Source organism: Phyllostomus hastatus, unplaced genomic scaffold (genome assembly GCF_019186645.2).
Source record: "Phyllostomus hastatus isolate PE091 unplaced genomic scaffold, TTU_PhHast_1.1 phas_contig_109, whole genome shotgun sequence".
Lineage (NCBI taxonomy): Eukaryota > Metazoa > Chordata > Mammalia > Chiroptera > Phyllostomidae > Phyllostomus > Phyllostomus hastatus.
The window spans coordinates 86,657-158,745 of NW_025333518.1; the positions used below are offsets into that span (position 1 = coordinate 86,657).

The window sequence follows — 72,089 nt, forward strand, 5'->3', positions numbered from 1 at the left end:
GTTTAGCTGGAGGAAACATTCTTAGGTAGTTTTTCAACACACCTAGCATTTTTTTAAAGTCTGTAGTTCTTTCTCAATGACCCTGCCTGTAGAAAAATAACACATGATAAAACATATAATTAATTATATCTGCCACATATTCCTGAGAGACCAGTTCCACGCCCAGGGACCAGACACGGACTTGGCGGTATAACCTAGCTCAGTCGGAAGGCAGGGCTGAACCCTGCTGCAGATGGACTGGATGGGACATGGAAGTCAGTGCACCAGGATGGGGCGGGGACTCGCTGTTTGTCTGGTTTCTGTTTTAGATTTCTCTAATTTTTATCATCCTTGGACTGAATTTGCGCTGTGAAAGCTATAGAGGGTATAAATGGTTATAGAAAATTTTAATTATTTTTATCAATCTAATTACTTTAAAGATGTATACATAAGTGTCAGGATATAAAATAAAATGCAAGGATGGATTGAGGAGCTGGGAGGATTTTTTATTTTTAATCTCTTACCTGTACTTTTCATATTTTAATTATTGTCAGTATGTACATTTTATTTATTTATTTATTTATTTATTTATTTATTTATTTATGTTATTACATTGTTCCATTTCCCTCCTTCATTTCCCTTCTACCTTCACACCCCCTCACACCCACATTCCCCCTACATCCACCTTTAGTTCATGGCCATGGGTCATATATAAAAGTTCTTTGACTTCACCATTTCCTATACTTTATACTTAAACATTTTTAAAATAAATATTTCCTTTTTTTTAAAGATGTGTCTAAGGGAAGAGATATTCACATCAGTTCATGCCAGGTGTTTGGGGAACTGCATACTGATCAATACATCATTACACAGATTTTCTTTTTCTGTTCTCCTAGTTTCAACTCCACTGTCTCTATATTCTCACAGAACAGAAGGGGTCACATATGACATACATGATATATTGATTGGGTAAATTATAACAGTGGGCCATAGAACTCAATTAACCTCCTGAGACCAATTTAAAGCAAAGAGAGGCAGATTTCAGAGCTACTCAAGGAAAAGAGGAATCAAAGAAAACACTAAGAAATTTCCTCAGAATACTAAACATGGAACTGCCTTTTATCCCAGCATTTCCATTGCTCAGATTATATCCTAAAAATGCTGCAACACCAATTCAAAAGAACTTATATATGCCAATGTTCACAGCAGCACAATTTACAATAGCCAAGTGCTGGAAACAGCCTATGTGCCCATCAGTAAATGAGGGGATCAAAAAGCTGTGGTACATTTACACAATGGAACACTACACAGAAGAAATAAAGAAAGAACGCTCACCTTTTACAACAGCATGGATGGAACTGGAGAATGTTATGCTAAGTGAAATAGGCAAAGCAGGGAAAGACCATGTGCTCTCACCTATACACAGAACCTACCAACAAAACAAACAAAGTGGCAAAATAGAACCAGAGACATGGAAATAAAGAAGAACCTGACAGTTACCAGAGAGGATGGGAGAGGGAGAATGCGAATAATAGCGGGAAGAATGGTAAGGGTCAAGTCAAGGAACATGTATAAAGGACTCATGGACAAAGACAACTGTAGGGAGGAGAGATAGTGGAAGGTGGGAGGTGGGTAGAGTAGGGGACAGTAATGTGGGGGAGGGCGGGAAATGGAGACAACTGTACTTGAACAACAATGCAAAAAACAATCCAATGAGCAGAACTCACCAGAATTTTCACTTGCAATCCTTTCTCAATCTTATACTCTATCTTTGAACTAAGCATAAATAGAAGGCTTTAAACAAAAAGAAAACAATCTTATCAGGAGGTGTGGGTTACTGAGCCAATTAATTTAAGAACTATTGCTTCAGCTATGAGAACATCAATTTCTTAATCTCTAACAAAGGAGTAACAGAAACTATCACAAATACTGCATAGGTTGGTATGGAAATAGCATGACTTAATATAAAAACTGAGCAAAAAACTTGGTAGAATGCTATGGACATGTAAGAGATATTTTCACTAACATTTATTGATTTACAATATGTAGCATGTATTTCCAAAGAGTCAGATTTCCTCATGGAGTTCTACCATTCTTTACTGCTTTTTCTAATTACTGAAAATTATTTTAAAAAACATCAGCAATTTAACTAATAAGACAGGTGATGTTAACACTGCACATCCATTTCCTTCCTCCACAACCAGGGGTTTCGAGACCTGAGTGATGGCCATTGAGAACTGCACCGTGTTTACAGACTTCATACTCTTAGGACTCTCTGGCAGGCGGGATGTGCAGCAGGGGCTCTTTGTGCTCTTCCTGCTGGTTTATGGCATCACTGTGATTGCAAACCCAGGGATGATCCTGCTGATCAGCATGGACCCAAGACTCCACACGCCCATGTATAATTTCCTGAGCAATCTGTCATTCAGTGATGTCTGCTACTCCTCCTCTTTCTCCCCCAAGATGCTGGCTGATTTCTTATCTAAGCAAAAGAAGATTGCATATAATTTATGTGCTGTTCAGATGTTCTTTTTTGGTACCTTTGCAGATGTGCAATGTGTTATGCTGTCTGTCATGGCATATGACCGTTATGTAGCCATTTGTAATCCACTTCTGTGTACAACAGCCGTGTCTGGAAGAGTCTGTACACAGCTAGTGGCCATTGTGTACATCCAAAGTCTGGTGTACTCTGCAATCGTCACTTATTGCACAATTCAATTGTCATTCTGCAATTCCAATATCATCAATCACTTTTTCTGTGACTTCCCACCCTTACTAGCCCTCTCCACCTCAGACACAACCATCAATGAGATAGTGATGTTCACTTACAGTAGCTGTGCTCTGGGGTTCAGTATTGTCACTATCCTCCTCTCCTACAGCTACATCATAAATACCATCCTTAGAATGAAATCAGCCAAGGACAGACACGAAGCCTTCTCTACCTGTGCCTCCCATTTAACTGCTGTGGCTATGTTTTATGGGACACTCCTGTTCATGTATTTCCGACCCAGCTCTAGTCACTCCATGGACACAGACAAAGTGGCCTCTGTTTTCTACACAGGTGTCATTTCCATATTAAACCCACTGATCTACAGTTTGAGGAACAAGGATGTGAAAGAGCCCTAAAAAAAGCAGTTGGCACTAAATTATTTTCTGATGGAAGCCATGTTTTCACACAAAGTGTTTATTTGAAGATCCTGAGAGCTAAAGTTCAGGTGTCTGATATACATTAGTATGGGTTCACCAGTGCCTGGTTATAAGTATTTTTCACTACTTATCATTGTGTATAAATTAAACATAAGGACCAGTCATTAGTGATCTTAATTGATTCATGTATTTGATATACATTATTATATTTTTAAAGATTTTATTTATTTATTTTTAGAGAGGGAAGGGAGGGGGAGAGAGAGGGAGAGAGAGAGAGAGAGAAACATCAATGTGCGGTTGCTGGGGGTCATGGCTTGCAACCCAGGCATGTATCCTGACTGGGAATCGAACCTGCGACACTTTGGTTCGCAGCCCGTGCTCAATCCACTGAACTACGCCAGCCAGGGCCTATATACATTATTATTGACTCACTAGTGCCCAATGATAAATATTTTCCTTTACTTTTCATTGTTCTAAATTAAACATAGGGAACAGTTATTATTCATCTTAATCTTCTCCCCAAGCTAAGGGAAACTAGTAATAGGTAAACTTCACTGTTTTTCAGAGAGGATTTTATCCCTGCCTTCTTTATTCACTGGTAAGTCCCAGTGAGACATCATGGTCTGAGCAACCCCTCTACCCATGTCAGTTCAACTCACCCTCCCAAGGTTCCATCTATTTAAACAATGGGTGTAATAAACTTGCTCCTTCAGGGAGAGTTCATGGGTTAAAATAGGTTTGTTTGTTTTATTCCTATGCAATTGTCTCACTCTATAAATATTGCATCATAATACTTACAAGTATAAGCAATAAATAAATAAATAACAATTAAAAAAACCTTTGCCCTGAACTGAAAGTTTCATTCCTGCATGACCCTTTCCATTCTTGTTCACAAATATTTCTACCTGCCTACTGACAATGCCTTTCTTCCAGGATGTTTTTTGTTGAATCACTGAATGAGTGCCCTCTGCAAAACTGAAGCAATAAAGAGCCTTTGTAAATATTTTTAAAAATACTGAGCTCCCTTCATTTTATTTTATTCTATGTTGTTATGTCCAACTTAGACAAAGATCATCAGTTCTCCTTGTCTTTCAGCCTAAGGTGAATAAGTTTCAGGAACAGAGATCACATAAAGAGAATTTCCTGAATCATCTATTTCTCATCGTTCTGCTACAAATTTATTAACAGATATCCAAAGGATCAGGAGCTGTAGATTCATACTGCACCTCAGAGTATTCAAATCAGCCTATGGATTTCCCTTCTTGCCTTCACTGTGGAGAACAGACATGACCTTACTGATAAATGTACAGAAATGCATGAATGGAAGTTGGGCCTAAAAACACCAGGGCCTCCTCAAGGTCAATGGAAAGGAAAACTCTATCTTGATGTGTGTATAGCTCCACACTAGTTAAAACAAAATTTAAAAAAATGAATTGCCCAATTGATACAGATTAAATTGTAAAGTCATAGTTATAAACAAAAATACATGTTCAATGGAAAAATAAGGAAAAATAGTAGTATTCCATTTGTAATGATTTACACTTGCTGTCTATATATCTGTGAAATAAACTGGAAGCATATTATAGACAACTTTAACAGTGGCCATTTCTGAGTATGTCATTGCTATTCTAATAGCTTAATTAAGTTAATTGCTTGTGTTGGTCTCCAGGCAGTCAATTGACAATTGCCAAGTATGAAAAACAGAACACAATGTCAGATTCCAATGAGTGCTTATTTCATTTTATGTTGTTGTCAAGAAGGGAACAAGGAGACATTCTTTTCTGGGTCCAAAAGGACAGGGTACTAGGTCATAGAAGACTTTCTCTTTAGGTCCTCATCCCCAGTGTTCTCTGGGCCTAGTGTTATCAGTGTATGAAAAGTGCTGAATGTCACATGCTTCCAAGCACTGAAGCATTTATAAGAATTAAACAGTACATTAAAAGCATGCAATTCTCAGCAGGTAAATTGCTTTCAATTACTGATTGAAAATTTTAAGGCAAAAATAATATTACTCTTACCTCTATTCTTTTATAACATCAAATAATTTTGTGGTTGTTCAAAGAATATTAAACACATCAGAACCTCTAATCATTGTCCAAACCCCTTCCACTCTCAACTATTTTACTAAAAGCATACTAAATATATTCATATTTATAAAAATGAAATCTCTTCATGATGTGTAAATTTGGATTGGATCGTCATGATTCACATATATGTTTAGGGGAAAAATATATCATTTTCTGTTACATTTTTCTTTAAAGATACTGAAACAATAGCTGTTACATATAATCAGCAAGTGGAATTTTTGTTCCTGTTTGTGTCTTATTTTCTTTTTAAGGGAATGATCAAATGGCAGACAGGTTAGGATAAGAACTGGACTTTGAAGTGAGACACAACTGAATTCAAATCTGTTCAAATCCTTTCCTGTCCCCAGTAAATTCAATAAAAAGAAACAAAGGAGAAAAAATCCTTTCTGCATTAACTGTGTAAGCTTAAAGCACTTAATTGTTTTAAGTCTCAGATTCCTCATCTTTTTATCACAGGCTTACTATATACATTACTAAAAGAAATATATATATATAATCCGACATTTGTGATTCTTGAAGAGAGTTTCTAATATCATACAGAGCCAACCATCTGCCTATCAGAAGCGAAGCCCTGCTGCAGAGGGAAGAGACTGTGTCCTTGCTGGCCTCATGTCAGGAAGTGAAGTCTCCAGGATCCATCTTCATCTGCAGTAGAGCCTGCTCACCCCACAGTCACATTCCTGTGTGCATCCTAGCCTCAGGGGGTGTGGGACTCTCTGCCATCTACCTCAGAACTTGGCTTTCCTGACCCTGCCTTCACTCTTAGAGCTGAGTGGAGGTTTTCTCATGGCCACACCATTCCCATGTGCCGGCAAAATCCCGGGACCCACTCTATTTGTCGAACCCCAGACCCCACACTGACAAAAAATAAGTTCAGATCATTAATCCCAGAGTTCCTCATTGCATGGTATTCTGTTTGTCCCTATCCCAAGGACTGTGACTATACTGGCATAATTAGCTACAAAGGAACTAATATTTATGTTACAATGAATTCCTGTACTCTGGACATTTTCTGCTCAGTATTTAAAAAATGAATTTGATTCTACTCGCTCATAGGTTATCATCCCATTCTTCTCTACTGAAACCCCACTTTGGCCAGAGCCCTACCTCACCACTGATCTGCATAGACAAGTCCCTTTTTGGAAAGATAGCTTCCCTTGCAATAAAGGGTACAGTAATCTACATTATAACCCAACATACATTTTCACTATCAGAAGGCTTCCCTCACTACTCCATCAGTCTACTCAAACTCCCCTGAGGTGTACAAGGTCTGTCCAGAAGGTATCCAGCCATGGAATATGAAAAAGAGAGGCCTTTACTCCAGAAGACCCACGATACAAGAAACATTGGACAATAACAAGGACAAAGCATCTCAGTCCCCTTCAAAGTAGATACCTTGGGGCCTCCCAAAGTTCTCCAAATAGCCATCATCTGCCCTGTCATATTTTCCCAAATCTCTTTGAGCCTGTGAAATCTCTTCAATTTCAAAGGATTTTAATTTTGGGAAGGTCCATAAATTGCAGGGTGCCAAATCTGGGCTGGAGGGGTCTTAGTCACCTGGGTGATCAGATGTTTAGTCAAAAAGGCCTGCAAGAGACATGATGCACTAGGGGGCACACTGTTGTGATGAAGCTGCCAATCACCAGTTGCCCATAGCTGCAGCCTTCTAAGTCATCCCAACACTTTCCAAAGGAATGTTCAGTTTAACATAACTTTTGTTGCATATTCTTTGCTCTAGTCACTCAGTCATTCTGAATGCAAGGCACACAGCACACATACTCACTCAATGGCATCTACTGCCCCCACTGTCCAGTGCAGAAAGTGGTCATTCTTCACACAGGTGCATTTTAGTCCACTCTCCTTGGCTGACAATTACATCACTGTTGCACAAACTGTTCTCTTTTTATTTACAACGACTGGACTTTTTCCAGGCATGCCTCATATACTTTCTTTCAATGTACAGTCCTAATTTCAGTAGGGGTCATTCCCCAGAAGACAACCACACTGTCATCCCACCATCTGTAGGCTTCTCTTCCCATCAGTGGCTCCTGAGTATAGTCCCCTTCAGTAATTTTGTGTAACCAATCAGTGTCACATGTCAAATCCTTAACTATAGTTCTTTATTTGTGCTCAGGCATTAATATCTCCAAACACAAGCACTACCAAGGATGAAGGGTCTATGTATAATAATCTAAGCAAATAGCTCTGTGTGGTAAAAATCTTGTTAGCAAATTTGTTAAATCAAAACAGATATAATTCTCATGACATCTATAAGCCTGTGGCACCATATAAAGAGGCAGTATACTCAAGTGATCTTGAAATCTTCTGTAGAAACACACTCTGAACTGTGGAGGCAATGAAAACAACATTCAGTCCAAGTGCCTCCTCCCATCTCACTCTACCTGTGGCCATCAACAAACCACTCTTTCTCTTTGGGCCTCAGGTTCCACTCTGTCAAATGAGAGGCTGAAACTGAAAAATCTTAATTCTTTATTCAAGTCACTGCATCCTGGATTTTATTAACAGGATCTTGTCAGTGCACGTACCCACTGGGCATAACTGAGCAGTGGCAGATGGCTAGGAATACACTCATACCAATGGAATACATTACAGCTGTAGGCAAGCCAGATCTGACCTGGAACTTGCAGTGAGAGCAGACAGAGTTTCGGATGCAGGAGTCTTACCACCATCAAGCTGGTCTACTTAACAGGCCTTCAGCTCTGACTTTCCACTGTGGGACACAGTTTGTAAAAGTGAATATTCAACTTTGTTATTTGTCAGGAATATCAAACACTCCAAATAATGGCTACAGTTAAAGGAAAAGGTCCTGTCAGTTATTGGTGAGGATGTTCAACAAGGCACTCACACAAGGGTTGTGTGTTATGGCCAGGTGGATTGACGACTTCATAGAAAACTGTATCATGGTATTTATTAAATCTAAATTTTATATACACACCCACATACATTTTCAACTCTCAGTTTTATATAGAAGATAAATGGGTGTTTGTGTCTACCAAAGGGCATTACCAGAGTGTTCACACTAAAATTATTGGAAATAACAAGAGAGAAAACAACTCTGCTGCCTCCCATGATCGTTAAAGTAGATCAATAAATAACAACGTAGTTGTACAAAAGAATGCTCTACACCAGTGGGATCCACCTTTGCAACTGAACACACAATGTGAACAAGTGTATAACTGCCTAGAGCAGCACATGCTTTAGGTGTCTGCTTGTGCTTGGTTCAAAATTAATCAACTGTGATAATAACCAAAAATGTAGTTATTCCTTTGGATGAAGAGAGTAGTGACTTAACAGGATTTCTGGTGCCCTGACCAGTGTAGCTCAGTTTGTTGAGTGTCATATGCAAGATGAAAAGTCACCAGTTTGATTCCCAGTCAGGGTACAGGCCTGGGTTGCAGGTTCAGTCTCCTGTCAGGGAGTGTACAGGAGGCAACCACCTGCTATTCCCCTCCCACAAAATGTTTCTCCCTCTCTTTGCTCCATCCCATCCCCTCTCTCTAAAAAGAAATCAATAAAATATTTTTAAAAAGGATATCCTCAAGTAGAAGGATTTGGTGACTCTGGTAGTGTTCTATTTGTTGTTTTGGTCTTACTTACAAGGGCATTTATTTTAAATTTATCTAGCTATATACTTATCATTTAAGTGATATCATGTACCTTACATATCAAAAAGGTTATCCAAAAAGCAAATCTATGTTTGCACCATTAGATTCTAAGAAACTTCAGAAATTTATTGTTGTAAAGTTTTTAGTTCCAGTGTTGCCTTGTCTACAATGAAGCCCAGTAAATTCTCGGAAAATAATTGAGCAACTTTTAAGGAATACTTCTGTGATAATATGTCACTTTACTTATAAATTATTACTGTATTTTTAGCAAATATTTCTTGTTCAAAATATGAACACCTTCTTTTTTTATTGATGTTCAACTACAGTTGTTTCCATTTCCCCCTCTATTGCCACCCACATCACCCATCCCCTTCTCCCATTCTCCATCCTACCACCCTTTGACTTTGTCCATGTGTCATTTATGTATGTTCATTGACGACCCCTCCTCTATTTCATTCCATTATTAACTCCTCCCTTCCCTCTGGTTACTGACAGTTTGTTCTCTATCAGTGTCTCTGGTTATATTTTGCTTGCTTGTTTGTTTGGGTGATTAGGTTCCCCTATGGGTGAGATCCTATGGTATTTGTCTTTCAACTCCTAACTTATTTCACTTAGCATAATGCTCTCCAGATCCATCCATGCTGTTCTGAAGAGTCCTTCTTTGTTTATGCTGTGTAGTATTCTATTGGGTAATTGTACCATAATTTTTGGATCCACTCATTTACCCATGGGCACTTAGGTTGCTTCCAGCACTTGACTATTGTAAATTGTGCTGCTATGAACTTTCGGGTGCATCACTTCCTTTTAATTGGTGTTTCAGAATCCTAAGTGCATAATGCCAGCATGGAATTGCTGGATCAAAAGGCAGTTCCATTTTCAGTTTTCTGAGGAAATCCCTAGTGTTTTCCAGAGTGGCTAAAGCAGTCTGCATTCCCACAGACAGTGCACTGGGTTTCATTTTCTTCATATGCTCACCAGCATTTGTTGTTTGTTGATTGGTTATGTTGGCTATTTTGATGGGTGTGGAGTGGCATCTCATTGTGGTTTTAATTTGCATCTCTCTAAAGGCTAGCATCCTTTCATGTGTCTCTGGGCCCTCTGTATGGCCTCTTTGGAGAATTCTCTGTTGATGACCTTTGCCCATTCTTTAATTGGCTTGTTTTGCTTCCTGGAGTGGTGTCCTCTCACTTCTTTATATCTTTTGGAGATCAAACCCTTGTTCACGGTATCATTTGCAATTACATTTTCCCATGTAGTAGGTTCCCTTTTCATTTTGCTGTTTTCTTTAGCTGTGCAGAAGCTTCTTATTTGATGAGGTCCCATTTGTTTATTCTTTCCTTTATGACCCTTGCTCTAGGGAAGATGTAGGTGAAAATATTGCTGCTTGGAATATCTGAGATTTTCCTGCCTATGTTCTCCTCTAGGACTTTCATGGTGTTGCCACTTCTAATATTATTTCCAGGAACAAAGATATTAGTTAACCTCATTGCCACTGGTGCCATTACCAAGCATACACTCCCAGAAATAGAATTGCTTGCTCATAAAACAGTTTCATTTTAATTTTTTTAGTTAACTCCATACTACTTTCTATGTGGCTGCACCACTCTGCAAGCTCAAGACATCCCTCTTCCCCATACCAAAAAATACAAATGGTTGTAAGAAAATAGTACAAACAACTCTATGCTAAGAAATTGATCAGGAGGAAATAGATAAATTCCTAGAAACATACAATCTTCCAACACTGAATGAGGAAGAATCAGAGTGCCCGAATAGAAAGAATACAACCAGGGAAATTGAAACAGTAACCAAAAAAACTCTCAACAAATAACAAGTCCTGGACCAGATGTCTTCACAGGTGAATTTTATCAAACATTCAAAAAACACTTATTTTGAGCAACTTTTATGAATTTAATGAAAATGTCTAAAAGAGTCTAGTTCACTTATTACCTCTAGGTTTCCATTACTATATCATATAATGAGTTTATTAGAAACAAGCCAGGATATGTATCATAACATATATGATAATATATGGTGATTATTAAACAACATAAAACATCTCACTCTGGTAAAAAAGACAAAATTGAGTTTATTTACAGTCAAATTTATATGCTCTTAAAGTTCATTTCTTAGAATTTATTTTAAAGAAGAACATAGCTATGATAAATTATGAATGTATAATTATGCTCATAACAAAATTTCATGGTATAAAGATTCCCTGTAAACTAACAGGATAGTAGCAAAAGAAGAATGAATGAATGAATGTAAAAAAGGCTGCACTGACATTATTCAGAATAACTATTTGCATATAAGCTATATTTATTGTGATGGAATTTTTGTTTGAATGTCAAAAATCCTATAAGAGACACCAAAATCTAGTTTTCCCTAAGCACTATGGCTATAGTCCATTTTTTCTGTATTTACAAATACATTTATTTTGTGAAAATGTTTAATGTGAAAGGGTTTGTATATGTGTGTCTTTGTGTGTAATTTGAGTGGTTGTTTTTGTCAATTATGAGATGGAAGAAACATACATGTATAAGATGTGGTGAGCTGGGAGTAAAAAACACTCAGTGTAGTAATTATGCTTTGGTAAGTAAGTACAATGTTAGGTAACAAGGTAGGGAGGCACAAAAGCAACATTTTAAAAAGGCCCTTGTTTCTTTCTCAATTTCCCATCCTGTAGGGAATAACAGATGATAAAAGATCTTATTATACTTGTCACTTGTTCCTGAGAGACCAGCGCCCAGGTCCAGGCAAAGCATGGTGATATAAGCCAGGTCACTGAGGGGACAGTGCTGAACCCTCTGGTGGACAGAATGCAGGCAACAAAAGAATCCGTGATCTGGAACAGGTACAGGTTTTAACTGTGGTTTTCTCGTTCCTATTTTAGATTTCTTTAGCTTTTTATCTGTATTTAACTTATAGCATGTTATAGAACTAATGAAGGGTAAGAAATATTATACAAACTTTTACTTACTTTTATCAACCTCATTATTTTAAAGACATTCATAAATGGCAAGGAAGAATAAAATGTGAGTATTATTTATAAAGGTGATTGGACATTTTTTGTTTTTCCTCTCTTACTTGTACTTTTACATATTTTATAAGTATTTTTCATTTGAAGTGAAGTTTTTTTGAAAAAAATATATCTCTACAAGCACAGATATTTGGACAAGTTCAAACAAGGTGTTTTACAGACCTGCATAAAGATTATCATATCATTTTTCAGATGTAATTCTTTGTCCTTTCTACATTTCTCATTTTCTCATATTCCCACACAATAAAAGAGGTCATGTATTATGCTATATATGATATGCTTAGTTTGTGCAAAATATAACAGCAGAACATAGAATTTAATTGGCCTTCCAAATACCAAGTCTTTTTAACCAAAGGATTGCACATTTCAGGAATTCTCAAGAGGAAGGGAATCAAGAACACACTTGAGCCATTTTACAATTTCTAAGGAATTGAATGAGGTCCAATTCACACAGAGATCGTTCTGAGGTTATGGGACTATGGACACATGAGAACATTACCTTGTATCTTGCACATTTGATCTTTTGGTAAGTAGATTAAGTGGCTTCTAGCAGGTTAGAGTAGAGGGTCTCACACAGTAATCCACATTTGCCTCTGGGTCACCTGTGCTACCAGGATGCCTATTATGGAATCCCAACACACCTCCCCCAAACAGTTCTGTCTGAGGGTGCATGGTAAGCCCTACATGTTCCAGTGTGTGCACTCTAACCTATCATCCATGGTGACCCCTCCAACTTCTTCTCTAGTGAACGCCCCCTGATCTGGGAGTCCTGGATCACAGACTTTTTATCCCTTGTTGAGTGAGGCTGGATAGGACCAGGGGATAATGGGGAAGTGGGGACACAACATATCAAGAAACAAGTCAGTGATCTGCATGCTTTACAGTATTGGATAATGAGGGAAAATAAAAAAATATATTTGTTATCTGCATCTCCCACTTCACTATGCTTTTTTATTACAGAATATAATAACACACTACATCAAGAACAGAAACAACCTTGTAATTAGATATGGTTTATCTGAATCAAATCATTCTAAGAACAACTTGGCCAATGCTGAGGACATCAATTTCTTAATCTATAAGATAAAAAGTACCACATAGGTATGGAAATAAAATAAATTACTTTGTCTCAAAGTGTGCTACCTATTCTATATAAGCTGTATTATTATCATTTATCAATTCACATTAAATTGGAAATATTGCAGAGAGCATGTTTACCTAAGGACAATGTGCATTGTTGAGCTCTTTTTCTAACTGCTGACAAATAGAAAGAACCAGCAGTGTAACTGCTAAGACAGTCAGATGATTTGCCCTTCACTTGCATTTCCTTCCTTCACAACCAGGGATTTCCAGACCTGAGTGATGGCCACTGAGAACTGCACCGTGTTTACAGACTTCATACTCGTAGGACTCTCTGGCAGGCGGGATGTGCAGCAGGGACTCTTTCTGCTCTTCCTGCTGGTTTATGGCATCACTGTGATTGCCAACCTGGGGATGATCCTGCTGATCAGCATGGACCCCCGGCTCCACACTCCCATGTATTTTTTCCTGAGCAATTTGTCTTTCTGTGATGTCTGCTACTCCTCCACTATTTCTCCCAAGATGCTGGCTGATTTCTTATCTCAGCAAAAGAAGATTGCATATAACTTATGCGTGGTGCAGATGTTCTTTTTTGGTATTTTTGCAGCTGTGGACTGTGTCATGCTGTCTGTCATGGCATATGACCGTTATGTAGCCATTTGTAATCCACTTCTGTATACTGTTATCATGTCCAGGAGAGTGTGTATCCAGCTGGTAATCACTGCCTACACTGTAGGTTTTATAGATATCACCATCTTTATCTATTGCACAACTCAATTGTCATTTTGCAATTCCAATATCATCAATCACTTTTTCTGTGACTTCCCTCCTTTACTAGCCCTCTCCACCTCAGACACAACCACCAGTGAAATAGCAATGATCATTGAGTGTAGTTGTATTGTGGGGTCCAGTCTCATCACTGTCTTCCTCTCCTACAGCTACATCATCACTACCATCCTTCGCATGAAGTCAGCTGCAGGCAGACACAACGCATTCTCTACCTGTACCTCCCACATAACTGCTGTGGCCATATTTTATGGGACACTCTTTTTCATGTATTTTCGACCTGGTTCTAGTTACACCATGGACACTGACAAAGTGGCTTCTGTTTTCTACACAGTTGTCATCCCCATGTTAAACCCACTAATCTATAGTTTGAGGAATAAGGATGTGAAAGATGCCCTGAAAAAAGCAGTTAGCACTAAATTACGTACTTGGTGAACGTGTGTTCAGTCACAAAGATTTTATTTGTAGATCTTCAGAGCTAATATTTATGTACATTGAAACAGTTTTCTATAGTCTCACAAGTACAATTCTGGATATTTCTTTACCCACTTTTGTGCCTAAACTGATTGTGAAGAATAGTCATCATGAATCTATGTCTTTGAACCAAAGGAAAGAAGTAATAGGTTTACTCTACTGTTTTACAAAGAGGATCTTGGTGTACTGATCTCCTCTCTTCATGAGTGTATATATCCTAGAGTGATATGGGCATAGTACCGTCTTCCTCCATGTTTAAAGTCCCAGTTTTTTAAGCAATGGTTTTAATAAACTTGCTGAGCCAGAAGGGTGTTTTAATAGTTTAAGTTAGCTTTCATTTTCTTCTTCCTCTGTACTTGTAGCATCGTATAAATTTCTCATTATAAGACTTAGGCGTAATAAGTAGTAAATGAATGAATAAGAATAAGTTGAAATTCTTCTGTTTTAGATCAGAGTCCCATAAATGCAAGGCTGTTGTCTGTCTTGTTCACTGGTATTTCTACTTTGTCATTTACAATGCTCATTTTCAGGATGCCATTCAAAAACATTGATTGAATGAATGAAGGTGTTTCCCCTGCAACACACATGTAAAAAGCAGCCTTTGTGAATGGAAAAGAAAATAGCTTTGTTTTGTTTTATTCTAACATGTTCACTTTACACAGAATTCACCTGAACTTCTTCTTTGCCCAAGGCTGAGTACCAGGGACACACATTATGTCATGTAGACAACTTCTCAGATCCTCTATTTCTGATCATTCTACCCCAGGGGTCAGCAGGATCAGCAGCTCTAGATTATATGGCACATCATAGTTTTCACATCAGACTGGATTTGCCTTCTTGCCCTCACTCTGGGGAACAGATACATGCTCTTGACAACTCTACAGAAACTGTATGAACGATGCTTGGGGATCGAGGACCTTGACCTTCTCCAATAGCCACTATCCCCTTAATGTAGAAAGTGTGCTTAATGTATGTTATTTTATCTCCCTTTACAACATGTTCATAGCATTATACTAATTAACTCTTTTGAAAACATGAAATTCCCAATTGATATAGTTTAAGTTGAAGAGTTATTAACAAAAAATTATGTTTGATGGAGAAAAAGAAACAACCAAGAAGTATTTACATTACTATGCCAGTTGTAATGCCTTAAATTGGTTCTCTGTCAACCTGTGAAATAAACTGAAACCTTAGTCTAAACACAATTGAATTGTGCTCATTGCTTAGTGGTTCGATGTTAATAGTGCTAAAATCTATTTTAATACCTTAAGATGATTGTACTTGGTATTTACATTGTTACTGAATAACTATTAACACTGTTATAAAAAAATTACATTATCTCAGGTTCTCAGAATATTCACTTAATTTTAAGGTTGCCACTTTATAAAAAAACCTGGAGGCTATCTCTTGTTCTTTGTGGAGGACAGAATAATAGGCTGCTCAAGGCTTCTCATTTTGGTCCTTTTCTCTTTATATACACACACCCTCCTCCCTTTAACATATAAAATGTGCTGAAAGTATGTTGTTCAAACGTCATAAGAATGAAACAACCCACTTCTCACCTCTTGTTAAATGCCCCATTCTTAAGTCACAGACACCTATCTCCTTTTAGCATTGTACTCATATCATTCTGGTATATTATCACCATCTCCTATATGACATTGTGAGCATCCTTAGCTCAAGGACTGAGCAGTCCATGCCTATTATCCAAAGCACCTGCATGGTGTCAGTGACACAAAATGACAAAACAGAGAAATATATGCTAAAATGAAGTACTGGTAACATTTTACCTCTTTAGATTTCACTAAAACAACAAATCTCAGGGTATGAGGATTGGCAATACGTATTTCATCATTCTCCAGAAAGTACATAACTGGGTGTGGATGCTAAAGTGATGGATCTGTAAAGACCAACATTTGACGTACACTCTAAGTAACGAGCATTCATCTCTAATGATTCCTCAGATTTGTCTGTTTCATCCATCTCTGCTCGAGTTTCCACTGGAAATATATTATGAGCAACAGTACAGTAGAATACATTGTATTTTTAAAGCATTATCCAAGAACATATACTTTATAAAAGGTCATACAGGGTGGTGGAAGTGGATGAGAGTATAAGGGTGATAAATGGTAATGAAAAAATGCAATGAGAATGAACTATTAAAAATATCCTCATGCAAATGAACTACATTAGCAGATTCAGCTTTTAATGGCTGTTAATTTCTATACTCTGTTGAATATCCACTAGCCCAACAAGAGAAAAATATTTAAAGCACACATTTACTGTGTCATTATTCATACAAACTATAAGCTAAGGATTGTGAGAATGTAGAAAATCATATTTATACCCATATAGAGAACATAGATAGAGTGATAGATTTCAAATACATACATACATATATTTGTAAAATACAAAAATTGTGAACCAGGGTAATTCAATGTTATGCAATTAAAGAAGAGAAGTTATACTACCCCACAAAATGTCACTTTGGCATACTGATTACTTTGAAATACAGTTACTCAAGAAAGCTACTGTCTTGTCATACATTGGAGGCAACATGAGTCCCTTGGTTCACACATCCTTTGCATTTATTCTGAAGCACTGTGATAAAAAATGTTGTGAATCATTTAATCTGTGATTGCCTCCCCGGATAAGCTAACCTGCACAGATACATCATTTAATGAGTGGCATCTCTCCACATAGGGCAACTAACGGACATGGTTTCATCACATCATCATCTCTTACTTGTTCACCCTTTTCTCAGTCTGAAATCTGCTTTATTACTGGTAGGAGGAAAACTTTCTCTCTATGGGCCTCTCACCTGACTTCTGTGTCCACCCATTAGCAGAGTGTCTCCCAGTATTGGTAAATTTATCTCAGTTCTACACCATGGTCATCCTTGTGCTGAACCTGTTGATTGATGGTTTGACAAACAAATACATAAATGACAACACTAAAAAAGCCACAGGACTGAAGGTAGATTCCTGATGAGATATAACTTTCCAAGATGTGTCTAATTCCCTAACCACAAGCATTAACTGGCAACCCACAACAGCCTTACCAGCACACACACAACTTCTCTCACAAGAATTTCACCAAACACTCATTTTTCACTTGGTCCAATGCAGTTTATAGCTCCAAAACATTTAAAATTCTTAAAATTGCTCCTTAAAGTTAATTTGGCAATGGATTATAGCTGGTTGTCTTAAAGGATATAGTAAATACCTCAGAAAAGTGTGTGTGTCTGCATGTTTGTGTGATCATGTGTAGATTATCCATTGACAAGGGCAGATCACTGGATGATGGAAGAAGCCAGATTCCCTTGATTCATATGCCAGCTCTGTGCCCAGATACTGAGTGGCATTTTGAATGAGTTACTTAATTTTTCTATGCCTCAGTTAACTCTCTGTGAAATAGAGAGAATATAGTACCTGTCATTGATTGTTACATGATTAACTAAGTGAAAACTGAGAACACTGCCTAAGTCATTTGAAGCACTTCATCCATGTTAATCATATATATAGTCTTTGACCCAAATAACAGTCTTAGAATTATACTCAAGAGAAACTAATGATTATGTTCACTCCAACACATGTACAAAATATTCAACATTGAATTATTTACAACAGTATAAAAGTGAAAACAACTCAGTTTATCTCATCACATTAAATCAGGAGTTGACAAACTCCCTTGAAGTGATAAGTACTGCATTTCTTTTAAGATTTGCAGGCTATAAAATTTTTCCACAACCACTGAGATTTGCTTTTGTTTCAAAAAAGGAAACATCAATAATATATAAAGAAATGGTGCATCCCAGCTTCAATAAAATTTTATGGGCTCTAGTTTGCTGACCCATAATCTAGCTTTGTTAAATTACTGCATGATGAGTTTGGACATTGGAAAACTACACAGCAATAAAGATGAATGAACTGCTTCCACATACAACAGCATAGAGAAACTTTACAAACATAGTGTTGAGTGAAACAAGCCAGACAAAGATGTGTAAAATATTTTATGACTTGATTACTGTATACCTCAAAAACATGCAAATTGATTTAGCATACTGGACATCAATTAGTGATGGGTATGGGGAGGATTTCTGAGATGGTAATGGTGTCCTTTTTCTTTTGGCCACATTCTGGGTGCACACACCAATATATTTTTTCCTTGGCTACTTCTCTTTCAGGGACTTCCACTACACAATAGCAACAATAGCACAGAATGCTGAAGGTTTCTTTGCCAATAAGTCAATTCCCTTCTGTGGCTGTTCTCTGCAATTCTTCATCTTCTGCACCTTTGCAGAGTCTGAGTGTCTAAAGCTGGAAGTGATGGCCCTTGATGGACACAAGGCAAGCAGCAACCCTTCCTCTTTACATTCACCATGTCCAGTGAAGTGTGCACCCTGCTTGTGGCTGGGGAGCATATGATTGGAATTATAGATACTTCAATAAAACAATGTTAATATGCTCCTTATGTTTTTGTGGGTCAAATGAGATTAACCATTTCTTCTGAGATGGCCCACCTCCCCTTCTGCTATATTGATGAAATTCGAAGGTGAATGAGTGAGAGATATTCACAGTTTGGGGCTTCATTAACTTATTACTGTATCAGGATGTTTGTGCCAATTGTTATATACCCTACCACTAATGAAGACCAACTGTGCTGAGGGGAGGTTCAAACCTTATTCCACCTGCACCTCCTACTTAACTGTGGTGGTAATTTCCCAGGGAACTGAATCTTCATGTATTTCAGGCCAAGTTGTTCCCACTTCATAGATCAAAACAAAATAAGCTCATTGTTTTACACCCTGTGATGCCGATGCTAAACCCTGGGACTTATACTCTAGAAGTCGAAGATGTGAAAGAGGACCTGAAACCACTTAGAAACAAAAAATGTCTCCATTGAAAAATTATGTATTGGGATATGTACCCAATGGTATGTATACTATGTTGCAAAAAGTTGAACTGTTTTTGATTTATTTGGTATCAACCAGTAACTATTTATACTATGTTTCAGCCACAGCAAAATATGTCATCTTCTAAATACTCCATGCTCTCTTTTATGTCTTGAATGTATATGTGGAACCCTCTGTTTGGACAAATGCTGCTGAATTCTAGTTACCAAATTTTTATTGCATTGATCTTTTAGTTGTACATTCATTTAATTTTCTAAAACTTACTGAGATTTCCAAAGTGTCTGCTGCACTTCTATGTCATTTTATTCCACAGCAGTTACTGCACATTTTGTACTGAGGCAGCTTATCATCTACTGGAACTGACAAATTTTGATAAATGATCATTTGAATTATTTATAATAAACTATAACTATTCCGTAATGAAAAAAGACTAGGCCCTATATCTCCAAAGCATATTGATCAAATACAAAGAAGAATAAATGTGCTTCCTCATATGAACACAATTACCTGCAAACAAAAAGATAAGTGGGAATTAACTGAGAGCTTTGAGTAGTTAGAGAAACATTCTAGACTGATGGATCAGCTAGTAGAAAGTCCTTAAGTTGGACAAAACCATCTCATTTCTCTGGGATTTAAAAGCTTAGCCACCAGTGTGGCTAAGGTATGAAAAGCAAAGGGGACTGTCCTCATAAGCCAATCCCTGTGCTGCAATTCACAATTCACTGGCTTCCTCCAGGGGCTGTCCTTCCCTCCAGCACTCTCTAAACTGGTCCATACACCATCATGTGCCTTAGGACATTGTGGGATCTATGACTCTGTTTCCTAATCATTGTCATCACGGTGGAGTTTCAAGCACTCTGAGATTCAGGACTGTGCTTTCTGTTTCTTTATCCAAGCTCTAGCACAGCACCTGAAAGAAAGATATCAAACATGTTCACTGTTATTGAATGTTTGTACATCTAAGGCATAAAAAAATTCACAGACAGCCTAGTATATGCCTTCAATTCATTTTTTGTATTATGTATGCACAAACAAAAAGTGGTTGTGGATGTCAAAATAAGAAAATTTTAAAGACATACAGATAAACTTTTGAAAAATAAATATACCAAACAATATTTATCAAGATATCTGTCAACTTCACAGGCCTCTGTTCTGCTTTGTTGATGATCAAGTCACTGGAAGTGGCTTCCTTAGCAAACAGGGACAAGGAGATGAATTTGAAGGATCACACAAGAAGCAAGGGCAATCTTAACTATTTACACAAACCAAAAGTCATTCAATTTCTAGATGCCCTTACAAAACGCCTTTGAGTGAAAATGCTAGGGGACTAAAGAGTTGGAAAATTTTAGTTTAAGGAAAGTAGTTATAAATCTAGTAAGTAACACATATGTTAAAGCTATTGTTTCAGAAACTACAGATAGATAAGGCCCATTCTGGTTCCTGGGAGGGAAAGCCAACCTCTTGGGGCACTGCTGAAGACCATTGCCTGGGGACAAGTGGAGGCATCCAGGCCCTTCCAGGGAGAGACAGACAACCAACCTGAGAACAGCTAACTTCCCCATAAGAATGTGAAAGTTTCCTTCAGCTAATTCTCCCTGAATTTCAAAGCCTGTCACTGCACCTTCTTTATTCCCTGTTGAAAATATGTTGGCTTATGAAGAAAATGTGAGACAGTTTTGTTAGGGTGTGAACCTGCCTTCCTCTCAGATCCCCGGCCATCTGAATAAAGTGCCCATAAAGATTCAATCCCTGTTTCTGCTTATTGGATTTAGTACATGACAGGCAGCATGAACATGGTGTCTTTTCCAGTCTCAATAATATTTCAGATTGCTAGGGAAACCCAAGGAGGACAATCAGACTGCTTTGTTGTATTAGGAGGTATTGTTTCTGACATTCTGAAACACAGTATGATAGAAAAACAATAGCAGATACTTCTTGTGGTAATAATATGTCTATTTTAACCCATGGCCTTGGAAATTTTACCTCTGGACTGGGTCCTGTCTTGAACAGCAACATGGTAGGAGTGCAACTGGACTAGACTAAACCCCAAGCAGAGATGGGTGTCAACCCTACAAGCACAAAGATGACAGCATTGAGCTAGCACACTATTCCCCTATAAGACAACTGAAATGTATTTAAATTCTGATTGCATATGCTTCTAGCTACTATAAACAGAGATGAGTCTAATGTGTGAACTAAAGAGAACTAAAAAGAAGGGAGAAAGTAGAAGGTTTTACCGATTCTAATGATCTATTTCTTGTTCTGGATACCAATTATTAGGATACTTTTTAAAACAAGTTGTATACTTACCACTTAAGCATTTTCTGTGTGTACATGCTGTGCCATGACTCAACTAATTGGCAGCTACCATGAGAAAGATTCTCAATATTAACATAAAGTGCCTGTTTGAATGTGGAATGCAGATAGCTTCCACTCACTGACAGGAGTCAGAATTCACTTTCAACTTTGGGAAACTATATGGCAGATTTCTGTTGCAGCTGCCGCTAAAATCCCACCAGTAGTTTTGTACCAAATAAAAATGTAACCAAAAAAGACACTGGCTACCTGTCAATACCAAATCCTATAAGCAATGACAGTGATTGAATCTTTATGGGCGCTTTATTCAGATGGCTGGCAATCTGAGAAGATGGTTGGTTCACACCCTAACAAACCTTCTTCCCTTCTCTCCTGGCCAGAATTTTTATAAGGTGGGGGTGAGTGGATAAACAAGGAGAGGTGAGGGCTTTAAAATTCAGGTAGGATTAGATGAGCAAAGCTTCTGCTTTGCTGTTCTGGGCAGTTAGCTGTTTCCAGAGGAGGGTGGTTTTCTCTCCCTGGAACACAAAAGGTCCAGATGTCCCCAGGCAGTAATCTTCTATCAGTGCCCCAGGAGGCCACCTGTTTTCCCAGGGGCCAGGATAGGCCTTATCTGCAGTTTCTGAAAGGAAAGCTTTAACGTACACATTACTTGCTAGACATAACTTTTTACCTTAAGCTAAAATTTTCCATGTCTTGAGTCCCCTAGCAGAAATAAGAAAGTATGTGCATGCAAAGGTTGTACAAAAATGATCAATGTAGCATTGTTTGGGATTTGACAAAAATATTTAGCATGATTATTCATTGCAATACTGCACAGCAAAGAGAATGAATAAACTATCCTCACATGCAATGGCTTGGGGGAATCTCAGGTACATAGTAATGAACAAAAGGATACAGACATGAGAAAATAAAAGCAGAATGATTGTAATTCTGTACTCTTTCTAAAAACATACTCAACTATTTACCATTTTGGCATGGATTGTATTAGGGTCCACAAACAGTCTATGAAAGGCTAGTTTTTTGATTTTTGCTCAGGGCTTGGATGCAGGGGCATTTTAACTTTCAAAAATTTACATTTTAAAATAAACATATACATGTCTTTAAAAGTTTTTCAAAAAGCAAATACTATTTCCTATCAGATTACATAAGATTGTGGGATTTCATTATTGATTTTTTACTTTCTAATAGTTTTTCTTTCAAGGATTTTATTTATTGATTTTTAGAGAGGGAAGGGAGAGAGAGAGAGAGAGAGAGAGAGAGAGAGAGAGAGAGAGAGAGAGAGAGAGAGGGAGAAACATCAGTGTGCGGTTGCTGGGGGCCATGGCCTGAAACCCAGGCATGTGCCCTGACTGTGAATAGAACCTTCAGTGCTTTGGTTCGCAGCCTGCACTCAATCCACTGAGCTACACCAGCCAGGGCCTTCTAATAGTTTTTTGTATACTCACATTTTCAAAATACTATTGTAAAGTCAAGAAAGCATACAACTTCCATAAATTGTTTCATTGAATGATTGTCTTTTGTCAGCAGATACTGGTACCTCGCTCATATATCAGAGGTATTTTTAGCAGCCTTCACTCACCACTTTCCTTGTTCCTGCACCAGGAAGCCTCACTGAACTGGTTTTCCTTGGAGGCATTGTCAGGTGCTGCCCTTTGTGATAAGGACCCATGCCTCAGGGCCACACAGCCATTATACGGGAGAAAGAGATTATGTGAAGACTGTTCTCTATGCCATACTCAGTGGGGAGTGTCTGTGATATAAGGAAAACCCTGTAGATATAGAATATTTTTCTCTCTTGTTTGCTCTGAAGTCTTAAATTGTGTTGTGAATCTTTCCCTCTCAACTCATACTTAAAGAAAGCCATTCTGTTACAGAACATACAAGGGGGCCTGGGACGATATACTATTATTGAAAAAAAAGCCCTCAGGTCAATTATGTTCGCCGCCAGAGGAAAGATGTCTCTCAATGCCAGAGACTTGTGAAAAGGAAAGGAAATGTTTATTTAATGCTATACAGGCTTAAAGTAGTGACCTAATGTCTTCACCAAAATTCCAAAGTCCCTTAAAACACCCACAAACAGGCACAGTCCTTCCTTCCTTCCCCCTTTGCCCAGTCCAGAGTACCGTATCTCAGGAAAGGAAATAGAAGTCCATGGCTCAGACAGTCCTCTGGTTCTTCCCAGTTAGTCCTCCATCTCGACTGGGAGACCTCCCTGGGTTCCCGGCACCCTCAGCTGAGTCACCGGGATCTCTGCTAAAACCAGGTGGTAGTTCCCCCTTCTAAAGCTGCGGGGGTCCCCACTCTGGCAAAGGCACGTGGTCCTCTCTCCCAGGGCCACGGGAGTCCCCAGCCAGCCAAAACCTCATGGTTCTCTCCCCTACGAAGCTGTGGGAAGTGGGAGTCCCCACTCTGTCAAGGCCCTGTGGTTCTCCCCCTCAGGGCTGCGGGAGTCTCCACTCTGTCAAGGCCGTGAGGTTCTCTCCTCAATGGCTGCCATGTCTGGGTTTAAATCCCCGCGCCAATCTTCCTCTGCAACCCCATTTCCGACTCCTCCTACACTCAGGAACACTTGCCCTCAATCTGCTGTCTTCTCCACCTTTTCTGGTTGCCATCATGGGTCTGGGCAGGTGTGACCCCATGTCATGGAGCCAATCTTCTCTGAGCTCCCACGCAGGTGCTGTAACTCGGGGGACCTGCCCCCTAGTCCCATATTGGGGGAAGGTCCCTTTCCTTCCCCCTGGCCTAGAGCATGGCCAGAGCTATTCAGCATATCTAAGTGACCAGCCAAAGGCTATAGGTATGTTAAATGACCACGCCATTCATTAGCTGCAAAGCTGCCCTGCATGTTCTTGGTCTGTGTGCCCCTTCCCCCAACTCACACCTGTGGGGGAAGGGGTGAAGACACCTTAAAATCTCCTGGACACCTTGAGTTCTGGACCCCATTTCAAATGCCCATTTGGGGTTCCCCCTCTTGGCTGCACCCTGTAACAATTCTATTACAACATAAAACCTCTGGGAATTAATTTAAATTATCTATTTTTTGACAATATATTGCTCTCCATACTGTGGATGTCATGGGAAGTGGGAGTTACACTACAGGGCTCTCACATTTATGAAGATGACCTTTGGATCCCTCTTGAAGGGAGTCTTGCCTGAGGCAGCTGGCATCCCTGGAGTCAGGGAGCACCTGAGGGAAAAACGAGTGTGGGGAGGAATCTGAAGAAGGTGACCAAGGAGGACTCTGCCTCCTCCACACGTACACCAGAGAAATAAGACAGTGGTAAGAGCGCTTCAGTCCCACAGGTGCAGCACTCTCTTGTGTTTAGCTGATGGAAACCTCTTGGGTGGTTTTTCAACACACCTGGCATTTTTTTAAGTCTGTAGTTCTTTCTCAATGACCCTGCCTGTAGAAAAGTAACACATGATAAAACATATAATTAATTATATCTGTCACATATTCCTGAGAGACCAGTTCCACACCCAGGGACCAGACACGGACATGGTGATATAACCCAGCTCTGTCGGGAGGCAGGGCTGAACCCTGCTGCAGACGGACTGGATGGGACACGGAAGTCAGTGCACCTGGATGGGGCGGGGGCTCGCTGTTTGTCTGGTTTCTGTTTTAGATTTCTCTAATTTTTATCTTCCCTGGACTGAATCTGTGCTGTGAAAGCTATAGAGGGTATAAAAGGTTATAGAAAATTTTAAGTATTTTTATCAACCAAATTACTTTAAAGATGTATACATAAATGGCAGGATATACAATAAAATTCAAGCATAGATTGAGGAGCTGGGAGGATTCTTTATTTTTAATCTCTTACCTGTACTTTTCATATTTTTAATTATTGTCAGTATGGACATTTTATTTATTTATTTATTTTATTATGTTATTACATTGTTCCATTCCCCCTTTATTCCCCTTCTACCTTCATACCCCCTCACACCTGCATTCCCCGTACATCCACCTTCAGTTCATGGCCATGGGTCAATGTATATAAGTTCTTTCACTTCTCCATTTCCTATACTTCATATATTTTTAAAAGACATATTTCCTTTTTTTTAATGATCTGTGTACAGGAAGAGATATTCAAGTCAGTTCATGCCAAGTGTTTGGAGAACTGCATACTGATCACTGCATCATTATGTAGGAGGTTGCAGCCAAAGGGTCCCCAAAAGAAAGATTTGTAATGGAGTTCAGAACTCAGATGTCCAGGAAATATTAGAAAAATATTATAGGATGTCCTCACCCTCCACCCCAGGTGTGGGTTGGGGGAAGGGACAAATAGAGCAGGGCCATTGTGAGCTGTTTCCCATAGCAACAGCCTTGTAGCTACCCTCTGGTGTGGTCTTTTAACATATCTATGGCCTTTGGATGGTTACATAGATATGTTAAATAGCTCTGGCCAAGCTCTGAGCCAGGGAAATGGAAGTAACTTTCCCTGGCTACAGTGCCTGGGAGGCAACTCCCCCTGGTTACAGCACCTGTACCTGAGTGAGAACTTGGAGAAGATTGGCTCCCTGACATGGGGACAAACCTGCCCAGGCCCAGGATGGCAGTCCAATAAAGCTGGAAGGCTTTGAGAGTTCTGGCAGGTGAGGCCGAGTGTGGGAGGAGTCGGAAATGGGGCTGCAGAGGAAGATTGGCTGGGGATTTAAACTCTGGCGCGGCAGCCATTGAGAAGAGATCCATGCGGTTTTGGCTAACTGGAAACTCCTGCAGCCATGTGAGGAGGGGGCAGGTGCCTGGTGCAGACAGGATGGGAGTCTCCGAGGCCGCCTGCCTGACCATAGCCCCATAAACACCGCCAGTGACACAGCTGCCTGTGGCTCCTCTACCACCTGGCTCCCTTGAGAAGGGGCCACCAGTAAGTGACTCGCGAGCACCGGGTCACCGTCCAGGCACCACAGCCACCTCCACACTGCGCCCACACTCACCGCTCGGCTCTTGGAGCCTCAGGCCAACCTTGCAGCCACCTGCTCTGGACCTGGGGCCAGGACATGATAAGCTCCTGGCTAGCCCTCTGTGTGCTGCTGCCGCTGCTGCTGCTGCAGCCACCGCCACCGCTGCTGGCGCCCTTTCTCTCCCAGAAGGGGGCATTCCCCTCACCCCCTGCCTGCAGCCATGAGAAGAATCACCACGAGGCTTCAGCTGGAGATCCTGGCAGCACAACCAATGGTGCTGGGAACTAAGGGAGGCCTGCCAGCTGAGCACAAATTACTAGGAAGTACCAGGAGCTGCCTAAGCCACAGACTTCTATTTCTTTCCCTGAGATATGGTACCCCAGACTGGGCAAAGGGGGGAAGGAAGGACTGTGTATGTTTGTGGGTGTTTCAAGGGACTTTGGGATTTTGACAAAGACACCAAGTCATTACTTTTAGTCTATAACTTGAATAAATAACTCTTTTCTTTTTCACCAATCTCTAGCATGGAGAGCTATAGTTCTCTGGCTTAGGGAAAGGTGAACCTAGTACAGGGGGACCCCAGGAGAAACGGGGGTCAGTTTGGTAGCATTGTGGGACCCTCTTCCCTAGTGGCCAATCAGGGAGAATCATGGGAAACCACATGCACAATAAATAGCTTTAAAGTAATGCAACTACTTGTATATACTCAGTAAAAGCCCACTAAAACTAGCCAGGAAGGATCCGCCCTATAAGAATAAAGTCCCTCCAGCCCATGAGGTCAATCTCTGCTTGGAGTTGCACTGCTCCCATGTTCTCTTCTATGGACTCTGGGTGTTCGGTTCAATTCTTTCTCCCAATCACTAAGAAACTGGTTACGTGTGCCCACTTGTGACAATTACACAGATTTTATTTTTTTGTTCTCCTATCTTCAATTCCACTGTCACTATATTCTCACAGAACAGAAGGGGTCACATATGACATACATGATATATTCATTGGGTAAATTGTAACAGTGGGGCAAAGAACTCAATTGACCTCCAAAGACCAATTCTTTAAAACAAAGACAGACAGATTTAAGAGCTACTCAAGGAAAAGAGGAATCAAAGAGAACAGTAAGAAATTTCCTGAGAAATCTAAATATGGAACTGCCTTTTAACCCAGCATTTCCATTGCTGGAATTATATCCTAAGAATCCTGCAACACCAGTTCAAAAGAACTTATATATGCCAGTGTTCACAGCAACACAATTTACAATAGCCAAGTGCTAGAAATCGCCTAAGTGCCCATCAGTAAATGAGTGGATCAAAAAGCTGTGGTACATTTACACAATGGAACACTGCACAGCAGAAAGAAAGAAGGAACTCTTTCTTACCTTTGGCAACAGCATGGATGGAATTGGAGATTATTATGCTAAGTGAAATAGGCAAAGCAGAAAAAGACCATCTGAGCTCACCTATACACAGAACCTAATCAACAAAACAAAGAAACCAGCAAAATAGAACCAGAGACATGGAAATAAAGAAAACCTGACAGTGACTAGATAGATTTACAAAAACATTTATTTTGTGAAAATGTTTGATGTGAGTGTTTGTATATGTGTGTCTTAGTGTGTAATTTGAGTGGTTGTTTTTGTCAATTATGAGATGGAAACAACATACATTTATAATATTTGGTGAGCTGGAAGTAAAGAACACTCAGTGTAGTAATTGTACTTTGGTAAGTAAGTACAATGTTAGGTAACAAGGTAGGGAGGCACAAAAGCAACATTTTAAAAAGGCCCTTGTTTCTTTCTCAATTATCCAGCCTGTAGGGAAAAACAGATGATAAAAAAATTTTATTATACTTGTCACTTGTTCCTGAGAGACCAGCACCCAGGTCCAGGCAAAGCATGGTGATATAAGCCCGGTCACTGAGGGGACAGTGCTGAACCCTCTGGCGGACAGAATGCAGGCAACAAAAAAATCCGTGATCTGGAACAGGTACAGGTTTTAACTGTGGTTTTCTCATTCCTATTTTAGATTTCTTTAGCTTTTTATCTGTATTTATCTTTCAGCATGTTATAGAACTAATGAAGGGTAAGAAATATTATACAAACTTTAACTTACTTTTATCAATCTCATTATTTGAAAGACATTCATAAATGGCAAGGAAGAATAAAATGTGAGTATTATTTATAAAGGTGATTGGACATTTTTTGTTTTTACTCTCTTACTTGTACTTTTACATATTTTATAAGTATTTTTCATGTGAAGTGAAGCTTTTTTTAAAAAAATATGTCTCTACAAGCACAAATATTTGGACAAGTTCAGACAAGGTGTTTTTAGAGACCTGCATAAGGATTATCACATCATTTTTCAAATGTAATTCTTTGTCCTTTCTACATTTCTCATTTTCTCATATTCCCACAGAATAAAAGAGGTCACGTATTATATTATATATGATATGCTTGGCTTGTGTGAAATATAACAGCAGAACATAGAATTTAATTGGCCTTCCAAGTACCAACTCTTTTAAACCAAAGGATTGCACATTTCAGAAATTCTCAAGAGGAAGGGAATCAAGAACACACTTGAGCCATTTTACAATTTCTAAGGAATTGAATGAGGTCCAATTCACACAGAGATCCATATGAGGATATTGGACTATGGACACATGAGAACATTACCTTGTATCTTGCACATTTGATCTTTTGGTAAGTAGATTAAGTGGCTTCTAGCAGGTTAGAGTAGAGGGTCTCACACAGTAATCCACATTTGCCTCTGGGTCACCTGTGCTACCAGGATGCCTATTATGGAATCCCAAGACACCTCCCCCAAGCAGTTCTGTCTGAGGGTGCATGGTAAGCCCTACATGTTCCAGTGTGTGCACTCTAACCTATCATCCATGGTGATTCCTCCATCTGCTTCTCTAGAAAACCCCCGCTGCTCTGGGAGTCTTGGATCACAGACTATCTTTATCCCTTGTTGACTGAGCCTGGATAGGACCAGGGGATAATGGGGAAGTGGGGACACAGCACATCGAGAAACAAGACAGTGATCTGCCTGCTTTACAGTATTGGATAATGAGGGAAAAATCAAGAACTATATTTCTTATGTGCATCTCTCACTTCAATATGCTTTTTATTACAGAATATAACAACACTTATACTACATCAAGAACAGAAACAACCTTGTAATTAGATACAGTTAATCTGAATCAAATTATTCTAAGAACAACGTGGTCAACTCTGAGGACATCAATTTCTTAATTTATAAGATAAAAAGTACTACCTAGTGAGGTATGAAAATTATTTATTTTTTATCAAAGTGTGCTACCTATTCTATATAAGCTGTATTATTATCATTTATCATTTCACATTAAATTGGAAATATTGCAGAGAGTATATTTACTTAAAGAGAATGTGCATTGTTGAGCTCTTTTTCTAACTGCTGACAAATAGAAAGAACCAGCAGTGTAACTGCTAACACAGGCAGATGATTTGCCCTTCACTTGCATTTCCTTCCTCCACAACCAGGGATTTCCAGACCTGAGTGATGGCCATTGAGAACTGCACCGTGTTTACAGACTTCATACTCTTAGGACTCTCTAGCAGGTGGGATGTGCAGCAGGGGCTCTTTGCGCTCTTCCTGCTGGTTTATGGCATCACTGTGATTGCCAACCTAGGGATGGTCCTACTGATCAGCATGGACCCCAGACTCCACACACCCATGTATTATTTCCTGAGCAATCTGTCTTTCTGTGATGTCTGCTACTCCTCCTCTGTCTCCCCAAAGATGCTGGCTGATTTCTTATCTCAGCAAAAGAAGATTGAATATAATTTATGCGTGCTACAGATGTTCTTTTTTGGTGTTTTTGCAGATGTGGACTGTGTCATGCTGTCTGTCATGGCATATGACCGTTATGTAGCCATTTGTAATCCACTTCTGTATACAGTTACCATGTCCAGGAGAGTGTGCATCCAGCTCATGGCCACTGCCTACACTGCAGGTTTTGTGGTTACCACCATCATTACATATTGCACAACTCGATTGTCATTCTGCAAGTCCAATATCATCAATCATTTTTTCTGTGATTTGCCACCCTTACTAGCCCTCTCCACCTCAGACACAACCACCACTGAAATAGCAATGACCATTGCCTGTAGTTGTATTGTGGGGTCCAGCCTCATCACTGTCCTCCTTTCCTACAGCTATATCATAACTACCATCCTTCGCATGAAGTCAGCCGCAGGCAGACACAAAGCCTTCTCTACCTGTGCCTCCCACTTAACAGCAGTAGCTATATTCTATGGGACACTCATTTTCATGTATTTCCAACCTAGTTCCAGTTACTCCAAGGACACTGACAAAGTGGCCTCTGTTTTCTACACAGTTGTCATCCCCATGTTAAACCCACTGATCTACAGTTTGAGGAATAAGGATGTGAAAGGTGCCCTGAAAAAAGCTGTTGGCACTAAATTGTGTACTGGGTGTAAGTGTGTTCAGTGAGAAAGGTTTTATTTGCAGATGTTGACAGCTAAAGTTTATGGACATTGGCACAGTTTTCTGTAGTCTCACAAGTACAATTCTGGATATTTCCTTACCCACTTTTGTGCCTAAACTGAATGTGTAGAATTAGTCATCATGAATCTTTATCTCTTTGAACAAAAGGAAAGAAGTAATAGGTTTACTGTACTGTTTTGCAAAGAGGATGTTTGTGTACCACTCTCCTCTCTTCATCAGTGTATATATCCCAGAATGATATGGGCATAGTACCATCTTCCTCCATGTTTAAAGTTCCAGTTTTTTAAGCAATGGTTTTAATAAATTTGCTGAGCCAGAAGGGAGTTTTAATAGTTCAAGTTAGCTTTCATTTTATTCTTCCTCTGTACTTGTATCATCCTATAAATTTCCCATTATAACACTTAGAAGTAATAAGTAGTAAATGAAGGAATGAGAATAAGTTATATTTCTTCTGCTTTAGATCAGAGTCCCATAAATGCAAGGCTTTTGTCTGTCTTGTTCACTGGTATTTCTACTTTGTCATTTACCATGCTCATTTTCAGGATGCCATTCAAAAACATGAATGAAGGTGTGTCCTCTGCAAGACAGATGTAAAAAGCAGCCTTTGTGAATGAAGAAAGAACATAGCTTTGTTTTGTTTTATTTTAGCATGCTCATTTTACACAGAATTCACCTCTACTTCTTCTTTGCCCAAGGCTGAGTGAGTACCAGGGACACAGATCATGTCATGTAGACAACTTCTCAGACCCTCTATTTCTGATCACTCTACCCCAGGGGTCAGCAGGATCAGCAGCTCTATATTCATGTGGCACATCATAGCCTTCACATCAGACTCTGGATTTGCCCCTTTCCCTCACTCTGGGGAACAGATACATGCCCTTGACAACTCTACAGAAACTGTATGAACAATGCTTAGGGGTCTAGGACCTTGACCTTCTCTGATAGTCACTATCTTCTTAATGTATAAAGTGTGCTTAATGTATATTACTTTATCTCCCTTTACAACATGCTCATAGCCTTATACTAATTAACATTTTTGAAAACATGAAATTCCCAATTGATATAGTTTAAGTTGAAGAGTTATTAACAAAAATTTATGTTTGATTGAGAAAAAAACACAACCAAGTATTATTTATATTACTATTCCAGTTGTAATGCCTTAAATTGGTTCTCTTTCAATCTGTGAAATAAACTGTAACCTTAGTCTAAACACAATTTAATAGTGCTCACTTCTTAGTGGTTTGATGTTCAGTAATGCTAAGATCTATTTTAATACCTTAAGATGATTGTACTTGGTATTTACATTATTATTGAATAACAATTAATACTGTTATAAAAACATTATACAATCTCAGGTTCTCAGAATATTCATTTAACTTTAAGGTTGTCTTTTTATAAAAAAAACCTGGAGGTTCTCTCTTCTTTTGGAAGACAGAAAAATAGACTTCACAAGGCTTCTCATTTAGGTCATTTTTTCTTTATATACATGCACACACCCCTTTAACATATAAAGTGTGCTTCATGTACGTTCTTCAATTGTCATAAGAATGAAACAACACACTTCTCACCTCTGGTTAAATGTCCCATTCTTAAGTCACAAACCACTATCTCCTTTCAGCATTGTACTCATATCATTCCGTTATTATATGACCATCTCCTATATGACATTGTGAGTGTTCTTAGCTCAGGGAGTGAGCATTCCATGTCTATTATCCAAATACATGCATGGTGTCAGTGACACAAAATGAAAAAACAGAAAAATATATGCTAAAATGAAGTACTTGATAACATTTTATTTCTTGTTAGATGTCACCAAAACAACAAGTGTCAGGGTGTAAGGCTTGGCAATACATAATTCATCATTCTCCAGAAAGTACATAAATGGCTGAGGATGCTAAAGTGATGGATCTGTAAAGACCTACATATGACTTACACTCTAAGTAAAGAGGATTCATATTTGAACATTCCTCAGATTTGTCTGTTTCATCTACCTCTGCCTGTTTCCACGGGATATATATTATGAGCAACAGTATAGTAGAATACATTGTATTTTTTAAAGCATTATCCAAAAACATATATTTTATAAAAGACCATACTCACAGGATGGGTGAAAGTTGATGAGAGTATAAGGGTGATAAATGGTAATGAAAAAATGCAATGAAAATTAACTATTAAAAATATCCTCACACAAATGAACTACATTAGGAGAATCAGCTTTTAATGGTTGTACATTTCTATAATCTGTTGAATATACACCAGTCTAACAAGAGAAAATATATCAGAACACACATTTACTGAGTCATTACTCATATAATTTGTATGCTAAGAATTCTGAGAATGTAGAAAAACATATCTATACCCATATAGATTAGATAGATAAAGTGATAGATTTCAAACACATACATACATGTATTTGTAAAATACAAAAATTTTGTACCAGGGGAATTCAATGTTATACAATTAAAGAAGAGAAGTTATACTACCCCACAAAATGCCACTTTGACATACTGATTACTTTGAAATACAGTTACTCAAGAAAGCTGCTCTCTTGTCATACATTGGAGACAACATGAGTCCCTTGGTTCACATATCCTTTGCATTTATTCTGAAGCACTGTGATGAAAAATGTTGTGAATCATTTTGTCTGTTGTCCCCTCCCCTGCATAGCATAAGCCAGCCTGCACAGACACATCATTTAATGAGTGGCATCTCTCCACATAGGGCAACTAATGGACATGGTTTCATCACATCATCATCTCCTACTTTTTCACCCTTTTCTCAGTCTTAAATCCACTTTATTACTGGGAGGAGGAAAACATTCTCTTTATGGGCGTCTCACCTGACTTCCATGTCCACTCGTTAGGGAAGTCCTCTCCTAGTATTAGTAAATTTGTCTCAGTTCCACACGAAGGTCATCCTTGTGCTGAGTTGTTGATTTACAGCTTGACAAACAAATACGTAAATGACACCACTAAGAAAGCCTTGGGTGTGAAGGAGGATTCCTTGTGAGATACAACTTTCCAAGATGCATCTAATTCCCTACTCACAAGCTTTAACAGACAACCCCCAACAGCCTGACCAGGACACACACAAATTCTCTCACAAGAATTTCACCAAACACTCGTTTTTCACATGGTCCAATGCAGTTTATAGCTCCAAAGTATAAGAAAACATTTAAAATTCTTAAAATTGCTGCTTAAAGTTAATTTGGCAATGGATTATAACTAGTTGTCTTAAAGGATATAGTAAACCTCAGAAAAGTGTGTGGATGTGCATGTGTGTGTGATCATGTGTAGATTATCCATTGACAAAGGTAGATCATTGGATGAGGGAAGAAGCCGGATTCCCTTGATTCATATGCCAGCTCTGTGCCCAGATACTGAGTGGCACTTTGATTAAGTTACTTAATTTTTCTATGCCTCAGTTAACTCTCTGTGAAATGGGGAGAATATAGTACCTGTCATTGATTATTACACGATTAACTAACTGAAGGTGGAGAAGACTATCTAAGCCATTTGATGCACTTCATCAATGTTCATCATATATATAGTCTATGACCCAAATAACAATCTTAGAATTATCCTCAAGGGAAACCAATGAATATGTTCACTCCAACACATGTACAAAATATTCACCACTGAATTATTTACAACAGTATAAAAGAGAAAACAACACAGTTTTTCTCAACACATTATATCAGGAGTTGACAAACTTTTCCTTAAAGCAACAAGTAGTGCATTTTTAAAGATTTGTAGGCTATCAAATTTTTCCACAACCACTGAGATTTGCTTTTCTTTCATAAAAGAAAACATCAATGATATACAAAGAAATGGTGCATCCCAACTTCAATTAAGCTTTATGTGCTGTAGTTTGCTGACCCATGATCGAGGTTTGGCACATTACTTCATGATGAGTTTCTGCATTGGAAAACTACCCAGCAACGAAAATGAATGAACTGCTTCCACATACAACAGCACAGAGAAATTTTATAAACATAGTGTTGAGTGAAGCAAGCCAGACAAAGGTGTATAAAAAATTATATGACTTGATTACTGTATACCTCAGAAACATACAAACTGATCTAGCATACTGGACATCAATTTGTGATGGGTGTGGGGAGAATTTCTGAGATGGTAATGATGTTCTTTTTCTTTTGGCCTCATTCTGTGTGCACACACCAATATATTTTTTTCTCGGCCACCTCACTTTCATTGACTTCTGCTACACAACAGTAAACAGCAACTGGACCCAGAATGTTGGTAGGTTTCTTTGCCAAGATGCCAATTCTCTTCTGTGGCTGTTGTCTGAAATTCCTCATCTTCTGCACCTTTGCAGAGTCTGAGTGTCTAAATCTGGCAGTAATTGTTGGGAACCACCCTGACTGGTATCAGAAGCTGAAACCCCCGCCTAGGCTAAGGCTAAGGGAACGCCCTTGGAACCATGAGCCAGCAAGGAGACAAAAGCTTATCTCCCTGGCAGGAATGCTGCTTCTGCTGCTTTATTCATAACTAAACCCCCAAAAAGCTTGGTCAGTTAGCCAAAGACAGGGTAAGATTCCCCAAGGGGGGGGACCGATCTAAGACAGGCATGATCACTTTGGGTGGCCCCCCAAAAGAAGGACTTGGGGGGCTGCAGCAAAAGGGGGTGATGGACCCTCGCTCCTCGGCTTTGACATAGCTTGAGTTCTCATCCTCTGGGAGAAAATCCCCTTATCTTTTGGTTGCCTTAGTTCCCATGCTCCACCTAAGCCTGAAACAATGACAGGGTGGTGCAGCTCTGTGCTGAAAAGGGCGGATTCCCCAGGTGATCAGGCCTAAGAAAGAACATGTAAATTACTGTGAAACCTTCTTTGTTTAGAATGCTCTCAGTTGAATGAGAGGGGTCCAAGGAGGAAGTTAGTTTGTTCCTCAAAGTCTTACAGCTCTTTGACCCCTACTCAAAATAGACCCTCAGACTTCCTTGTTTTCTATGGTTCCTTACTTCCCCCTAATGAGTACTGTACTTTACCTGAATTATTATGCAAAATGAGCCCAATAAAAGCTGGTTTGGACGGTAAATCTGCGCTGCTCCCCACCTGAGGGGGTGGCCATTTCGTCCCTACTACTCCACAGAAACTAGTTTGTCTCTGTGCATGTTTTTTCTCACGTGTTTTCGTCGAGCCATCCGCAGCATTCCGTGCCTACTGCCGGCCGGGGACTGACGCATCAAGTAATGGCGCCTGATGGACACAAGGCCACTAGCAACCCTTCCTCTTTACATTCACCATTTCCAATGGAGTGTGCACCCTGCTCATGGCTGGGGAACACATGATGGGAATTATAGATACTTCAATAAATACAATGTTAATGTGCTGCTTATGTTCTCGTGGGTCAAATGAGATTAACCATTTCCTCTGTGATGGCGCACCTCGCTTTCTGCTGTATTGATGAGATTCTCAGGTGAATGAGTTGGTGATATTCACAATTTTGGGCTTCATTAGGATAAAGGATGTTTTGTGCCAATTGTTATATATCTTAGCACTAATGAAGAGCAACTGTGCTGAGGGGAGGTTCAAACCTTATTCCACCTGCACCTTGTACTTAACTGTGGTGGTAATTTCCCAGGGGACTTGATCTTCATGTATTTCAGGCCAAGTTGTTCCTACTTCATAGATCAAAACAAAATGAGCTCATGGTTTTACACCCTTGTGATGCCCATGCTAAACCATCAGACTTATGACCTACAGACCAAGAATATAAAAGAGGACCTGGAACAACTTAGAAACAAAAAATGGCTCCATTGAAAAATTAAGTACTGGGATATAGAGGTGTGCGTGTGTGTGTGTATACACACATATGTATGCATATATAATCTCCCAAAGTTACATATACTATGTTGCAAAAAGTTGAACTGTTTTTGATTCATTTCATATGAACCAGTAACTATTTCTACTATGTTTCACCCACAGCAAAATGTGTCATTTCCTACATACTCCATGCTCTCTTTTATGTCTTGAATGTATACGTGGTACTCTCTATTTGTACAAATGCTGTGGAATTCTACTTACCAATTTTTATTGCACTGATCTTTTATTTGTACATTAATTTAATTTTTTAAAACTTACTGACAGTTTCCAAAGTGTCTGTTGCATTTCTATGTCATTTTATTCCACAGCAACTCCTGCACATTTTGCACTGATGAAGCTTATCATCTAGTGGAAGTGACAAATTTTGATAAATGATCATTTGAATTACTTATAATAAACTAAAATTATGCCATAAAGAAAAAAGCCTAGGCACTATATATCCAAAGCATATTGATCAAATAGAAGGAAGAATAAATGTGCTTCCATATATGAACACAATTACCTGCAAACAAAAAGATAAGTGGGAATTAACTGAGAGCTTCGAGTAGTTAGAGAAGCATTCTGGGCTGATGGATCAGCTAGTAGAGTGGCCTTGAGTTGGAAAAACCATCTCATTTCTCTGGGATTTAAGAGCTTAGCCACCAGTGTGGCTAAGGTATGAAAAGCAAAGGGGACTGGCCTCATGAGTCAATCCCTGTGCTGCAATTCACAATTCATTGGCTTCCTCCAGGGGCTGTCCTTCCCTCCAGCACTCTCTAAACTGGTCCATACACCATCATGTGCCTTAGGACATTGTGGAATCTATGACTCTTATTACTACTCATTGTCATCAAGGTGGGATTTGCAAGCACTCTGAGATTCAGGACTGTGCTTTCTGTTTCTTTATCCAAGCTCTAGCACAGCACCTGAAAGAAAGATATCAAACATGTTCACTGTTATTGAATGTTTGTACATCTAAGGCAGAAAAAATTCCCTGACAGCCTAGTATGTGCCTTCAATTCATTTTTTGTTGCTTCTATGCAAGAACATAAAGTAGTTGTGGATATTAAAATAAGGGAATGTTAAAGACATACAGATAAATTATTTGAAAAATAAATAAACCAAACAGCATTTACCAAGATATTTGATCATTTCACAAGCCTCTGCTCTACTTTGTTGATGATCCAAGCACTGGAAGTGGCTTGTTTAGCAAACAGGGACAAGGGTATGAATTTGAAGGATCACACAAGAAGCAAGGACAATATTAACTATTTACACAAACCAGAAGTCATTCACTTTCTTGATGCCCTTACAAAATGCCTTTGAGTGAAAATGATAGGGGACTAAAGAGTTGGAAAATTTTAGTTTAAGGCAAATAGTTATAATTTTAGTAAGTAATGCATATATTAAAGCTATTGTTTAAGAAACTACAGATAGATAAGGCCCATCCTGGTTCCTGAGAGGGACAGCCAACATCCTGGGGCACTGTCAAAGACCACCACCCATGGGACAAGTAGAGGCATCTGCACCATTGTGCTTCAGGGGGGAACAGACAACCACCCATCCCTGTGAGCACCTAACTGCCCCACAAGAATGCTAACATTTCTTTCACCTAATGCTCCCTGAATTTCAAAACCCCTCACTGCACCTTGTTCCTTCCCTGTTGAAAAAATGTTGGCTTGGAAAGAAAATGTAAGACAGTTTTATTAGGGTGCAAACCACCCTTCTTCTCAGATTCCTGGACATCTGAATAAAGTGCCCATAAGAATTCAATCCCTGTTTCTGCTTACTGGGTTTTCCATATGACAGGCAACAGGAACATGGTGTCTTTTCCAATTTAAAAACATTTCAGATTGCTAGGAAAACCCAAGGAGGACAATGAGACTGCTTTGTTGTCTAAGGAGGTATTGTTTCTGAGATTCTGAAACACAGTATGGTAGAAAAACAATAGGAGATGCTTCCTGTGGTAATAATGAGTCCATTTTAACCCATGGCCTTGGAAATTTTACTTCTGGATGGGTCCAGTCTTGAACAGCAACATGGCAGGAGTGCAACTGGACTAGACTAAAGCCCAAGCAGAGGTGAGTGTCTACCCTACAAGCACAAAGATAATAGCATTGAGGTAGCACACCAGCCCCCTATAAGACAACTAAAATGTACTTAAATTTAGATTTCATATGCTTCTAGCTACTATAAGCAGAGATGAGTCTAATGTGTGAACTAAAGAGAACTAAAAAGCAGGGAGAAAGTAGAAGATTTTAGCAATTCTAATGATCTGTTTCCTGTTCTGGATACTGGTTGCTAGGATACTTTTTAAAACAAGTTGTATACTTACCACTTAAGCATTTTCTGTATATGCATGCTGTGCAATGAATGACTCACTTAAAGAGCAGCTGCCATGAGAAAGATTCTTAATATCAATACCAAGTACCTGTTTGAATGTGGAATGCAAATACCTCCCATACTGATGGAAGTCAGAGCTGGCTTTCAACTTTGGAAAGCTATATGGCAGTTTTCTGTTGTAGCTGCTCCTAAAATCCCACCAGTAGTTTTGTACCCAATAGAAATGTAGCTGGAAAAGTCACCGGCTACCTGTCACTACCAAATATATAAGCAATGACTGTGATTGAATCTTTATGGGCGCTTTATTCATAGAACTGGCGATATGAGCAGATGATGGGTTCATGCCCTAACAGACCATCTTTCCTTCTCTTTCTTGGCCAGAATTTTTATAAGGTGGGGGTGAGTGGATAAACAAGGAACAGTGAAGGCTTTCAAATTCAGGTAGGATTAGATGAGCTAAACTTCAGCATTCCTGTTCTGTGCAGTTAGGTGTTTCCAGGACAGGCTGGGGGTTTGCTCTCCCTGGAACACAAAATGTGCAGATATCCCCAGGCAGTAATCTTCTATCAGTGCCCCAGGAGGCCAGCTGTTTTCCCAAGAGCCAGGATGGGCCTTATCTGCAGTTTCTGAAAGGAAAGCTTTAACATACACATTACTTGCTAGACTTATAACTTTTTACCTTAAGCTAAAATTTTCCACGTCTTGAGTCCCCAATCAGGAATAAGAAAGTATATACATGCAAAGGTTGTACAAAAATGATCAATGTAGCATTGTTTGGAATTTGACAATAATATGTAGTATGATTATTCATTGGAATACTGCATAGCAAAGAGAATGAATAAACTCCTCTCATGCAATGGGTTTCGAGAATCTCCTGTACATAGTACTGAACAAAAGGATGCAGACATGAGACAATAAAAGCAGAATGATTGTAATTCTGTATGCTTTATAAAAACATACTCAACTATTTACCATTTTGGCATTTATTGTGTTAGGGTCCACAAACAGTCTTTGAAAGGCTAGTTTTCTGACTTTTCTTCAGGGCTTGGATGCAGGGACATTTTAACTTTCAAAAATCTACATTTTAAAATATATATATATATCTTTAAAAAGTTTTTCCAAAAGCAAAAATTATTTACTATGAGATTGTAGGCAATTGTCTGATTTCTGTTTTAGATTTCTCTAATTTTTATCTTTTTTGGACTGAAAGTATGCTATGAAACTTATTAGATATTCCAAATCTCTAACAGTTTCTTATATACACACATTTTCAAAATATTATTGTCAAGTTAAGAAAGCATACAACTTCCATAAACTATTTCATTAAGTGATTGTCTTTTGTCACCAGGAAGTACTAGCTCGCTTATATATCAGAAGAATTTTTGGCAGCCTTCACTCACCACTTTCCTTGTTCCTACACCAGGAAACCTCACTGAACTGGTTTTCCTTGGAGGCATTGTCAGGTGCTGCACTTTGTGATAAGGACCCATGCCTCAGGGCCACACAACCATTATCTGGGAGAAGGAGATTATGAGAAGACTGTTCTCTAGGCAGTACTGTGTTGGGGGCACCTGTGATATCACAGAAACCTGTAAATATAGAATACTTTTCTCTCTTGTTTGCCCTAAAACCTTAAATTGTGTTGTGAATCTTCCACCCTCAACTCATACTTAAAGAAAGCCATTCTATTAGAACATAAAACCTTTGGGAATGAATTTAAACTATCTACTTTTTGACAACATGTTGCTCTCCATACTCTGGATGTGATGGGGAATGGGAGTTACACTACACAAGTTCCCATTTTATGAAGATCACCTTTGTATCCTGCTTGAAGGGAGTGTTGCCTGAGGCAGCTGGCATCCCTGGAGACAGGGAGCACCTGAAGGGAAAATGAGTGTGGGGAGGAATCTGAAGAAGGTGACCAAGGAGGACTCTACCTCCTCCACATATACACAGAGAAATAAGACAATGGTTAGAGCTCTTCAGTCCCACAAGTACAGCACTCTCTTGTGCTTAGCTGGTGGAAATATTCTTAGGTGGTTTTTCAACACACCTAGTATTTTTTTAAGTCAGAAGTTCTTTCTCAGTCATTCTGCCTGTAGAAAAATAACACATGATAAAACACATATTTAATTATATCTGCCACATATTCCTGAGAGACCATGTTCAATGCCCAGGGACCAGACAGGGACTTGGTGATATAACCCAGCTCTGTCAGGAGGCAGGGCTGAACCCTGCTGCAGACGGACTGGATGGAACACGGAAGTCAGTGCACCGGGACGGGGCAGGGACTCGCTGTTTGTCTGGTTTCTGTTTTATATTTCTCTAATTTTTATCATCCTTGGACTGAATTAGTGCTATGAAAGCTATAGAGGGTATAAATGGTTACACAAAATTTTAAGTACTTTTATCAATCTATTTACTTTAAAGATATATACATAAATGGTAGGACATACAATGAAATTCAAGCATAGATTGAGGAGCTGGGAGGACTTTTTACTTTTGATCTCTTACCTGTACTTTTTATTTTTTAATTTTTTTTCAGTATGGACTATTTACTTATTTATTTATTTATATATTTATTTATTATGTTTTTACAGTCTTTCCATTTCTCCCCCTCTATTCCTCTCCATACTTCACCCCCCTCCCACCCACTTTTCCCCCACACTGCCTTTAGTTCATGCCCATGGATCCTACATATAAGTTCTTTGGCTTCTGCATTTCCTATACTTTGTATATTTTTTAAAGAAATATTTCCTTTTTTTCATGATCTGTCTACAGGAAGAGATATTCAAATGAGTTCATGCCAAGTGTTTGGAGAACTGCACACTGATCACTACATCATTACACAGATTTTCTTTTTCTATTCTCCTAGCTTCAACTCCAGTGTCACTATATTCTCACAGAACAGAAGGGTTCACATATGACATACATGATATACTGATTGGGTAAATTATAACAGTGGGCCATAGAACTCAATTGACCTCCTAAGACCAATTCTTCAAAGCAAAGAGAGGCAGAATTCAGAGCTACTCAAGGAAAAGAAGAATCAAAGTAAACACTAAGAAATTTTCTCAGAATACTAAACATGGAACTGCCTTTTAACCCAGCATTTCCATTGCTGGGATTATATCCTAAGAATCCTGCAACACCAATTCAAAAGAACTTATATATGCCAGTGTTCACAGCAGCACAATTTACACACATTTTAGCCAAGTGCTGGAAATCGCCTAAGTGCCCATCAGTAAATGAGTGGATCAAAAGCTGTGGTACATTTACACAATGGAACACTACACAGCAGAAAGAAAGAAGAAACTCTTACCTTTGGCAACAGCATGGATGGAATTGGAGAATATTATGCTAAGTGAAATAGGCAAAGCAGAAAAAGACCATCTGAGCTCACCTATACATAGAACCTAATCAACAAAACAAAGAAACCAGCAAAATAGAACCAGAGACATGGAAATAAAGAAGAACCTGACATTGACCAGCTAGGATGGGAAAGGGAGAAGGGGAATAACAGGGGGAAGAAGGGTAAGGGTCAAGGCAAGGATCATGTATCAAGGACCCATGGACAAAGACAACAGGGGGGAGGAAAGGAAGCTGCAGGTGGGAGGTGGGTAGAGCAGGGGAGAGTAATGGCGGGGGAATGGAGACAACTGAAATTGAACAAAAATGAAAAAAACAATCCAATGAGCAGAACTCACCAGAATTTTCACTTGCAATCCTTTCTCAATCTTATACTCTACCTTTGAACTATGCATAAATAGAAGGCTTTAAACAAAAAGACAACAATAGGCAGTATTTTGATTTTGGGGGAAATGGGGGCAGAGTTCAACATGATTTCCTCTGAATTCACTGGACTTTGGACAGTTGAGGACCTTTATCCTGGTACTGACACATCTGTTCTGTTGGTGAATACATCTTGAGGATTGTAGTTGATTAGAGGAAAGTGACTCACACAGAAATATATCAACCCTTTCTAACCTCTCTGTCACCCTTGAGAGCAGCATGCCTGGAGTCAGGTCCCAAACATTCTGCAGAAGCTCTGCTGAACAACACCCACTGTCAGAGGGAGCCCAGGCCTATTCCAGTCTAATTGTCACTCATGGGGACCCTCCAGCCTCTTCTCCAGAAACCACCACCCTCCTGTTACAGTGGGTCCTGGATCACAGACTATCTCTATCCCTGTCTATTGAGACTGGAAAGGACAGGAGGGGTTAATAGGCAATTAGAGAACAGGGGAATGTTATATCCAGAAACCCACCATATCTCTACCTATCCACAATTGTGTCAATGAAGGGGAAAAAAAGCATATTCATTATTTGTACCTCTCAACTAACTACGTTTCTCAATTACAGGATATAACACAGCCTCTGCAGTACTGCAAAACAGCAACAATCTTGTCACAAGATGTGGGTTACTGAACCAATTAATTCAGAACTATTGCCTGAGCTATGAAAATATCAATTTGTTTATCTCTAACAAAGGAGTAACTAAAACTATCACAAATACTACATAGGTTGGTATGGAAATAGCATGATCTAATGTAAAAACTGTGCCACAAACTTGGTAGAATGCTAATGTAAAGGTAAGAGATATTTTCACTAACATTTATTGATTTGCATTAAATACCATGTATTTCCAAAGACTCAGATTTCCTCATAGAGTTGTACCATTCTTTACGGCTTTTTGTAATTACAGAAAATTATAAAAAATCAGCAATTTAACTAACAAGATAGATGATGTTAACACTGCACATCCATTTCCTTCCTCCACAACCAGGGATTTTCAGACCTGAGTGATGGCCAATGAGAACTGCACCATGTTAACGAACTTCATATCCTTAAGACTCTCTGGCAGGCGGGATGTGCAGCAGGGGCTCTTTGTGCTCTTCCTGCTGGTTTATGGCATCACTGTGATTGAAAACCTAGGGATGATTCTGCTGATCAGCATGGACCCCCAGCTCCACACGCCCATGTATTATTTCCTCAGCAATCTGTCTTTCTGTGATGTCTGCTACTCCTCCTCTGTCTCCCCCAAGATGCTGGCTAATATCTTATCTAAGCAAAAGAAGATTGCATATAATTTATTTGCTCTTCAGATGTTCTTTTTTGGTACCTTTGCAGTTGTAGAATGTGTCATGCTGTCTCTGATGGCATGAGACCATTATTTAGCCATTTGTAATCTACTTCTGTATACAACAGCCATGTCTGGAAGAGTCTGTACCCAGCTAGTGGCCATTGTGTACATCCAAAGTCTGGTGTACTCTGCAATCATTACTTATTGCACAATTCGGTTGTCATTCTGCAATTCCAATATCATCAATCACTTTTTCTGTGACTTCCCACCCTTACTAGCCCTCTCCACCTCAGACACAACCATCAATGAGATAGTGATGTGCACATACAGTAGCTGTGCTCTGGGGTTCAGTATCCTCACTATCTTCCTCTCCTACAGCTATATCGTAAATACCATCCTTACAATGAAATCAGCCAAAGGCAGACACGAAGCCTTCTCTACCTGTGCCTCCCATTTAACTGCTGTGGCTCTGTTTTATGGGACACTCCTGTTCATGTATTTCCGACCCAGCTCAAGTCACTCCATGGACACAGACAAAGTGGCCTCTGTTTTCTACACAGTTGTCATGCCCAGGTTAAACCAACTGATCTACAGTTTGAGGGAACAAGGATGTGAAAGATGCCCTGAAAAAAGCAGTTGGCACTAAATTATGTTCTGATGGAAGCCATGTTTTCACCCAAAGTGTTCATCTGAAGATCATGAGAGCTAAAGTTCAGGTATTTTTGTAATTGTTTTTCAGTTACAGTTTTTCACCTTTTTCCTTATTGCTCCCCTCTACCCTGCCCCCGCATCTCCACAGTCAGTGCCTCACCATTCTCCATGCCCCTGAGTCCTCTATTTGTGTGTCTTTGCTTGTTCCTTCCCCTTCTTTCTCTTTATACTCCTCCCTTCTCCCCTCTGAACACTATCAGTTTGTTCTTTATTTCCTATTCTCTGGTTCTATGTTTCTCATTTGTTTGTTTTGTTGGTTAGATTCCACTTATAGATGAGATTATATGGTATTTGTCTTTCAACACCTGGCTTATTTCACTTAACATAATGTTCTCCAGATCTATCCATGCTTTTGCCATGTTAGGAGCTCCTTCTTTCCTTGTTCTCTGTAGTGTTCCATTGTGTAAATGTCCCATAGTATTTTGATCCACTCATTTACTGATAGGCACTTAGCTTGCTTCCAACATTTGGATCATGTACATTTTGCTGCTATGAACATTGGAGTGCATAAGTAGTTTCGAATTGGTGTTTCAGTTATGTTAGGGTATAATCCCAGCAGTGGAATTGCTGGGTCAAAATGAAGTTCCATTTTTAAGCATTTTGACATACATATCCATTGGCTCTCCAGTGCCCTTTTTAGATATTTTTCATTATTGATTATTGTGCCTAAATGGAATGTAAGGGGCACTCATTATTAAACATAATCTTCTCCTTCAGCTAAGGGAGACTAGTAATACATTTACTTTAATGTTTTTCAAAGAGGATTTTTTATGCCTCCTTCTCTATTCCTGGGTGAGTCCCAGTGAGACGTCTCAGGCAGAGCAACCCTTCCACCCATGTCAGTTCAACTCACTCTCCCAAGGTTCCATTTTTTCTTCAACAATGTATACAATAAACTTGCTCATTCTGAAGGAGTTTAAGTGTTAAAATATGTTTTTCTCTGTTCCTGTGCACTTGTATTACCCTATGAATATTTCATCATACCACTTAGAATTATATGTAGTGAGTAAGTAAGTAAGAATTTTTTAAAAAGAGCTCTAGCTCAAACAGAAATTTGCATAAATGCTAGACCTTTTCCTGTCCTGTTCACAAATATTTCTACCTTGCTATTGACAATGTGCTGTTCCAGGATGTTATTCAAATACATTTGTTGAATGAATGAACACCCATCCTCTGGAAAAGTTATGCAAAATATTTTTGAATTACAATACTCTCTGTACTATATTTTATTCTACTCTAATATGTTCATCTTAGACAAAATTTATGGGTGCTCCTTGTCTTTCAGCTTAATCTGAATAAGTTTCAGGCACAGAGATCACATATAGAGAACTTTCTGGATCCTCTATTTCTCATCAATCTGCCCCAAATTTATTAACAAATATCCAAAGGACCAGGAGCTTAGATTCATACTGCACCTCAGAGTATTCACATTAGCCTATGAATTTCCCTTCTTCTCTCACTGTGGAGAACACACATGACCCTATTGATAAATTTAGAGAAAAGCATGAATGGGAATTAGGCTTAGTAACATCAGAACATCCTCAAGGTCACTGAAAAGGGAAACTCCATCTTCATGTGCTCATTGCTCCACATTGGTTAAAACAAAAGTTTAAAAAATGAATTGCCCAATTGATACAGATTAAATTGTAAAGGTATAGTTATAAACAAAAATATGTATTCAATTGAAAAATAAGGAAAAATAGTATTTCATTTGTAGCAATTTACATTTGTTTTCTGCCTGTGAAATAAACTGGAACCATATTTTACACACAACTTTAACCTTGGTCATCTCTGAATATGTCAACCTATTCCAGTAACTTAATTAAATTAATTTCTTGTGTTCTCCTTGCAGTCAATTCACAATTACTACCTATGAACAATGAAACACAACTTCAGATTCCAATGAGTGCTTATTTTTTTTTATGCTTTTGTCAGGAAGGCAACAAGGTAACGTTCTTTTCTGGGTTCAGAAGGATGGAGTACTGGGTGATAGAAGACTTTCCATTTGGGTCTTAATCCATAGTGTTATCTCTGCCTACAGTGTATGAAAAGTCCTGAGTGTCACATGCTTCCAAGCACTGAAGCATTTATAAGAATAAAACAGTACATTAAAAGCATGCAATTTTTAACAGGTAACTTACATTGAATTACTGATTGGGGAGAGTTTAAAGACAAACATACTTTATTACTCTTATCTCTTTTCTTTTATAATACCAAATAATTTTGTTTTTGTTCATGGAATATTTAATACATCAGGACCTCTCAATCTTTGTCCAAACCCCCTCCACTCTCAATTACTTTATTAAAAGCATATTAAATGTATTCATATCAATTTATGTTGTGTAAAATTAGATTTGTTGGTCATAATTTTCATATATGTTTAGGAGTAAAAAAATATCCCATGCTTTTTTCCTTAACTTTTTCTTTAAAGATACTGAAATGAGCCCTGGCTGGCGAAACTCAGTGGACTGAGTGCGAGCTGTGACCCAATGCATTGCAGTTTCGATTCCCAGTCAGGGCACATGCTTGGCTTGCAGGCCACAGCCCCCAGCAACCGCACATTGATGTTTCTGCTCTCTCTCTTTCTCCCTCCCTTCCCTCTCTAAAAATAAAATAAATAAAATCTTTAAAATAAAAGATACTGAAATGATAGCTTTTACACATAGACAGGAAAGCTGAATGTTTGTTCTTCTTTGTGTCTTATTTTCATTTTAAGGGAATGATCAAATGGTTAAAATAAGAACTAGAACAAACTGACAGTTCCCAGAAGGACAGGGTAGAGGGTTAAAAGGGGTAGGGGGAAGGATTTACAAGGACAACTATAAGGACATATGGACAAAAACAAAGTGGAATGAAAACAGGGGAGGAGGCGGGGATGACTGAGGTGGTGGGGAAGAGTGGGGGAGAAAGGCAGAAAATGGAACTTCGACAACAATAACATTTAGATTTTTTTAAGACAAGAACTGGAATTAGAAGTGACACATACCTGAATTCAAATCTGTCCAAATCTTTCCCGTCTTCAGTAAATTCAATAAAAAAGAAAAAAGGAGAAATAAATCCTTTCCTTGTTATCTGAGTAACCTTAGAGCATGTAAACCTTTTAAGCCTCAGTTTCCTCATTTCTTCATTACACACTTAATATATGTATTATGATGAGAAATATTATAATTTCAGACATTTATGATTCTTGAAGACAGTTTCTAAGATCCTACAGAGCCAACCATCTGCTCATCAGGGGCTAAGGTCCTGGTGCTGAAAGAAGAGACTGTGCCCTTCCTGGACTCATGTCATGGAATGAAGACTCCAGGATCCACCTTCATCTGCAGTAGAGCCTGCTCAACCCACAGTCACATCCCTGTGTACATCCTAGCCTCAGGGGGGGTGGGGCTCTCTGCCATCCACCTCAGAACTTGTTTTTCCTGACCCTGCCTTCACTCTTAGACCTGAGTGGAGGTTTTTTCATGGCCACCTACACTTGCCACACCATTCCCATATGCAGGCCAAATCCAAGGACCCACTCTATTAGTCTAAGCCCAGACCCCACACTGCCAAGAAATGAGTTCGGATCATTAATCCCAGAGTTACTCATTTCATGGTATTCAGTTTGTCCCTGTCCCAAGGACTGTGACTATAATGGCATAATTAGCTACAAAGGAACTAATATTTATATATTACAATGAACTCATGTACTCTGAACATTTTCTGTTCAGTATTTAGAAAAAAGCCTTTGATTCTCTTCACTCTTAGGTTACCATTCCAATGTTTCTATTGAAATCCCACTTTGACCAGAGATGGACCTCAGCACAGATCTACATAGACAAGTCCCTTTTTGGAAAAATAGCTTCTCTTGCAATAAAGGGTACTGTAATCTAGATCATAACCCAACATACATTGTCACTATCAGAAGGCTTCCCTCACTACTCCATCCCCTCTCCCTCTACTCGAACTCACCTGAGGTGTACAAGGTGTGTCCAGAAGGTATCCAGCCATGGACTATGAAAAATAGAGACATTTACTCAAGAAGATCCAAGACAGAAGAAACATTGCACACAGGACAATGATATTTCAGTCCCCTTCAAAATAGTCACCTGGGACCTCCCACAGTTCTCCCAGTAGCCATCACCTGCCCTGTCATATTTTCTTGGATCTCATTGCAGGTCTTAAATCTCATCCCTCTCAAAGCTGATTTTAGTTTTGGGAAAAGGCAGAGTCACAGGGCACCACTTCAGGGCTGGGGGGGGGGAGGCGGGGGGCTCTTAGTCACCCGGGTGATCAGATGTTTAGTGAAATAACCCTGCCAGCCACATGGTGCACTAGGGCACACATTGTTGTGATGAAGCTGCCAATCACCAATTTCCCATACCTGTGGCCTTATGAACCATCCCAACAGCTTATACAGGAATGTTCAACTTCACATCAAACCTGATTCAGATTCTTTGCTGTACTTGCTCAGTCATTTTGAATGTGTTGGCCACACAGCACACATGCTCACTCAGTGGCTTCTACTACTCCATCTAGTGCAGGTAAGTGGTCATTGTCCAATCATGAGCATTCCAGTCCACTCTCTTTGGCTGACAGGTTACATTGATGTGACACAATCTGTTCTTATATTAACAATGGCTGGACTCTTTCCTGACACAGTTGATATGCTATCTTTCAGCTTACAGACCTAACTTCAGTAGGGTTCATTCCCCAGATGATAACCACACTGTCATCTCACCATCTGTAGTTTCCCTTCCCATCTCTGGCCCCAGACCATAGTCTCCTTCAGTAATTTTGTGTAATCAATCAGTGTCACATATTGTAACACTGTTTCACTGTAAGACTAGTGAGTGAACTATCATTCCTTATTTCTGCTCAGGCATTAATACCTCCAAACACAAGCACTGCTAGGGATGACAGTTACTGTCTATGTACAATCATCCAACCAAATAGCACTGTGTGGTAAACATCTGGTTAGGAAATCTGTTAAATCAAAACAGACATAATTCCCATGATAGCTATAAGCCCGAGGCTCCATATGAAAGGGCAGCATACTCAACTGAGCTTGAAATCTCCTGTAGAAACGCTCTGAGCTGCGGAGGCAATGACAACACCATTCAGTCCAAGTGTCTCCTCCCATCTCACTCTACCTGTGGCCTTAAGAAAACCACTCTTTCTCTTTGGACCTCAGGTTCCACTCTGTCAATGAGGGGCTGAAACTGAATCATCTTAGTTCTTTATTCAAGTTATTGCATTCTGGATTATATTAACATGAGCCTATCAGTGCACGTACCCACTGGGCATGGCTGACCAATAGTAGACAGCTGGGAATACACTCATACCAATGGGATACCTTACAGCTGTAGGCCAACTGGACCTGAACCAGAAGTGGCAGTGGTAGCAGACAGACAGAGTTTGGGATGCAGGAGTCCCACCACCATCAGGCTGGGCTACTTCAGAGCAGGCCTTCAGTTCTGAATTTTTGCTGTGAGACACACTTTATAAAAGTGAATATTCTACTTTGTTAGTTGTCAGGAATAAAAAACACTCAAAATAATTGCTACAGTGAAAGGAAAAGATCCTGTTATTTATTGGTGAGGATGTTCAACAAAGCACTCACACAAGGGTAGTGTGTTACGGCCAGATGGATTGTCAGACTTCATACAAAACTATATGATGATGTTTACTAAATCTAAATGTTAAATACACACCCACACACATTTTCAACTCCCAGTTTTATATGCAAGATAAATGGCTGTTTGTGTCTACCAAAGGGTGTTACAAGAGTGTTCACACTAAAATTATTGGTAATAACAAAAGAGAAAACAACTCCACTGCCTCTCATGCTGGTGAAAGTAGATCAATAAATAACAACATAGTTGTACAAAAGAATGCTCTACACCAATGGGATCCATCTTTGCAACTGAATGCACAATATGAATAAGTGTATAACTGCCGACAGCAGAACATACTTTACGTGTCTGCATGTGGTCAGTGCAAAAACTATTCTACCGTGATAATAATAAAGAATGCAATTACTCTTTTGGATGAAGAGACTAGTGACTTAAGAGGATTTCTGGTGCTCTGACCAGTGGGTCTCAGTTTGTTGGGTGTCATACACAAAATAAAAACCCACCAGTCTGATTCCCAGTCACGGTACACGCCCGGTTGCAAGTTCAGTATCCTGTGGGGTAGTGTACAAGAGGCAATGAACTGCTGTTTCCCTCTCAGAACATGTTTCTCTCCCTCTTTTTCTTCCTCCTTTCCCCTCTTTCTAAAAACAAATCAATAAAATATTTTTCAAAAAGGATTTCCTGGAGTGGATGAGCTTGCTGATTCTGGTAGTGTTCTATTTGCTGTTTTGTCTTGGTTACAAGGTTATTTATTTTAAATTTATCTCGCTATATATTTATCATTTAAATAATATCATGTACATTACATATCCAAAAGTTTATCCAAAAAGGAAATCTATGTATGCACCATTAGATTCTAAGAAATTTCAGAAATTTATTGTTGTAAAAGTTTTAGGTCTAGAGCTGCCTTGTCTGCAATAAAGTCCAGTATATTCTTGGAAAATAATAGAGCAACTTTTAAGGAATATTTCTGTGATAATTTGTCATTTTGTGTATAAATTATTATTATATTTTTAAGCAAATATGTCTTATTCAAAATATGAGTACTTTCTTTTTTTATTCATGTTCAACTGCAGTTGTCTCCATTTTCACCCACTACTCCCACCAACATCACCCATCCCCTCCTCCCATCCTCGATCTTACCATCCTTTGACTTTGCCCATATGTCCTCTATGTATGTTCATTGATGACCCTTCCCCTATTTTACTGCATTATTACACTTTCCCCTTCCTCTGGTTACTGACACTTTGTTCTTTATTTCAATGTCTCTGGTTATATTTTGTTTGCTTGTTTGTTTGGTTGATTAGGTTCCACTTGTGGGTGAGATCTTATGGTATTTGTCTTTCAACACCTAGCTTATTTCTCTGAGCTTAATGCTTCCAGACCCATCCATGCTGTTGTGAAGAGTAGGAGCTCCTTCTTTCTGTATGCTGCATAGTATTCTATTGTGTAAGTGTACCATAATTTTTTGATCCACTCATTTACTGATAGGCACTTAGGTTGCTTCCAGCACTTGGCTATTGTGAACTGTGCTGCTATGAACATTGGGGTGCATAGGTTCTTTTGAATTAGTGTTTCAGGATTCTAAGTGCATAATGCCAGCAAGAAATTGCTGGTTCCAAAGGCAGTTCCATTTTTAGTTTTCTGATGAAATCCCTAGTGTTTCCCAGAGTGACTACAGAAGTTTGCAATCCCAGAAGCAGTGCACTAGGGTTTCCTTTTCTCCACAACCTCACCAGCACTTGTTTGTTGATTCGTTATGTTGGCCATTCTGACTGGTGTGGATTGGTATCTGATTATGGGTTTAATTTGCACCTCTCTGATGGCTAACATCCTTTCATGTTTCTCTGGGCCCTCAGTATGTCCTATTTGGAGAATTCTCAATTCATGCCTTTTTCCCATTTTTTTGTTTGAATGCTTGTTTTCAATTTTTTTCATCTTATTTTATTTTATTGATTATGCTATTACAGTGTTTCCATTTTCCTCCCTTCATACTCCTCCAACCTGCCCACCACCCTCCACCCACATTCCCCTGTTTTGTTAAACTCCATGTGTCATAAGTTCTTTAGCTTCTACATTTCCCATACTATTCTTGCCCTCCCCCTCTCTATTTTCTACCTACCCTTTATGCTACTTATTATCTGTACCTTTTCCCCCTCTCTCCTCCTTCCACTCCCCTGTTACCAACATAACCCTCCATGCGATCTCCATTTCTGTGGTTCTGCTCCTGTTCTAGTTGTTTTCTTAGTTTGCTTTTGCTTTTGTTTTAAGTGTGGTTGTTATTAACTGTGAGTTTGCTGTCATTTTACTACTCATATTTTTTATCTTCTTTTTCTTAGATAAGTCTCTTTAACAATTCATATAATAAAAGGGCTTGGTGATGATGAACTGCTTTAACTTGACCTTATCAGAGAAGTGCTTTATCTGACCTTCCATTCTAAATGAAAGCTTTGCTGGATAGAGGAATCTTGGATGGAGGTCCTTGCCTTTCATGATTTGGAATACTTCTTTCCAGCCCCTTCTTGCCTGTAAGATCTCTTTGGAGAAATCAGCTGACAGTCTGATGGGAACTCCATTGTAGGTGACTGTCCCCTTATCTCTTGCTGCTTCTAGAATTCTCTCCATTTTAATCTTGGATAATCTCATTATGATGTGCCTTGGTGTTTTCCCTCTTGGGTCCAGCGTCTTTGGTACTCTCTGGGCTTCTTAGACTTCCTGAATGTCTATTTCTTTTACTAGATTATGAAAGTTCTTCTTTATTATTTGTTCAGATAACTTTTCCACTTGTTGTTCTTCCTCTTCCCCTTCTGGTACCCATATAATTCAAATGTTGGAACATTTAAAGATGATCTGGATGTTCCTAAGCCTCTCCTCTTTTTTTTTTTTTTTTTTTTTGAAATTCTTCTTTCTTCCTTCTTTTCTTTTTGATTGTTTCCTTCTTCCTTCTGGTCCACACTCCATTGATTTGAGTCCCAGTGTTCTTCCCTTCACTATTGATTCCCTGTATGTTTTCCTTCATTTCACTTAGCATAGCCTTCATGTTTTCATCTAATTTGCTACCAAAATCAACCAATTCTGTGAGCATGCTGATCACCAGTGCTTTGAACTGTGCATCTGATACGTTGGCTATCTCTTCATCTCTTAAAAGTATTTGCTCTGAAGTTTGATCTGTTCTTCCATTTCGGCATTTTTTTTTTTTTGGTCCTGTTGCATCTGTTATGTGTGAGGGCTGGAGCCTTAGGTGTTCACCAGGGTGGGTTAACCCAGTCGCAGGACCCTCACTGTTTGTGGGGGAGGGGTCTGAGAGGGAACAATGGCAGATGGCACTTGCTCCAATCTCTCTCAGATTTCAGTCCCTTCAGTCATTTTCCATAAGCATATTGGGCCTGTCTGGTGGTGATTTCCATGTGGGTGGGCTTGTATACATTCTCTGACCCTGTTGCTCCCTCCAACGTGTGTGTCCCTCCTGTGAGGTTGGGAATCTCTCCCTGCCCCTCAACCCCCTCAGGTGTTTTCAATCAGTGTTTTTGCAGCTTTATTTTCCCATGCCGGGGCCCTGGGTTGCGGGGTCTGTCTTGCTCCCCAGCCTCACCTGGTTTGTCTACACACAATATGGGACTGCCTGGTCAGCCACCCACACTGCACACCTCACTGGGTCTGCCCCCTGCCACCCTGAGCCCAGGTTCTGCCTGCTGCTGTCAGTGCATTCGGGATCTGCAAGCCAACACATTTTTTTTTCTTTTTGCTGTGCCCTGTCCCCTCCCACGCCCAACTCAGCTGGTCACCCAACTCCACCCCTCCTACTGGACTGGATGAATGTGTCTAACTCCTTGGTTGTTGAACTTGCATACAGTTCAATTTTCTGTCAGTTCTGGTATTTTGTGTTTGCTTGTTTGTTTCCTTTATTTGGTTGTGTGATGAGGCTCACTGTGTCTACCTACACCTCCATATTGGCTGGAAGTCTCCTGCCCATTTTTTTATTGGGTTGTTTTTCCTGCTGGAGTGGTGTCCTTCATGTTCTTTGTATATTTTGGAGAACAAATCGTTGTCCGAGGTATCATTTGCAAATACATTTTCCCATGTGCTAGGTTCCCTTTTCATTTTTCTGTTTTCTTTAGCTGAGCAGAAGCTTTGTATTTGATGAGGTCCCAATTGTTTATTCTTCCCTTTATGTTTCTTGCTTTAAGAGATATGTAGGTGAACATATTGCTGCTTAGAATATCTGAAATTTCCCTGCCTATGTTCTCCTCCAGGACTTTTTTGGTGCTGCAACTTCTAATATTATTTCCAGGAACTAGGAGATTAGTGAAGCTTGTTTCCTTTGGTGCCATTACTAAGCATAAACTCCCAGAAATGGAATTGCTTGGTCATAAAGCAGTTTCATTTTTAATTTTTTTTAGTTAACTCCATACTGCTTTCTATGTGGCTGCACCAGTCTGCAAGCTCACCAATAGTGCATGACACATCCCTCTTCCCCATACCAAAAAATACAGATGGTTGTAAGAAAATAGTACAAACAACTGTATTCTAACAAATCAGACAGTCAGGAGAAAATAGATAAATTCCTACAAACACACAATCTTCCAACCCTGAATCAGGAAGAATCAGAGAATCTGAATAGACAGAATACAACTAGGGAAATTGAAGCAGTAGCCAAAAGACTTCCAACAAACCAAAGTCCTGGACAAGATGTCTTCACAGGTAAATTTTACAAAACATTCAAAGAACACCTATTTTGAGCAATTTTTATGAATTCAGTGAAAATCTCTAAAAGACTTTAGTTTGCTTATTATCTCTAGGTTTCCATTTCTGTATCAAATAATGACTTTATTAGAAACAACTCAAGATGTATGTATCATAACATATATGATAATATATGGTGATTATTAAGCAACATAAAATATCTCACTCTGGTGAAAAGGCCAAAATTGACTTTATTTACAGTCACATTTATATGCCCTTAAAGTTCATTTCTTAGAGTTTGTTTTAAAGAACATACCTATGATAAATTTTGAATGTATGATTATATTCATATCAAAATTTTATGATATAAAAATTCTCCATAAACTTATAGGATATTAGCAAAAGAGGAATGAATAAATTAATGTAAAAAGGGCAGTATTGACATTATTCATAATAATTCTTTTCATATAAGCTATATTTATTGTGATAGAATTTTTTATTGAATATTAAAAATCCTATAATAGACACCACAATCTAGTTTTCCCTAAGCACTGTGATTATAGTCAGTTTTTTGTATTTACAAAAATCTTTGTTTTGTAAAAATGTTTGATGTGAGAGTGTTTGTATATGTGTGTCTTTGTGTGTAACTTGAGTGATTGTCTTTGTAAATTATGAAATGGGAACAACATACATGTATAAGATTTGGAGAGTTGGAAGTAAAGAGTGCTCAGTGTAGTCATTGTAGTATTGCTAAATAAGTACAACATTAGGCAATAAGGTAGGCAAGGACAAAAGCAACATCTTAACAAGTCCCGTGTTTCTTCCTCAATTACCCAGCCTTTAGGGAATAACAGATGATGAAACATCTTATTATACCTGTCCCTTGTTCCTGAGAGACCAGCACCTGGGTCCAGGCACAGCCATGGTGATATAAGCCAGGTCACTAAGGGGACAGTGCTGAAGCCTCTGGCAGACAGACAACAGGCAACAAAGAAATCTGTGATCTGGAAGAGGTACAGGTTTAAATTGTGGTTTTCTCATTTCTATTTTACATTTCTTTAGCTTTTTATCTTTATTTGACCTAAAGCATGTTACAAAACTGATGGCGGGTTAGAAATATTATGCAAACTTTTACTTACTTTTATCAATCTCATTATTCCAAAGACATTCATAAATGGCAATGAAGAATAAAATGTCAGTATTATTTATGAAGGTGGTTGGACAATTTTTGTTTTTACTCTATTACCTGTACTTTTACATATTTTATAAATATTTTGTCTTTGAAATGAAGGTTTTTTTAAAAAATATCTCTACTAGCACACATAATTGGATGAGGTCAGACCAGGTTTTTTACAGACCTGCATACGGATTACTACATCATTATTCAGATGTAATTCTTTGTCCATTACAGAATGTAACAACACTTATACTGCATCAAGAAAAGAAACAACCTTGTAATTAGGTATGGGTTATCTGAACCAAATCATTCTAAAAACAACTTGGTTGATTCTGAGGACTTCAATTTCTTAATCTATAAGATAAAAAAATACTACATAGTTAGGTATGGAAATAAAATGATTTTATTTGGATCAAAGTGTGGTACCTATTCTACATAAGCTGTATTATTATTTTATCAATTCACATTAAATTGGAAATATTGCAGAAAGTCAATGTGCATTCTTGAGCTCTTAAAGAGAACGTGCATTCTTGAGCTCTTTTTCTAATGGCTGACAAATAGAAAGAACAAGCAGTTTAACTGCTAAGACAGTCAAATGAATTTGCCCTCCACTTGCATTTCCTTCCTCCACAAACAGGGATTTCCAGACATACCTAATTCATGGCTGTTGATAACTGCACTGTGTTTATGGACTTCATACTCTTAGGACTCTCTGGCAGGCGGGATGTGCAGCAGGGGCTCTTTGCACTCTTCCTGCTGGTTTATGGCATCACTGTGATCGCCAACCTAGGGATGATCCTGCTGATCATGAAGGACCTCCGGCTCCACACACCCATGTATTTTTTCCTGAGCAATTTGTCTTTCTGTGATGTCTGTTACTCCTCCACTATTTCTCCCAAGATGCTGGCTGATTTCTTATCTCAGCAAAAGAAGATTGAATATAACTCTTGCGTGGTGCAGATGTTCTTTTTTGGTATTTTTGCAGACATGGAATGTGTCATGCTGTCTATCATGGCGTATGACCGTTATGTAGCCATTTGTAATCCACTTCTGTATACTGTTACCATGACCAAGAGAGTGTGCATCCAGCTTGTGGCCACTGCCTACATTGCAGGTTTTATAGATATGACCATCTTTATTTATTACTCAAGTCAATTGTCATTCTGCAATTCCAATATCATCAATCATTTTTTCTGTGATGTGCCACCCTTACTAGCCCTCTCCACCTCAGACACCACCCCCACTGAAATAGCACTGACCATTTCCTGTAGCTGTGTTGTGGGGGCTAGTGTCGTCACTCTCTTCCTCTCCTACACCTACATCATCACTACCATCCTTCGCATGAAGTCGGCCTCAGGCAGACGCAACGCCTTCTCTACCTGTGCCTCTCACTTAACCGCTGTGGCTATATTTTATGGGACACTCTTTTTTGTGTATTTCCAACCTAGTTCTAGTTACTCCATGAATGCTAACAAAGTGGCCTCTGTTTTCTACACAGTTGTCATCCCCATGTTAAACCCACTGATCTACAGTTTGAGGAATAAAGATGTGAAAGGTGCCCTGAAAAAAGCAGTTGGCACTAAATTATGTACTGGGTGAAAGTGTGTTCAGTCAAAAAGATTTTCTTTGTAGATCTTCACACCTATAGTTTATGGACATTGGAACAGTTTTCTGCAGTCTCACAAGTACAATTCTGGATATTTCTTTACCCACCTTTGTGCATAAACTGAATGTGAAGAATAGTCATTATGAATCTTTATCTCTTTGAACAAAAGAAAAGGAGTACTACGTTAACGTTACTGTTTTGCAAAAAGGATCTTTGTGTACTACTCTGCTCTAATCATGAGTATACATATCCCAGAGTAAATGGGCATAGTCATCTTCCTCCATGTTTGAAGTTCTGGTTTTTTAAGCAATGGTTTTAATAAATTTACTAAGCCAGAAGGGAGTTTTAATAATTTAAGTTAGCTTTCATTTTCTTCTTCCTATGTGCTTGTATCATCCTATAAACTTCCCATCATAACAATGAGAAATAATAAGTAGTAAATGAATGAAAAGGAATTAATTAAAATTCTTCTGCTTTAGCTCAGAGTCCCATAAATGCAAGGATCTTGTCTGTCTTCTTCACTGGTATTTCTATTTTGTCATTTACAATGCTTATTTTCAGGATGCCATTCAAAAACATTGATTGAATGAATGAAGGTGTTTCCATTCTAAGACACATGTAAAAAGCAGCCTTTGTGAATGAAAAAGAAAAGGGCTTTGTTTTAATTTATTCTAGCATGCTCATTTTACACAGAATTCACCTCTACTTCTTGTTTGCCCAAGGCTGAGTGAGTACCAGGGACACAGATCATGTCATGAAGACAACTTCTCAGATCCTCTATTTCTGATCATTCTACCCCAGGGGCTGGCAGGATCAGCAGCTCTAGATTATATGGCATATCATAGCCTTCACATCAGACTCTGGATTTGCCATCTTGCCCTCTCTCTGGGGAACAGATACATGCTCTTGACAACTCTACAGAAACTGTATGAACGATGGGTGGGGTTCTAGGACCTTGACCTTCTCTAATAGCCACTATCCCCTGAATATAGAAAGTGTGCTTAATATTACTTTACCTCCCTTTACAACATGTTCATAGCATTACACTAATTAACATTTTTAAAAACATGAAACTCCCAATTGATATAGTTTAACTTGAAGAGTTATTAACAAAAATTTATGTTTGATGCAGGAAAAAAACAACCAAGTAGTATTTACATTACTATTCCAGTTGTATGCCTTAAATTGGTTCTCTGTCAACCTGTGAAATAAACTGAAACCTCAGTCTAAACACAATTTAATAGTGATCATTGCTGAGCAGTTTGATATTAAGTAATGCTAAGATCTATTTTAATAACTTAAGGTGATTGTACTTTGTATTTACATTATTACTGAATAACAATACTGTTATAAAAACATATAATGTCAGGTCCTCAGAATACTCATTTAATTTTAAGGTACCCATTTTATAAAAAAACCTGGAGGCTCTCTCTTCTTCTCATGGAAGACAGAATAATAGACTGCACAAGACTTTCATTCAGGTCCTTTCCTCTTTATACACACATACACTCCTCCCTTTAACATATAAGGTGCATTTAATGTATGTTTTTCAAACATCATAAGAATGAAACAACACACTTCTCACCTCTGGTTAAATGTCCCATTCTTAAGTCACAGACATCTATCTCCTTTAATCATTCTACTCATATCATTCTGTTATCATATGACCATCTCCTATATGACATTGTGAGTGTTCTTAGCTCAAGGACTGAGCATTCCATGTCTATTATCCAAAGCACCTGAATGGTGTCAGTGGCACAAAATGAAAAAACAGACAAATATATGCTAAAATTAAGTACTTGATAACATTTTACCTGCAGTTAGATGTCACTAAAACAACAAATCTAAGAATATGAGGCTTGGCAATACGTATTTCATCATTCTCCAAAAAGTACATAACTGGGTGTGGATGCTAAAGTGATGGATCTGTAAGACCTACGTATGACGCACACTCTAAGTAAAGAGCATTGATGTCTGAATATTCCTCAGATTTGTCTGTTTCATCCATCTCTTCTCCAGTTTTCACTGGAAATATAATATGAGCAGCAGTATAGTAGAATACATTGTATTTTAAAGCATTATCCAAAAACATATCTTTTATAAAAGATCATACAGGATGGTTTAAGTGGATGAGAATATAAGGGTGATAAATGGCAATGAGAAAATGCAATGAAAATGAACTATTAAAAATATCCTCTTGCAAATGAACTAAATTAGAAGAATCAGCTTTTAATGACTGTTAATTTCTATACTCTGTTGAATATCTACCAGCCCAACAAGACAAAAATATCAGAAAACAAATTTACTGAGTCATTATTCATATAAATCGTATGCTAACGATTGCAAGAATGTAGAAAATCATATCTATAACTATATAGATTGATAGATAAAGTGATAGATTTCAAATACATACATACATATATATGTAAATTTTTAAAAAAAATGTGTAACAGGAGAATTCACTTTTATACAATTAAAGAAGAGAAGTTATACTACCCTCAAAATGCCACTTTGGCATACTGATTACTTTGAAATACAGTTACTCAAGAAAGCTGCTGCCTTGTCATGCATTGGAGGCAACATGAGTTCCTTCATTCACAGATCCCTTGCATTTTCTGAAGTACTGTGACAAAAAAAAAATGTGAATCATTTTATCCATGGTCCCCTCCCCTGGATAAGCTAGCCTGTGTAGACACATGATTTAATGAGTGGCATCTCTCCACATAGGGCAACTAATGGACATGGTTTCATCACATCATCATCTCCTTCTTGTTCACCATTTTCTCAGTCTTAAATCTGCTTTATTACTGGGAGGAGAAAAACTTTCTCCCTATGGGCCTCTCATCTGACTTCTGTGTCCACCCATTAGGGGAGTCTTCTCCCAGTATTGGTAAATTTATCTCCCTTCTACACCATGGTCATCCTTCTGCTAAACCTGTTGATTGATGGTTTGACAAACAAATACATAAATGACACCACTAAGAAAGCCACAGGACTGGAGGTAGATTCCTTGTGAGATACAACTTTCCGAGATGTGTCTAATTCCCTAATCACCAGCTCTAACTGGCAACCCACAACAGCCTTACCAGCAAACACACAACTTCTCTCGCAGAATTTCTCCAAACACTCATTTTTCACATAGTCCAATGCAGTTTATAACTCCAGATTTAAGAAAACATTTCAAAGTTTTAAAATTGCTGCTTAAAGTTAGTTTGGCAATGGACTGTAGCTGGTTGTCTTAAAGCATATAGTAAATACCTCAGAAAAGTGTGTGTATATGCATGTGTGTGTGATCATGCATAGATTATCCATTGACAAGGGTAGATCTCTGGTTGAAGGAAGAAGCCAGATTCCCTTGATTCATATGCCATCTCTGTGCCCAGATATTGAGAAGCACTTTGATTAAGTTATTTAATTTTTCTATCCCTCAGTTAACTATCTGTGAAATGGGGAGAATATAGTACCTGCCATTGATTTTTACACGATTAACTAAGTGAAGGTTCAAGAAGACTGCCTAAGCCATTTGAAGTACTTTATCAATGTTGATCATATATATAGTCCACGACCCAAATAACAACCTTATAACTATACCCAAGAGAAACCAATGAATATGTTCACTCCAACACATGTACAAAATATTCATCTTTGAATTATTTACAACAGCATGAAAGTGAAAACAACTCAGTTTTTCTCAACACATTGTATCAGTTGACAAACTTTTCCTTAAGGCAACAAGTAATGTATTTTTTCAAGATTTCTAGGTTATAAAGTTTTTCCACAACCACTGAGATTTTGTTTTGTTTCATAAAGAAAACCTCAACAATATATAAAGGAGTGGAATATCCCAGCTTCAATAAAACTTTATGTGCTATAGTTTGCTGACCCAGGTCTAGGTTTGGCACATTATTTCATGATGAGTTTGTACACTGGAAAACTACATGGCAATGAAGATGAATGAACTGCTTCCACATACAACAGCACAGAGAAATTTAAAAACATAGTGTTGAGTGAAACAAGCCAGACAAAGATGTGTAAAATATTATATGACTTGATTACTGTATACCTCAAAAGAAACACAAACTGGTCTAGCATACTGGACATCAATTTATGATGGATGTGGGGATCATTTCTGAGATGCTAGTGATGTTCTTTTTCTTTTGGCCTGGTTCTGGGTGCACACACATATATATTTTTTCCTTGGCCACCTCACTTTCAGTGACTTCTGCTACACAACAGCAACTGGACCCAGAATGCTGGTAGGTTTCTTTGTCAAGAAGTCAATTCCCTTCTGTGGCTTCTCTCTGCAATTCTTCATCTTCTGCATCTTTGCAGAGTCTGAGTGTCTAAAGCTAACAATTATGGCTCTTGATGGCCACAAGGCCAGTATCAAACACTTCCTCTTTGCATTCTCCATGTCCAGTCAAGTGGGCACGCTACTTGTGGCTGGGGAGCACATGATGGGAATTATAGATACTTCAATAAACACAATGTTAATTTGCCCCTTATCTTCTTTTGGGTCAGATGAAATTAACCACTTCTTCTGAGATGGCCTACCTCACCTTCAGCTATATTGATGAAATTCTCAGGTGAATGAGTTGGTGATATTCACAATTTGGGGGTTCATTAACTGATTACTGTATAAGGATGTTTTGTGCCAATTGTTATATATCCTAGCAGTAATGAAGACCAACTGTGCTGAGAGGAGGTTCAAACCTTATTCCACCTGCACCTCCTACTTAACTGTGGTGGTAATTTTCCAAGAAACTAAATCTTCATGTATTTCAGGCCAAGTTGTTCCTACTTCATAGATCAAAACAAAATGAACTCATGGTTTTACACCCTTGTGATGCCCATGCTAAACCCTGGGACTTATAGCCTAGAAGGTGAAGATGTAAAAGAGGAACTGGAAAACTTAGAAACAAAAAATTGCTCCATTGAAAAATTATGTATTAGGATATGGAGATGTGTGTGTGTATGTGTCTTTGTGTGTGTTTGTATATATGTGTGTGTGTATATACATATAAATATAAATATTTGTATATATAATCTCCCAGTGGTACATGTACTATGTTGCAAAAAGTTGAACTGTTTTTGACTCCTTTTGTATGAACCAGTAACTATTTATACTGTTTCAGCCACAGCAAAATGTGTCATTTCCTACATACTCCATGCTCTCTTTTATGTCTTGAATGTGTACGTGGTACTCTCTGTTTGAAAAATGCTTTGGAATTATAGTTACCAAATTTTTATTGCATTGATCTTTTATTTGTAAATTAATTTAATTTTCTAAAACTTACTGAGAGTTTCCAAAGTGTCTATTACAATTTGTCATTTCATTTCACAGCAACTCCTGCACATTTTGTACTGAGAAAGCTTACCATCTAGTGGAAGTGACAAATTTTGACAAATGATCATTTGAATTATTTATAATAAACTATAACTATTCCATAATAAAAAAAGACTAGGCAGTATATATCCAAAGCATATTGATCAAATGGAAGGAAGAATAAATGTGCTTCCTCATATGAACACAATTACCTGCAAACAAAATGATAAATGGGAATTAACTGAGAGCTTCGAGTAGTTCGAGAAGCATTCTAGGCTGATGGTTCAGCTATTAGAGAGGACTTGAGTTGGGCAAAACCATGTCATTTTGATAGGGGATTAAGACGGGAAAATTTAGCTTAAGGTAAATAGTCATAAATCTAGCAAGTAATGTGTATGTTAAGTTTTTGTTTCAGTAACTACAGGTAAGGCCCATCCTGGTGCCTGAGAATAAACAGTTGACCTCCTAGAGACATCTGTACCAGGAAGAAGCAAGTGATCACTTTTCCCCCCTTGCAGGCAACTGTTGAATTTCAAAGGCTTTCGGTGACACCTTGTTTGCCCTCCCCCAACCCCCTTATAAAAGATCTGGCCAGGAAAGAAAGAGTAGATGGTTTGTTAGGGTATGAACCCACCATCTTCTCGGATCGCAGGCCATATGAATAAAGTGCCTATAAAAGATTCAATCACTGTGATTGCTTAATTGGATTTGGTAGTGACAGGCAGCCAGAATGCCAGTGTCTTTTTCGGTTACAATTTCTCTGGGATTTAAAAGCTTAGCCACCAGTGTGGCTAAGGTATGAAAAGCAAAGGGGACTGGCCTCATGAGTCAATCCCTGTGCTACAATCCACAATTCATTGGCTTCCTCCAGGGGCTGTCCTTCCCTCCAGCACTCTCTAAACTGGTCCATACATATCATGTGCCTTGGGACATTGTTGAATCTATGATTGAAGCTTCTGCATTCCTGTTCTGGGCAGTTAGCTGTTTCCAGGGGAGGGTGGTCTTCTCTCCCTGTAACACAAAAGGTCCAGATGTCCCCAGGCAATAATCTTCTATCAGTGCCCCAGGAGGCCAGCTGTTTTCCCAGGAGCCAGGATGGGCCTTATTTGCAGTTTCTCAAAGGAGAGCTTAAACATACACATTACTTGCTAGACTTATAACTTTTTACCTTAAGCTAAAATTTTCCATGTCTTCAGTCCCCTAGCAGAAATAAGAAAGTATGTACATGCAAAGGTTGTACAAAAATGATCAATGTAGCATTGTTTGGGATGTGACAAAAACATTTAGTATGATTATTCATTGGAACACTGCACAGCAAAGAGAATGAATAAACTGTCCTCACATGCAATGGTTTGCGGAAATTTCAGGTACATAGTAATGAACAAAAGGATACAGACATGAGAAAATGAAAGCAGAATGATTGTAATTCTGTACTCTTTCTAAAAACATACTCAACTATTTACCATTTTGGCATGGATTGTGTTAGGGTCCACAGTCTATGAAAGGCTAGTTTTCTAATTTTTGCTCAGGGCTTGGATGCAGGGGCATTTTACCTTCCAAAAATCTACATTTAAAAATAAATATATACATATCTTTAAAAAGTTTTTCAAAAAGCAAATATTATTTCCTAACAGATTACAGAACATTGTGGGATTTCATTATTGATATTTTACTTTCTAATACTTTTTTTTTCTTTTAAAGATTTTATTTATTGATTTTCAGAGAGGGAAGGGAGGGAGAAAGAGAGAGAGAGACATCAGTGTGCGGTTGCTGGGGGCCATGGTCTGCAACTAGGCATGTGCCCTGACTGTGAATAGAACCTGCAATATTTTGGTCCACAGCCTGCGCTCAATCCACTGAGCTATGCCAGCCAGGGCCTTCTAATAGCTTTTTGTATACTCACATTTTCAAAATACTATTGTAAAGTCAAGAAAGCATACAACTTCCTTAAACTATTTCATTAAATGATTGTTTTTTGTCAGCAGATACTGGAACCTCACTCATATATCAGAGATATTTTTAGCAGCCTTCACTCACCACTTTCCTTGTTCCTGCACCTGGAAGCCTCACTGAACTCGTTTTCCTTAGAGGCATTGTCAGGTGCTGCCCTTTGTGATAAGGACCCATGCCTCAGGGCCACACAGCCATTACCTGGGAGAAGGAGATTATGAGAAGACTGTTCTCTATGCCATACTCAGTGGGGAGTGCCTGTGATATCAGGAAAACCCTGTAGATATAGAATATTTTTCTCTCTTGTTTGCTCTGAACTCTTAAATTGTGTTGTGAATCTTCCCCTCTCAACTCATATTTAAAGAAAGCCATTCTATTAGAACATAAAACCTCTGGGAATGAATTCAAATTATCTATTTTTTGACAATATATTGCTCTCCATACTGTGGATGTCATGGGGAGTGGGAGTTACACTACAGGGCCCCCACATTTACGAAGATCACCTTTGGATCCCTCTTGAAGGGAGTCTTGCCTGAGGCAGCTGGCATCCCTGGACACAGGCAGCACCTGAGAGGAAAACGAGTGTGGGGAGGAATCTGAAGAAGGTGACCAAGGAGGACTCTGCCTCCTCCACATATACACCAGAGAAATAAGACAGTGGTAAGAGCTCTTCAGTCCCACAGGTGCAGCACTCTCTTGTGTTTAGCTAATGGAAACCTCTTGGGTGGTTTTTCAACACACCTAGTATTTTTTTAAGTCTGTAGTTCTTTCTCAATGACCCTGCCTGTAGAAAAATAACACATGATAAAACATATAATTAATTATATCTGCCACAGATTTCTGAGAGACCATGTTCAACGCCCAGGGACCAGACACGGACAAGGCGATATAACCCACCTCTGTCGGGAGGCAGGGCTGAACCCTGCTGCAGACGGACTGGATGGGACACGGAAGTCAGTGCACCTGGATGGGGCGGGGGCTTGCTGTTTGTCTGGTTTCTGTTTTAGATTTCTCTAATTTTATCTACCTTGGACTGAATCTGTGCTATGAAAGCTATAGAGGGTATAAATGGTTATACAAAATTTTAAGTACTTTTATCAATCTAATTACTTTAAAGATGTATACATAAATGGCAGGATATAAAATAAAATGCAAGCATAGATTGAGGAGCTGGGAGGATTTTTTATTTTTAATCTCTTACCTGTCCTTTTCATATTTTTAATTATTTTCAGTTGGACATTTTATTTATTTATTTATTCTATAATGTTATTACATTGTTCCATTCCCCCCACCCCGCTTTATTTCTCTTCTGCCTCACACCCCCTCATACCTGCATTCCCCCTACATGTACCTTTAGTTCATGGCCATGTGTCACATACATAAGTTCTTTGACTTCTCCATTTCCTATACTTTGTATATTTTATTAAGAAATATTTCTTTTTTTTTATGATTTGTCTACAGGAAGAGATATTCAAGTCAGTTCATGCCAAGTGTTTGGAAAACTGCACACTGATCACTACATCATTACACAGATTTTCTTTTTCTGTTCTTCTAGCTTCAACTCCACTGTCACTATATTCTCACAGAACAGAAAGGGTCACTTATGACATGCATGATATATTGATTGGGTACATTATAACAGTAGGCCATAGAACTGAATTGACCTCCAAAGACCAATTCTTTAAAGCAAAGAGAAGCAGATTTCAGAGCTACTCAAGGAAAAGAAGAATCAAAGAAAACAATAAGAAATTTCCTCACAATAGGAAACATGAAACTGCATTTTAACCAAGCATTACCATTGCTGGGATTGTATCCTAAGAATCCTGCAACACCAATTCAAGAGAACTTATATATGCCAGTGTTCAGAGCAACACAATTTACAATAGCCAAGTGCTGGAAATCGCCTAAGTGCCCATCAGTAAATGAGTGGATCAAAAAGCTGTGGTACATTTACACAATGGAACACTACACAGCAGAAAGAAAGAAGGAACTCTTACCTTTGGCAACAGCATGGATGGAATTGGAGAATATTATGCTAAGTGAAATAGGCAAAGCAGTGAAAGACCGTATGATCTCACCTATACACAGAACCTAAACGATGGAACAAACAAACCAGCAAAATGGAATCAGTGACATGGAAATAAAAAAGAATCTGACATTGACCAGATAGGATGGGAGAGGGAGAAGGGGAATAACAGGGGGAAGAAGGGTAAGGGTCAAGTCAAGGATCATGTATCAAGGACCCATGGACAAAGACAACAGGGGGGAGGAAAGGAAGTGGAAGGTGGGAGGTGGGTAGAGCAGGGGAGAGTAATGGGGGCGGGGGGGGCTGGAGACAACTGTACTTGAACAACAATGCAAAAAAAAAAATCCAATGAGTCGAACTCACCAGAATTTTCACTTGCAATCCTTTCTCAATCTTATACTCTATCTTTGAAGTAAGCATAAATAGAAGGCTTTAAACCAAAAGACAGCAATTAGCAGTATTTCAATTTTGAGAGGAAATGGGGGCAGAGTTCAACATGATTTCCTCTGAATTCACTGGACTGTGGACAGTTGAGGACCTTTATCCTGCTACTGACACATCTGTTTGTTGGTGAGTATATCATGTGGATTCTAGTTGATTAGAGGAAAGTGACTCACACAGAAATACATCAACCCTTTTTTACGTCTCTGTCACCCTTGAGGCCAGCATGCCTGGAGTCAGGTCCCAAACATTCTGCAGAAGCTCTGCTGAACAACACCCACTGTCAGAGGGAGCACAGTTAGCCCAGGCCTATTCTAGTCTAACTATCACTCATGGGGACCCTCCAGCCTCTTCTCCAGAAACCACCACCCTCCTGTTACAGTGGGTCCTGGATCACAGACTATCTCTATCCCTGTCTATTGAGACTGTAAAGGACAGGAGGGGTTAATAGGCAATTAGAGAACAGGGGAATGTTATATCCAGAAAACCACCATATGTCTGACCATCCACAATTGTGTCAATGAAGGGAAAAAAAAACAACATATTCATTATTTGTACCTCTCAACTATGTTTCTCAATTACAGGATATAATACAGCCTCTGCAGTACTGAAAAATAGCAACAACCTTGTCACAAGATGTGGGTTACTGAACCAATTAATTCAGAACTATTGCCTGAGCTTTGAAAATATCAATTTGTTTATCTCTAACAAAGGAGTAACAAAAACTATCACAAATACTGCATAGGTTGGTATGGGAATAGCATGATTTAATGTATAAACTGTGCCATAAACTTGGTAGGATGCTACATAAATGTAAGAGATATTTTCACGAACATTTATTGATTTACATGATATAGCATGTATTTCCAAAGAGTCAGACTTCCTCATGGAGTTCTACCATTCTTTATTGCTTTTTCTAATTACAGAAATTATAAAAAATCAGCAATTTAACTAATGAAATAGATGATGTTAACACTGCACACCCATTTCCTTCCTCCACAAACAGGGGTTTCCAGACCTGAGTGATGGCCATTGAGAACTGCACCGTGTTTACAGACTTCATACTCTTAGGACTCTCTGGCAGGCGGGATGTGCAGCAGGGACTCTTTGTGCTCTTCCTGCTGGTTTATGGCATCACTGTGATCGCCAACCTGGGGATGATCCTGGTCATCAGCGTGGAACCCCGGGTCCACACTCCCATGTATTATTTCCTGAGATACCTGTCATTCAGTGATATCTGCTACTCCTCCTCTGTCTCCCCCAAGATGATGGCTGATTTCTTATCTAAGCAAAAGAAGATTGCATATAGTTTATGTGCTGTTTAGATGTTCTTTTGGGGTACCTTTGGAGATGTGAGATGTGTCATGCTGTGTGTCATGGCATATGATTGTTATGTAGCCCTTTGTAATGCATTTCTGTGTACAACAGCTATGTCTGGAAGAGTATGTACCCAGCTAGTGGCCATTGTGTACATCCAAAGTCTGGTGTACTCTGCAATCATTACTTATTGCACAATTCGGTTGTCATTCTGCAATTCCAATATCATCAATCACTTTTTCTGTGACTTCCCACCCTTACTAGCCCTCTCCACCTCAGACACAACCATCAATGAGATAGTGATGTGCACTTACAGTAGCTGTGCTCTGGGGTTCAGTATTGTCACTGTCCTCCTCTCCTACAGCTACATCATAAATACCATCCTTAGAATGAAATCAGCCAAGGGAAGACACAAAGCCTTCTCTACCTGTGCCTCCCATTTAACTGCTGTGGCTATGTTTTATGGGACACTCCTGTTCATGTATTTCCGACCCAGCTCAAGTCACTCCATGGACACAGACAAAGTGGCCTCTGTTTTCTACACAGTTGTCATCCCCATGTTAAACCCACTGATCTACAGTTTGAGGAACAAGGATGTGAAAGATGCCCTGAAAAAAGCAGTTGGCACTAAATTATGTTCTGATGGAAGCCATGTTTTCACCCAAAGTGTTTATTTGAAGATCATGAGAGCTAAAGTTCAGGTATTTTTGTAATTGTTTTTCAGTTACAGTTTTTTACCTTTTTCCCTATTGCTCCCTGCTACCCTGCCCCCGCATCTCCACAGTCAGTGCCTCACCATTCTCCATGCCCCTGAGTCCTCTATTTGTGTTCCTTTGCTTGTTCCTTCCCCTTCTTTCTCTTTATACTCCCCCCTTTTCTCCTCTGAACACTATCAGTTTGTTCTTTATTTCCTATCCTCAGGTTCTATTTTGTCATTTCTTTGTTTTGTTGGTTAGATTCCACATATAGATGAGAATATATGGTATTTGTCTTTCGCCACCTGGATTATTTCACTTAGCATAATGTTCTCCAGATCTATCCATGCTGTTACCATGTTAGGAGCTCCTTATTTCCTTCTGCTGTGTAGGGTTCCATTGTGTAAATGTCCCATAGTATTTTGATCCACTCATTTACTGATAGGCACTTAGCTTGCTTCCAACACTTGGATCATGTACATTTTGCTGCTATGAACTTTGGAGTGCATAAATAGTTTTGAATTTGTGTTTCAGTTATGTTAGGGTATAATCCCAGCAGTGGAATTGCTGAGTCAAAATGAAGTTCCATTTTTAAGCATTTTGACATACATATCCATTGGCTCTCCAGTGCCCTTTTTAGATATTTTTCCTTATTGATCATTGTGTCTAAATGAAATGTAGGGGTCAGTCATTATTAAATATGATCTTCTCCTGCAGCTAAGGGAGACTAGTAATACATTTACTGTAATGTTTTTCAAAGAGGATTTTTTATTCCTCCTTCTCTACTCATGGGTGAGTCCCAGTGAGACATCTCAGGCAGAGCAACTCTTCCACCCATGTCAGTTCAACTTACTCTACCAAGGTTCCACTTCTTCTTGAACAATTGATACAATAAACTTGCTCATTCAGAAGGAGTTTAAGTGTTAAAATATGTTTTCGTCTCATTCCTATGCACTTGTATTACCCTATAAATATTTCATCATACCACTTAGAATTATATGTAATGAGTAAGTAAATAAGAATTTCATAAAAGAGCTCTAGCCCAAACAGAAAGTTGCATAAATGCATGACCCTTTCCTGTCCTGTTCACAAATATTTCTACCTTACTATTGACAATGTGCTGTTCCAGGATGTTATTCAAATAAATACATTTGTTGAATGAATGAACACCCATCCTCTGCAAAAGTGATGCAAAATTTTTTTCAATTACAATACTCTCTGTACTATATTTTATTCTACTCTAATATGTTCATCTTAGACAAAATTTATGGGTGCTCCTTGTCTTTCAGCTTAATCTGAATAAGTTTCAGGGACAGAGATCACATACAGTGAGCTTTCTGGATCCTCTATTCCTCATCATTCTGCCCAAAATTCATTAACAAATATCCAAAGGATCAGGAGCTGTAGATTCATACTGTATCTCAGAGTATTCACATCAGCCTATGGATTTCCCTTCTTGCCCTCACTGTGGAGAACAGACATGACCTTATTGATAAATGTACAGAAAAGCATGAATGGGAATAAGGCTTAGTAATATCAGAACCTCCTGAAGCTCACTGAAAAGGGAAACTCCATCTTCATGTTCTCATTGCTCCACACTAGTTAAAACAAAAGTTTAAAAAATGAATTGCCCAATTGATACAGATTAAATTGTAAAGGTATAGTTATAAAGAAAAATATGTGTTCAATTGAATAATAAGGAAAAATAGTATTTCATTTGTAGCGATTTACATTTGCTGTCTGCCTGTGAAATAAACTGAAACCATATTTTACACACAACTTTAATAGTGGTCATCTCTGAGTATCTCAATCTTATTCCAGTAACTTAATTAAATTAATTTCTTGTGTTCTCCTTGCAGTCAATTCACAATTACCAGCTATGAACAATGAAACGCAACTTCAGATTCCAATGAGTGCTTTTTTTTTTATGCTTTTGTCAGGAAGGCAACATGGTAACATTCTTTTCTGGGTTCAGAAAGATAGAGTACTGGGTGATAGAAGATTTTTTTAAGATTTTATTTTTTTAAAGATTTATTATTTTAAAGATTTTATTTATTTTATTTTTAGAGAGGGAAGGGAGTGAGAAAGAGACAGAGAGAGAAACATCAATGTGCAGTTGCTGGGGGCCGTGGCCCCCAGTAACTTTTTTTTTAAGATTTTATTTATTTATTTTTAGAGAGGGAAAGGAGGGAGATAGAGAGAGAGAGAGAAACATCCATGTCCGGTTGCTGGGTGTCATGGCCTGCAACCCAGGCATGTACCCTGAGTGGGAATCAAACCTGCGACACTTTGGTTCGCAGCCTGCCCTGAATCCATTGAGCTACGCCAGCAAGGAGAAGACTTTCCATTTGGGTCTTAATCCATAGTGTTATCTATGCCTACAGTGTATGAAAAGTCCTGAGTGTCACATGCTTCCAAGCACTGAAGCATTTATAAGAA

The 72,089-nt window shown here is 38.8% G+C and overlaps 5 protein-coding genes and 1 pseudogene across 5 annotated transcripts; all 6 read left to right on the top strand.

The window, feature by feature from the left end:
• The first annotated feature begins 2,202 nt into the window (after nucleotides 1-2,202).
• LOC123816755 (olfactory receptor 1020-like) lies at nucleotides 2,203-3,105 on the top strand. Its single transcript, XM_045835951.1, has one exon. The coding sequence runs from the start codon at nucleotides 2,203-2,205 to the stop codon at nucleotides 3,103-3,105; it is 903 nt and encodes a 300-aa protein (XP_045691907.1).
• Nucleotides 3,106-13,238: 10,133 nt separating this feature from the next.
• On the top strand, nucleotides 13,239-14,177 carry LOC123816764 (olfactory receptor 1052-like). The gene has a single exon (XM_045835960.1). The coding sequence runs from the start codon at nucleotides 13,239-13,241 to the stop codon at nucleotides 14,175-14,177; it is 939 nt and encodes a 312-aa protein (XP_045691916.1).
• A 15,708-nt stretch (nucleotides 14,178-29,885) lies between these two features.
• Nucleotides 29,886-30,839, top strand: LOC123816772 (olfactory receptor 1052-like). The gene has a single exon (XM_045835973.1). The coding sequence runs from the start codon at nucleotides 29,886-29,888 to the stop codon at nucleotides 30,837-30,839; it is 954 nt and encodes a 317-aa protein (XP_045691929.1).
• A 12,986-nt stretch (nucleotides 30,840-43,825) lies between these two features.
• LOC123816781 lies at nucleotides 43,826-44,831 on the top strand (annotated as a pseudogene).
• A 12,118-nt stretch (nucleotides 44,832-56,949) lies between these two features.
• On the top strand, nucleotides 56,950-57,888 carry LOC123816792 (olfactory receptor 1052-like). Its single transcript, XM_045835985.1, has one exon. It carries the CDS (start codon nucleotides 56,950-56,952, stop codon nucleotides 57,886-57,888), a length of 939 nt encoding a protein of 312 aa, XP_045691941.1.
• Nucleotides 57,889-68,663: 10,775 nt separating this feature from the next.
• Nucleotides 68,664-69,668, top strand: LOC123816801 (olfactory receptor 1020-like). Its single transcript, XM_045835994.1, is given in 1 exon segment — nucleotides 68,664-69,668. A coding segment is annotated over 1 exon segment (1,005 nt).
• The last annotated feature ends 2,421 nt before the right edge of the window (nucleotides 69,669-72,089 follow it).

Bases quoted from the DNA above. Each gene is read 5' to 3' on its own strand.
- LOC123816755 (XM_045835951.1), top strand. From the start codon at position 2,203: ATGGCCATTGAGAACTGCACCGTGTTTACAGACTTCATACTCTTAGGA.
- LOC123816764 (XM_045835960.1), top strand. From the start codon at position 13,239: ATGGCCACTGAGAACTGCACCGTGTTTACAGACTTCATACTCGTAGGA.
- LOC123816772 (XM_045835973.1), top strand. From the start codon at position 29,886: ATGGCCATTGAGAACTGCACCGTGTTTACAGACTTCATACTCTTAGGA.
- LOC123816792 (XM_045835985.1), top strand. From the start codon at position 56,950: ATGGCTGTTGATAACTGCACTGTGTTTATGGACTTCATACTCTTAGGA.